We start from the raw sequence: 72089 nt of genomic DNA on the forward strand, positions 1-72089 counted from the left end.
AGTTGTTATCTATTATTTAGGATGTTTAGTTTAACAGGTCTGGACGATTTCTAAATATGGAAGTCAAGAACGATAACCGAAAGTTGCTATAAATGTACATCAAGTACACGTAATTATTTTTCTGTCCAATCAGACAACAGCATTACACACCCCAAAACATATTTTAAAAGAACAAAAAGATAACACGTGCTTTTGTTTTTTTTCCTCAAAAAGATTTTTTTAACAAAAAATCTGTAGAAGTAAGATGAAAACTTTTGAAGAATAAGGTATTCCCCACATTTTTACCGTGAACAACCTTGACATTTTTATCTCGGTAAAGAAAAAAAATGCACAATAGAATGTAATCGTTTACAGAGATATAGATCGCACCAGCAAGTTTTTATCAAGTTCAATTATAACATTTACCAGAATATATTATATGATGGTAAATATAATTTTGCTTAGCCGTCCGATTTTCATCGATAATGCTTAAATTCCATGTGTATAGATCAACTCAAACAAGTGTTTATCGTATGGAGTATACACATATAGTTTTGCATTATCACGGGTTTCATGAGCGCCGAATACTTAGCTATGCAGACTTTAAATGGGAATAAGGAAAGGCGTTTAACGTGGAGAAAAGAGAATCCTGTAATTATACATGAATACGTTTTATCCCAATATCTTACTGACCTCGCATATCAGAAACTGCATGGACTACTAGTATTCTGTAATAAACACTCAAAAATAATAAAGACTGTTATCTTTTCGATAAGATTTTTATGCCAGGCTCTAAAAACTAAAAAATTACCGTACTTATATCATTTTTTTTTTTTAACGTAGGTAAACTTTTGAAATTGTTAACTTCTAGAAACAGATTTTTTTTATCCCACTTAAAACGTATTCCAAGCTTTCAAGTCGTGTTTGTTCACGCTAAAATTGTCATAAATATTATATTATTCCCAAATGCGCATAAAGTTTACAAAAAGTTTGTTTAAAAAAAATCTTTTGAGCAAAAAACTTAAAAACCACGTGTTTTATTTATTCTCTCATGGGTTTGTTTAAATGCTGTTATCTGATTGGCCAGCTGGATTAGTGCCTTGTTTATTCTGTGTATTAATAGCAATTCACGGTTATCGTTCTTGACTTCCTTATTTAGAAATCGTCCAGACCTGTTTAACGAGCACTTACCTTACTAACGTAACTCATATCAAACTGACGTCACAAAACTTTGAAATAGTAAAAACAAAGACAGCAATCGCGGTGCACAAGTACTGTTACATATCGTTTAATCTCAACTGACAAAATAGAAAAACGTGTAAGTGTACGTCAAAGATAAGCACAAGAAAACATACGCATACACGTTTAAGACCTCAACATTTCTAATGGCGGGAAAATTTCGTATTTTTGGTATATTCTTTATCGCCGACCATCTATTTATGCATTGTCAATTAAAATTGAGTTGTTTCATTTTTTCAAGAATTCACAGGGCAAATATTGTCTTTAATGAACCGTGTTCTTTACAATAAATATAATAAATGTATTAAGTTTCTAGAACATGTAGAACGAAAGACAAAAACATTAAATTTTCTTTTCTTTTTCACTGCATATTTTCGTGAAAACTAACCGCATTTATAGACAAAGTGCATTTGTTAAATGGACATACACTGTAAATATGAAACTTTATTTGAGCTGGAGAAAATAAGAACATCTTTTTTATGTTTATATTATATGTGTGGGCATTCTGACAAAAATCCATGTCCATCGATGTCCGCTAATTAATTTCTGATGTAAATAAAAGATCATTTGAATTCATTAATAATTTTTTTCTAAAACAATTATCATCATTCTACAAATTAGAAATTCGAAATCATTTCGGATTTTACGAGTCCACAGTTGAATTGTAATCTTTAATCTTTTACATGTACATGTACCTTAATTGTGGCCGAAAGGTCACTGAAATTTCCCCTGCTATTTATTCAAAATTTAAAGCGCTAAGGCTTTTTTCGGAAATAGCGTGGAGACAAAAGTGTTATAGAGAAACAGAAATACAGACCTAATACATACCCATATGTTGAAAAGCCTTTCTTTTCAAAACTTCAAAAGATGAAAGCAAAGCTGTTGCACTGTTGTATAGGCATTGGGACTTCCTTGTTCGTTCCATTTTATCAACCACAATGTTAGATTTCCGCATAATTCTACCTGATTGAAGCTTTAATCTTTTAATTGCTGGTCATAGTATTTCCCTATTATCATGAGAGGGAGAGAGAGAGCCTTGGCTTTTTTTTTTAATTAATTATGCATCATTTTATGACTTAAAACAAAATCATGTTTTTGATTCTGTTCAATTTACTTATATTTCAACGAAATTGTTATTTTCGAACGAAAAAAAAATAAATAAAATTCATATATTTACTCCATCAAATAAAAGTATTTTTCCTCGAATACATATGTATCTTTAACTTTTGACTCCGCATGTGTTGTTAATTAAGGAAATTCTTACTGTATGGCTGTTAAGGTATGCATTTTGCAAAACTGACGTTTTATTTTTCGCTAATTCTGTCACTTGATTATGCAATAAGGCCATTTATTCAGCGGAACACAACTTGTACAAAGTCACTCACTATTTTCAATATCACTCATTGGAAACAAATCTTGATTAATTAAAGAGATGCACGCAATTTTTTGTGACATTCATGTACTTGAAAAACGTGTTATGTTAATCTCTATAAAATTTTGTAACAAGTCCTTGTAATAATAAAGCAACTTAGAAGAATTTGCAATGAAATATTTATGCCTTTTCAGGAATATTGATGAAGGAAGTTTGAATAAACATTCTAAACAAGTGTCCGTGGGAAAAAGAGATATATAATGCTACAAGTGTAATTGGTGAAATGCTTTATGAGTACAGCGTATATGATTATGAAATCGAGTTAATATATCTGTCATTATGAGGCGAATGAATTAAACAGCCTGCTTTAAAAAAAAGATTTCGTGAAAACTTGACGTTTTTTTTTATTCAAGGTAAAGTTAAATTAACTGTACACCAAGCACCTGCCTCGTTCTCTCGACGCACTTTCTTGTAACGCAATGCATAAATTTAAAGACACTGGATTCAGATATGAAGAGTCGTAGACATGAGTTTTCAATGTCTATAGACCCTTTTCCTATGACATATTTTGCCTAGGAGTTATTCCCCTTAGCCGCCATATTGTAGGGCAGCATATCCAATCCCTTCATTATTCATCCAAGCTCAATTTGTTCTACTGGTTATTGGGGTAAAGATAACACTATTTTTCTTAGGAATATACGTTTGTCAAGGCCTCTAATAATTCATAATTTTAAGATTGAAAATATTTCCCCCCATATATTTCTTACATGCATGTTTTAATTTGGTTGCTCAAAGAGGTAAATTCACTACTTTGCCCTACAAGATGGCGGCTAAGGGGAATAACTCCTAGGCAAAATATGTCATAGGAAAAGGGTCTATTAGACTCTTTTTACATATCATAGTTGGAAATAGAAATAACACGTTCTCTTTGCGCTGCAGTACATTTGAAATTTCGTTTTAGGCGTGATACATGTATTTATATACATATATTTAAATTTCCAATGTCTTTGTCCGAGATAAAATTACCAATTGTAAATGTAATTGATTTCCTCATGAATGTTTTGGCGCGGTTCCAAAAAAAAAAAACCACGTGCAGGGCAGGACAACACCTAGAGAGAAGCAGGCTTGGAGCACGTGGATTGGCGGAATCAAAGCATGTAAATATAAGGAATAACTGTCTTATTTTTCGAATTCATGAAGATGATCAATGGATTGGCTTGTGTGATAATTTTATGCATAAACGCCTTCGGCGTTTATGCAAATTATCACACAAGCCAATCCATTGATCACTTCATGAATTCGAAAAATAAGACAGTTATTCCTTAAATACACATGTCAACTAACAACAAGAAAACATTGATGTAACCATCAATTGTCGCCCGGGAAATAAATAAAGTAAACAACGGTAATGAATTTTGATCATCAAACCGCTTTGAAAAGTGAAAAGATATACGTCTAATAGATGGAGACGATAGTATCGAATACTTTATAAACTTATAGTCGGATAAAAATCAAACAAAAGCGATACTATTTTAAATTTGATCAATTCCTAAAATAAATGTTGGCTGCATAAAATATAAATTGAAGTTGGACACGTATTATTTTTCAAAACACGGACTGCGCAGAGTCCGTTTTAATGCGAGAAGTAAAATTCGATGTTCTAAAAAAAAAAGGACCTGTCGTTTTTTCGATAGTAAATGATAAGCAACTTTATGTATTAAATATGAAAAACATATTATACATTTTAACAGATTCACTTTTTGGAAGTAAATAATTATATTATGTATTTCGTAATTTATAAAGGGAAAGAACATTCGGATGAACAATCTTTTCAATGTTTAGAAAACATTAAATTCTGAATAACTACTCACTCCCCATATACCAACACTTCGGGCTGCAAGTACAAACGCGTGTACGGAAGATCTATGTGTAATGTCGTGTAAATCCAAAATGGGCTTTAACATGATTAAAGCAGAGTGTGCACTGGTTCACAAGCCTTGATGATAGTTGCACCCAGGGAGTATTTCTTTTCTTGTTTAAAGTCTATCTCGCATGTACATTTTTTTCGTTACTCTCTGTCAGAGTAAATACGGAATTAAATTTTCCGTTAGTTATCGACTCGCCAACTTCATGGTCAGATTTACTTCCGATGAGAATTCATGGCTTCGGATTTGAGTCGATGATCGATGAAAATGTGCTGATTGCATGGCAAGAGAGAAACAAAGAATCGTCACATCTAGATGATATGTTGGAATGCAGATGTTATAGTATATCAAAATGACTTCAAGACAATTACAGGTTAATAAAATTCATATATCCGGATGGAAAAAAAATTGACGGATTTGGGCTTATGTAATCCACCTGTTTACGGGTAAAATAACAAGCTGTAGTTGTTGTTTTTATTTTTTTTTTAATATTTCAAACTCAGCATTGGGAAGCAAAGTTTCTTATTAAATTTTTAAATGTGAATTACACAAGAAAAAAGCAGAAAAGATGGGTTTCCTATCATTGTGTTACATTGCAAACCAGTGAAGGTGATATATTTTTACAGGTCCAGGAAAATCACTATATTTAGCTATATAGCTAAATCTACCTATATAGCTTTATTTACCTATATAATATAGCTTTATTTAGCTATTTCAGAGTAAATTTCTGTTTTATGAAAAGGAGACAAAAAGTCGCATAATGAGGTAGTATTAGTTTTCGACTTTAAAATGGACTGAAAACAATTCAGCAAAAACCCGCTTTTAAAAATGTTTTTCCTTTTGTGCAATTGCAAATTTGCAGTCAAAGATCTAAAAGTTTTGGGGCTATGTTTAACAGTTAATCTGTGAGTAAGCAGCTTCTTTAACAAAGAAAACAAGATAATTGATTGGTTATAATTCAGCACAATGCAAGGCAATCACACATAGTCATGCCTCATCGCACCCTTATTGAGGGACAGCTATCCAAATTATAGAGATGCATTTTTTGGTTAAAAATTGTTTAAAAGAGGCAATGTTTTGACTACCTATGCCCTAGGTTGTTTTTATCAAACCTTTTAAAAAAAATATCAGCCATAATTTTCATGCGACTTTTTGTCTGCTTTTCATAAAACAGAAACTTGTTCTAAAATAGCTAAATAAAGCTATATTATATAGGTAAATTAAGCTATATAGTTAAATATAGTGATTTTCCTGGACCTGTTTTACTTGCATAATGAACCTCTTTTTATTTATTTAGATTGAGCGAGCCATTTCTCAGTTACATACTATATTCAGCAGACCTGTGGGGGTGTCTTGTACATGTAGATGGGGACAGAGAGTTTATTATGTCACAGCCACGGGAGAATCCAGGCACAGATGGAGCCGGTCTGACAGACGAAAAGTAACAGTGATTCTGATAAAAAATAGAAACCGTGCATTTCCATTATGATAATCATTTTATACTACAAAAAAGTAACATCTACTACATCTTAGTGATGGAACGATTGTCGTCGACAATCGATTGTCGGTCATTAGAAGCTCTTCAATGCTACTAATCGATTATAAAATAAATGTCGCCGATATCGCTAACAAAAAATAAAATTGTCATACTTTAAATTTATTCCCAAATCCAAGTGCAAAGAGCATAAAAGTAGTGATGAATGTTGAAAACATGGAAGGATTTCGTACCTTGTTGATACTTTTACCGCCATGATTAAATATGGGGTTAGACTAATACCAGGAAACGGTAAGGCCATATAAAATTGAAATCTTGGTTCTCAGGCCCACGCGCATCCGTTTTGAGGTAGCCGTATTGCAATGTTTTACTATAGAAAGGAAAACATAACAAGCAAATTCAAAGAATTGTGGTCTCCCGCTTTCGGTGTCTTTGTGGGCGAAATATTATTTTTTAGGGTCAAGGTCAAAAGGTCAAAGTTATTGGTATCACATGTAAGGTCTTGCCACAAAGAATGTTAATATTTAAAATATGATAGTCCTAGTTTCTACCGTTTAAAAGTTGTAACCAAGGTTAAAGTTTTTAAAAAGTAGTTTAAACTCCAAGGTCAAAGGGTCAAAGTTCTTGGTATGCAATGAAAGGCCTTCTCACAGGGATTACATACGTGAAGTACGAAAGCCCTAGCCCTTACCGTTTAAAAGTTATGGTCAAGGTTAAAGTTTTTCAGAAGTATGTAAATCTCCAAGGTCAAGGTTAAAAGGTCAAAGTTGTTGGTATCCAATGAAAGGTTTTGCCACAAGGAATACATATGTGAAATATAAAAGCCCTTGTATCTACTGTTCAAAAGTTGTGACCAAGGTTATAATTCTTAAAAAGTAGTTAAAACTCCAAGGTCAAAAGGTCAAAGTTCTTGGTATCTGATGAAAGGTCTTTTTACAAGAATAACTTATGTGAAGTATAAAAGCCATAGCCCTTACTGTTCAAAAATTATGGTCAAGGTTATAGTTTTTTCATAAGTACGTAAATTTCCAAGGTCAAGGTCAAAAGGTCAATGTTGTTGGTATCCAATGAAAGGTCTTGTCCCAAGAAATAAATATTTGAAATATGAAAGTCCTAGTACCTACCATTCAAAAGTTATGGCCAAAGTAAAAGTTTGGAATTTTTTAGTAAAAGTTGGTCAAACTCCAAGGTCAAGGTCAAAAGGTCAAATTTGGTGGTACCCAAAGAAAGGTCTTATCACAAGGAATACACATATGAAATATGAAAATCATAGCTCCACTAAATCAAAAGTTATGGGCAAGGTTAAAGTTTTTGTGACGGACGGACAGACGAATGAGATTTAATGTCCCCTCGCTTTCGCGAAAGCGGGGGACAATTAGTCTAGTCAATCTTTAAATGTAATTATAATCATAAATGCAAGTCTAACTTCTGGATAATTACTTTCAAAACTTGCAACTTTAACTAATTAAAACTAATTTTAAGAAATAGATACATGTATTAAATGAAAGGTGGGACTAATATCAGTAAAATACCCACTGCATGGACTTTGTAAAAAAAAATAATAATAAATTCCTATTCTGTTTCAATAGTCCTATATTGTTTTAACGTAAACAAAATAAATATTATTTTCCACTTTTAAAAAAAGAAATTTCAGTTATTATTTTTGAATATTTTATGTAAGTAAATGTTTTTTTTGTAAAAGTCTGACAGAAATCTGAATAAATTTTAACTTTTCTATATTAATTTCATTAAAGTTCAAAATTTCGATTATAATCGATTAATAATCGATTATGCCCAGCCGATTATTACCGATAATCGATTCTGATTTTTTTTCCGATTCCCCATCACTACTACATCTGTACACCTAAAAGCATTGGTTTCCATTCAACAAAGTGTTATAGTTGATAAAAAATATCAAGTTTGATTGTTCACTTGTGTACATGAGTAAGAAATTGATGTGTTTGCGTGCTTAAGTGACCACAAAAAAATTATGGGTGTGGATCAGAGGAAAAAAGTATAAAACATTAAATAAGATTTTAATGACAATTGGAAATCCTAAAATTTACTTAATGTGCCAATACATTTCCACTAAAATATGTATCTATGTGGCAAATTTTCACACTTTACAGTTAAAAAAACTTTCTAGATTCTCATCCAATTTTTTTTTTCAAATTGAGGTGAGTGTTTTATGTGTTTCTTATTTAAATTTGTTGTGTCAATTTTTTTGTTTGTTAGTTTGATATGTTGATTTTTTTTATGCGTTTAAATTTCTGTAAGCATGTTATTTAAAAATACATTATAATTTTAAAATTAAGCAGCAAAAAAAAAAAATGAAGCAACATATGAATGATTGATATTAATTTTTATTTTCAGACCCAGAAAACAACTGAAGGTTCCTCAATAAACCTTGGCTCAATTTTCCAACAGAATAATCTAGGTAAGTAACGGCTTTATAACGATGACACTATGATGCGATAGAGTGATGATGAGGACTCAATATGGCCTAACAATGTAATGACAATGGTGGAATGGCATGATGGAACAAAAGTGAACATCATTGTCATAGTATCATTGCTTTATTGTTATTGCAGTCTTTTGCCATTGCTTTCTACCTTTGTGCTATCATTATCATTACTTTATCCTGTCACTGCTCTACTGAGTTGACACAAACCTCGATGGTGCTTTGATGAGATAATTTTAGGCCAACAAAACTTAGACATTTAAACATTTTAGGATAAATTTAAAATGTTTTCAAAAACTTCAAACCTATTTTGGGTTGACATTATTGGCTGAGATACAAAAGTTCAATTGTATTAAAAATATATTCTACATGGTCATAACATGACCTTGGAAAATAGTTAGTAGTGTTATCTGCAAAATTGAGCACAAAATTTTGATTTTACAGGTGCCATTAAAGACATTGGATCCAAAAGTTTGGGGCTAAATAAAGATAAACAGTCGCAGGTAATTTTGAAATTTAAATGAGAATGCTAAAAGTTTGAACAGAAATGCCCTTTCAACAGCTGCAAAAATACTACATGTACTTTGATTTTCTAATAGTCAGAAAATGAAATAGTCATATACTGGTATCTCAAAACTAAAAGCAACTTTTGAAATTGTAAATGTTCCCGAGATATTAAATTTGGGTGAGCCCTCTTGACTTATTCGTAAAGGTAACTTGTGCAGTTTAACATTTATAGTTATAATGACAGCTAAAAAAATATATAAGTATGACAAAAAGATGACTATGATTAAAATCTCTCACTAATCTCTGATGTAAAACTGTACAATATTTCTGCAGAAAAGGGTCACACACATACACAGAGAGAGAGAGAGAGAATCACCTCTCAAAATTCATTTAAATCATTTGCGATATTTATTACCCAATGTCACATCTACAGATCTGAGTGTACAAAAATTAGTAATAAATCTAGATCTACTCTTGTATCTTTCTAATTCTGATTACACTGTACAGATTGGGATCACACAATCTTTGAATCCAGACGAACTGGAGAAGAAAATCAAGAAACACATAGCAGAGATAGAGCAGGAATTACAGCAGCTGAACGCTAAACGTAAACAGTGGCACCAAGTAAGAATAGTGACGCTGGGAGTCATCACCATTGCAGTGCTGTTGGTGGCATTTTACATGAGAGGTAAGATGGTAGTCTGGGATTTCTGGCCAGTCAATGTTAACAGTGACTGTGTTTTCTTCTAAATATACTCTGATGATATATTTATAGGAAACATTTGTGCAATGAAAAAAAAAAATGAACAGGCTAGAATCTATCAAGTGTTCAATTCCTTTTATTTCTTTTGTCCAGGTAAGAAGCTGGAGGTATCTATCAATCTGCCAGCAGGTGGTGCTAATAACTACATGGTGGTCCACCCCGAAAAGACCGGCATCAACTTCAGTCATGTCAAAGGGGTAAGTACAGGAATTCAGATAAATTGCTGATAAAATACTATACAAATATAGACCTTTCATGAGGTTGATCAATAGATATATCGACTTCTCAGAAAAGCATATCGACGGAGCACCAAGTGAGAGGTTGATATGCTTTTCTGTGAAGTCAATATATCTATGGATTGACCAAATGAAAGGGCTACATTTGCTATATTATTTCAGTCATGTTAAGGGGGTATGTACATGCCTTCAAATGAAAAAGTTTGTCTGTGGTGTAGTACTGTGTTATAATTTTGTAACAAGAAAGGAGAAAATGTATGGCTGGACCAGGATTCGAACCAAGGACCCTTGCATCATTATTCAGGTGCTCTAATGTCTGAGCTACATCCACCCAGACCAATATCTATGGCCCAAACCATTACAAATGTATTCAAGTTTGTGAAATGATTTTTATTATTCATTGAAGATAACTTATATGGGTTGGCTCGAATTTGTCATTTGGAGGGGGGAAGGGTTGGTTTAAAGAGAACTAAATATAAAGATTGTACAGTTAGAGTTAAAAATATTAGTTAGAAGTGATATTATATTGAACATGATCAAGATAAAATAAAAATTTTTAAACAAAAGAAATAGCACTAAAATTTCCTATTGAATGTATACCTGTATTCTGTATTTATGAGATACTTCATCACAACTTCATGTTGTTCATTAGAAGCAAAATTTATTTTCAGTAAAGGAATATCTGAATATCTACTCAAGTAATTTATTTTTCATGGAAACAAAATTAATATAGATAATTGAAAGAAAAACAAATTTTACAGATTGATGAAGTTAAAGAAGAGTTGGAGACTGTGGTCAAATTTTTAAAAGATCCGAAAAAATATTCCAGCATGGGAGCCAAGATTCCTAAAGGTATACTATACTGGACACAACTGGTTTGGTTATTTGTTTCCTTGATTTATGTCCATTTGAGAATTTTCCCTCTCACATCGGGACACCACAAATAGCCTGGGAAAACTACAAAATGAATGAAGACCTTGCTCACTTCTCATGACCATTGAGTAATTATTTTAGTCTGTGTTTAATATCAAACTCAGTCAGACCAATATTCAACTTTAAGATATTCCAAGATTGGAGTTTATAGCAAGGTAAAAATTATATAGAAAAAGCTTGTTGTGACAAATAATTCATTAATGTCGTCATAGTAAGTATCAAAGAAAATTTTAAAAATCTCATGATTGGATCAATTAATTTTTTTAAAAGTCACATGTTCAATTACATGACTATGATGTTGATCATCACTAGTCTTGGCTCTAATTGTCACATGACTTTTATAATCACATGACTTTTATAATCACATGACTTTACTCCACAGGTGTGCTGATGGTGGGACCCCCTGGTTGTGGGAAGACATTTCTTGCTAAGGCTACTGCAGGTAACTCAAATGTGGACAAGTCATTCTTAGTACATGTAAAGTCTTATTCAGATCTCATGGAATTTTTTTTCTGCTTATAAAATAAAAAGGAATATATAACACCCCCATTCCCCAAAAAAACCATAATGTTTAACTCTAGATCTTTTACTATGTGAAGCTTCCCAGACAAAACATCATGAAAACCAGATATTTGTATGTTATGCCCTGGGCACATGTAGATTTTAATACGAATTTAATGTTTAAATAAAAGTTACTACAAAAAATTGAATTCAAACTGAATACAGGCAGAGAAATTAATGCTAATTAGTTTAATTTTAATTAATTTCAATGCACATTTTATTACTTTACATTAAATACATATGGACACCCAACTAAAACTAATTCAAATGAAATTTTGAATGAAGGGCAAAATAAAGTCATAGACCACATATCAGTGCTTGTGCTAATTTTGAACGGAAAACAAACTTACGGAAATAATGAAAATCGCTAAAATGTGTACAGACACTGACATTATATCAAATGTATGTGCTCAGCACAATGCGAAGTGACTTGCAAATGATGTCATAATTGCCTTCCCGAAGAACCGTATTGTAGAAATAAAATTTTAATTCACCTTAGCTGAATTTATCTAATAACAGATCTACCCTGTAATTGTGAGCAAGGTAACTAGTAAACATAAATCAAAACTTTGGGTTTCCCAGACACTTTACCATAAAGGCACATTACTGAACTTTTTCTTAGAAATACATTATGTAAGGGTTTATGTACGAGAAGCACATACTCCATTCCTTAAAAGTAATGGAGCAGAGGATCGGAAGGGGCTGAGACCCATTACTTTTAAGGAATATATTAACCCCTGTAAAATCCACCTTTTTGAATGCTTGTATTTATTGTTTGTAAATATATAATAATTTAAAAGAATATTTATAAGATAAAATGTAAATATACATAACATATTAGTAGTATTTAATTTATATATTAATGAAAGTATGGCAAATTATAGTGTCCTGAAGTTTTTCTAATCAAAAGCATTTCAACAGCTTCGATAGCTCGGCGAAATAAGTACCCGCCTCCATAGGTGAGGGTACTGGGTTTGAATCTCATCATGGGCACAATAAATTTCTTTATGTGAGAAAAAACTTGATAAAATTTTCTAAGCTCTTTTCTCGTTAAGAGGCATGGGAAGGAGAATACGAACACAACCGTTTTCAATGTAATTTGTAACTCTCCATTCCGTGAAAATAATGGAGCACTTTTGAAACAAAAGAGTGACGACACACGTGGATTTTACTTACAGTGCACCTCTAACCTGCAAGTATAATATTATCTCTTGATTCCTTGTTGACAGGTGAGGCGGGTGTGAGCTTTTTCTACGCTGCCGGCTCCAGTTTTGATGAGATGTATGTGGGAGTGGGTGCTAAACGCATAAGAGATCTGTTTGGTGAGTCAATGTTTATGCTATGTCTGAATAGCACTATAAGTATGACATGACAAATTTCTACAGCAAATATCTGACCATGTAGTACATACTTATAATTAATTTTCAGACGTTTATGACCCACAAACGATGATTCTACAGTGAGCACACTGACTTGTAGAAATTAAACTCTTTTACAGATGCAGCCAAGGCCAATTCCCCTTGCATTATATTCATTGATGAAATAGACAGTGTAGGGGTCAAAAGGTCACAGAGCAACAGCTTCGCCTACCAGACTCTACATCAGCTGCTAAATGAACTGGATGGGTAGGTGACACAATGCAAACTTACCAATCACATACCTTGTAACTGAAAGGGGGAGGAGCTGAAAAATTGTGATGAGAGTCAGTGTCTCTCATAAATTGCAGGAAGCTCTTTAACATTGAAAGAGGACTGAGACCAATTTTAATTTCATTTCAATTTTTAAGTCTTGTATGTGTTTAAAAATACTTTTCAGGAATCTTCTAAAAATTGGATATTAATTGATATTCTGAAATAATTTATTTTTGAGATTGTACTGTAAAATATAATATATGTGTAATGATATATTTTTCTTTTTTGAATTGACATTGAATGAATTGTTTAAAAACTAATTTTATTAATGCCAAAATTTTAAGCCGTCTTTTTTGTTGTTGAACAGATTTAACAATGAGACAGGTGTTATAGTGATAGCTGCCACAAACAGACCAAACTTCTTAGATGAGTAAGTTCTAACACAGCTCATAATGTTTTATTTAGTTGAACATTTTGAGAGTATTGGCCAATAAATTAATTTGGATACAAACATCCACCTATAAATCTGCCTTTCAAAGACATAGCTGAAATGGAAAATAATATCTGCATTGCATTTATTTTGTGTAATTAATTTCATAGTCAATCATGTGCATTTGATGCTTAATTATATTTATGATTGAGACATAATTTTTTCTATATAACAGAGCTCTAGTCAGACCGGGTCGGTTTGATGTCATTGTTTCCGTCCCACTCCCAGACCTGAAGGGTCGAGAAGAACTGTTCCAACACTACCTCCAGAAAGTCAGATACGATAGCTGTAAGTAATATATCAGTAACATCGGTACCATTAAGTCAGGTGTGACAGCTGTCAGTAATATATCAGTATCAGAGAGTTAGGTGTGATAGCTGTAAGTAATGTATCAGTAATGTATCAGTAACAGAAAGTTATTAGGTGTGATAGCTGTAAGTAATGTATCAGTAACAGAGAGTCAGGTGTGATAGCTGTAAGTAATGTATCAGTATCAGAGAGTTAGGTGTGATAGCTGTAAGTATTGTATCAGTAATGTATCAGTAACAGAAAGTTATTAGGTGTGATAGCTGTAAGTAATGTATCAGTAACAGAGAGTCAGGTGTGATAGCTGTAAGTAATGTATCAGTATCAGAGAGTTAGGTGTGATAGCTGTAAGTATTGTATCAGTAATGTATCAGTAATGTATCAGTAACAGAAAGTTGTTAGGTGTAATAGCTGTAAGTAATGTATCAGTAACAGAGAGTCAGATATGATAGCTGTAAGTAATATATCAGTAACATCACTACCTCCAGAAAGTCAGATATGACAGCTGTAAGCAGAGCTGCCAACCCTTACGATTTTGGCGTAAGGCGTACGAAATCAGCGTCTAAAATACGCCTTACGATTTCTCTCTATATTCTTCCGATTGCAGTTTTTTTTCGTTCAAAGTTTATAATACCCGTATTTTCATAGCTGGCAGTCTATATAGTTTCTACAATTATAATATATTCATTATTCTTACAACGCTTGCTTGTATCATCATTTCGGTTTTAGAAGGCCAATCACATTCATGTCAATGTTTTAAAGTAAACAGAATAGAAACATGCCTCAAATTGCATGTTCATTTACAATCAACATCAGCGGCAGAGGGCCTAGGTGGTCCGTAGACCTCGCCTTACTATTTGTTATTTCAGAATGTTGGCAGCTCTGTGTAAGTAAAATATCAGTAATGCCAGTACTAGAAAGTTAGATGTGAAAGCTGTTAGTAATGTATCAGTAAAAGAGAAGTGTTTATTCTTTAAGATGTAAACAACATTAAATAATTTGATTTCATGTGACAATTTTACCAGTTTCGCTGAAATAAATGCATGCTAACAGGGGTTTCTTGAAGCATAACTTTATATTTATTTTTTAAGTAGCAAAATGGATGTGAAATATTATCTGATGTGATACTGTTCATGTTTTACAGCTATTGATGTGAACAAACTTGCCAGAGGAACTTTTGGGATGTCAGGTATTTCATTCAGTCACACTATCACTCAATTCATGCTTAATTGATGGCATTGTAATATTTGAAAAATTTCTTTCAAGTTTCATAATGAAGTTACTCTATAGCCAAAAATTTATTTGAGAAATTCAAAGGTATGACCCCCCCCAAAAAAATACAATCCCCCCCCCCCCAGAAAACCAGAAAACCCAACAACTCCCAACTTTCAAATAAAATTAACTAAATATTCAATCTAATAATTTTAACTGAGGTAAAGTGAACTGCCGGTTACTTCATCCTTGATTCTTGTAGAGTGTCTGTTACAAACTGATTTTCTTTCCCATTCCTCAGGAGCTGACATCAGTAACATTGTGAATCAGGCCGCCTTCCAGGCAGCCCGTACCGGACAAACGGAGGTCTCAATGAAAGACATGGAGTTTGCCAAGGATAAAATTATGATGGGTAAGCAACAGATTTATAGGAGATATTCAATTATAATGAGGTGGTTATCAATTTAGAACTTGTACGATTGGTAGAAGTTCTAATTATTTGTTGGAGTTATCAGAATAGATGAATGATTAAATTTCATTTCCTAACCACATGGTAATGAAAACGCTAAATGTCTGTAGAGGACGTGGCTCAGTGGTAATTGGTAGTTGGCTGGTAACAGAAAAGTCACTAGTTCAAATTCTGCTGAAGGCTTGTGTTTTAGATTTATCCTCTGAAAAGGCACTGAATATGCAATATCAGACCACTCAGTTGAAATTGGCTATTAGCATTATATGCTGGAATCTAATATGCAAAAGACTGGTCCTGTCAGAGGATACAAAGCACTGCCAAAAAACTAGATGTATGGTTCTTATGAGTATCATGGCTTAGCAAGGAACAAAAAAATGTTAATGTATTGAACAATGTTGAATTTATTCCACGCCTTGTGCGTAATGTGATAAGATTATTCCTTCCGCAAAATGCTCTTTAATTATACATTTGACATCCATTTGATCCAATGGAACTTTTAAGTTAAATTAAAATTTTAACATCTTCTTATATATGACTTTAGGTGCAGAGAAGACGTCCAAACTGACAGACCAGCAGATGATAGAAGTGATGGCGGTACGAGAGGCAGCACACGCCATTGTATCGTATTACACCAAGCACTCCATACCGCTGTATAAAACCACCATACTGAGGAGGGGAACCAGTTTAGGACAGGTCTGTATATTATTTGCAGGTTTCTTTAATAAGCTTGGCAGTTGATGTCCAAGATTCTTGGTTTCAGAATTTAACATACATAAGGATAGCATTTACATGTAAAATGCAAAACACTGGTCAGGAAGATTTATCTAAAAAAAAAAGATAATTGCTCCATAATACTCCATAAGAGTTATCTCTCTTTGATGGTGTAGCCAATCCTTTTACATTAAATTCTTTGAAATTTACCTGTAAATATTTTAACCCTTTAAAAATGTATTCAGACAGTTTTGTGCAATTCCTGTATTGCCATAGCCTCGGAATACCAAAGAAAACATAATGAGTATACACAAAAAGATTTAATTTGTAACACACTGCCCTACAAAGTTTGTAATATTATAGAGGGAAAAAACTGGGTAAAATTATGCTAGTTGACTCCAGATGGACTCTTCAAAATGAATTAAATCTTGTAAATGTGAAAATCATCAATATACAACTTAATTTTTGTACCTGTATTTCATGTTTCAAAAAATTATTGAAGCTTCTTTAAACTGTTTTAGACACAAGTGTTGCCCAGTAAAGAGATTTATAACCAAACCAAGGAGGAGATGGCAGCACGGTTAGACTTCTATATGGCAGGGAGAGTCGCTGAGGAAATGGTGTTTGGGAAGGATAACATCACAACATGTACGTAGACTATATTTCTGCATGTGCTTCTTACAATCTAAATTATACATTGTTTATTTTTAGAAAAAAAAATCTTTCTGATAATCTTTTTAGTGAAATTGTTTGCAGAATGGTTTTAAACCCATGAGATGAATTTCATGATAACCTTAAAAGCATGTTTATATCTTGATATAAATTGTGCTTATTTATATGTATGCTTATACTTGACTGTATATTGAGTATCTAGAACACAAACAGATGAAGAATTAAATTAAAAAAAAAGCAAGCTGCTTTTGAAAATTGTACAATTTAATTTCCTGTATTATTTTGTTTCAGTAAGTGCACCTACGATTAAAAGAGCTACAGATTTAGCGAGGACTTATGTCACTCAATGTGGAATGTCGGAAAAGGTATACAGCCCTTAATTATAGTATGTTGTTGAAACTTAGAGAATTTGTTTTCATTAGGTTTGTTTGTCAATGGTCTAAGTTAGGATTGACGATATGGTCAAAGGAGGAAATGATTTGTTTTTCAAGATCAATAACTTGACAAAGGCATGTCTGAATCTGACATGTTTATTTATTGTGTAGATTGTGTTTACTAGAGGGAATATTGATATAAATTTAAGTATATCATTCTGTATTTTTGCGGGTAGGGACATATACGTTCTCCAGGTAGGAACACAGAGTTTCCGAAAACTATCGGTCCTACCGGCAAAACCGATAGAAAATCGAAATGTCCGATGAAATTTGCTATAGTACCGGTCCGTGTGACCGATTGGGGTGGGGGGCTTGTCCTGATTAATTCATTTTACTCTGATCTATTGTGATGTCTTCATAAATGAAAATTTTCAATGCAGCATGCTCCTATTCTTAGTAAATATCCATAATGTTATATATTTTGCAATCCTACTTGACTTATTTACTTCCAAAAACGATCGTTTTTTCCTAATCCGAATTTCCTCCGTTCCTCTGTTAATGGTAAACACATGCAGCGTATAGGTCATGAAGTGCAATGCACACTGAGAAAACGTGAGGATAATCATATATTTTTGTTTTGAATTTCTATTATAATTGATATTTATATATGATTCAATTTTACAAGTGAGAATTAAACTTTTAATAAAAAAAAAATACTAGTAACCTTAAGAAATTAGCTTTTTCAATAATGAATATTTTTCATATTAGTTGTTTCTTTCACCCTACATTTACTTGGGGCTAGTGATTTTATTGCTGCCACAAGCCTGTGTGGGCAGGTGCTATGCTTGAGTTCTTTATAGTTGCATAACCCTGGTATCACATTGACAATCACTGTGTTGAGGAACCACGAAAAGATTTACACATCCAAAACCATTTTCTTTTTTTACAATACATTTTCTTTTTTTACAATACATTATGAAATATACACTGTATATTATAAAATTTATTCGGACAGATAGAATATGCTTCGGACTGGTAGAACGCATTAAGTTATCAGTCCGAATGACTGATAGAAATATTTGGTTTTCGGAAACTCTGGGAACATGTGTTTACTGTAATGAAGATATGCTTATAAACATGGGTCTGTTTATTATGTAGGTGGGAACGTGTGTACTCCAGGGAAGATGTACATTTTTTCATATGTGTATTATGTTTATTATGTACTAGGTGGGAACACGAGTGTACTCTAGAGAAGATGAAGGTCTGACCAGCCCCGAGTATCAGGATCTCATCAACCAGGAAATTAACAGACTCCTCAAGGTCAGCATTAACTATAACTGAAATCTGTAACATCAACTTAAAGCTATAGGCTTTACAGGGTAAATAATAGCTTAAAACTAATATTGAATATTTGACAGAGGGGATGCTAAGACTCTTTCATAAAATGTTGCTTTAACTCATAATTTAAAAAAAGTAATGTTTTTTGTTAAAGTAAAATACAAACAATTTTAGGAAAGCTTGTGGGGCAATATTTGACAAAAATACAGTTTTAATACTTGACAAATTTATAAGGGTCAGTAAGAGTTATCTCTCTTATCACAATCAGTGCACCTTAGAAAAAAAGCTATGATGTATGTTTTTAATACTGTCTAAAATTTTATTTATCCTTGAATCTGTATGAGAAGTAAAATGTTTTTAACAGCTATCTTGAATATTAAAAATGGTGTAGGGTGGTTTCGCGCCGATTACGTGTTCGCGCTGAGTGGTATCGCGCCGAGTGGTTTTGCCCCGTTTATCTACAGGTAAGGTATGGGTAGTATGTATACAGTATGGCTTCCCCCGATTACCTGTTATTATATAACTTAGTAGCTTGTAATTAATGAACCCCAAGCGTTACTGTCGTGTTATGTCGGATAATTATTCCATTTTGTATCAATACTTATAGTGAGGCTATTTTAGCCAAATTATGACTATATTTGAATAAATTTGATCGTCTAATTTGGAATAATTCAAGATGTTAAAATAAATATTTATTTCACAAATCTCGTTGACTTTTCAATGAAGGTTGTCATTGTTTTTCATTTGATTTACAATTATATTTATATAATAGTGTTGCATTATGCATGTACTATGCCTAAATAGTAGGCAGGGTTTGACACATGGTGCACGAGCCGGAGGCGAGTGCACCATGTGTCGCACCATGTGTCAAACCCTGCCTAATATTTAGGCATAGTACATGCATAATGCAACACTATTGTTATTATTATGCTGACTGTTGTAATTATGCGGCAATCTATTGGACTTTTTCCTGAAAATATCGGTGCTTAAACAGCGCACTTGCAAGGACTCATTCAAAATATTCATGCTAAAATTGTTTGCATGCTTAGTTATTTTGGTTACTAGTATTTTCTCTAAATAAGTCGGGATTTTGTGTCCCAAAGCAACACATCTTTATTTTCTGTTTTGTTCGTAAGCCTTATTTGTTTGCAGACGTCGATTCTCATTGATAATTTTCTTTTTCATCCTTCAATCAAGCGTCATATAAAAAAGCGTTTTAATGACTCTATAAAATCAGTTCATCTAACGATCTGTATGTAATTAGTTTGAAAGTTTGTTGTGCACATTAATCTAAAGTTCCTTAGAATGATATAACTGTTTTCAAATAATATTTGTCTATTTTCTCCTTCTTGTGTCAATTGTATAAATTAAGTTTATATATTTAATAAAATTAATACAATCAGTGATCGTCTCTATGGCGTAATCGATAAGGCATTGGACTGACAATCTCATGGTCATGAGTTCGATCCCCGGCATGTGCATGGAAGAATTTTATTCAGTAAATAAAGCCGTGCACTATTTCGGCATAGTATGCTTACGCTATATAAATCCTTAGACCACTATGCGAGAATAGTAGGGTATGGGTTATATAGAGACATACTGACAGGAAGCATAATAATAAATTATGTAGAACAAGGATTTTTCTGCATGAATTAAGACGATTATTCTTAAAGACTTCCCATTCCATTGCAATTACCTTTTCTTTATAATATCTTATTATATATAATAATCAAACGACTATCCGATAAGTGGTATCTTCAGTTATACAGTAGAAACCAATAGGGGCGAATCCACTCGGCGCGAACAAGTGATAGGAGCGAAACCACTCGGCGCGAACACGTAATCGGAGCGAAACCATCCGCATTCTTAAAAATTTGTTCAATAACCAGATTACTCCTTGAAAACTTTTAATACTACATGTACATGTATCTCCAACAGATAAACCTCCAGTTGCCCACAATAAAAAAATATTTATTTTAGGTATTGGTGGAGGAAATAATGAAATAGCCAATATCTTAATTTTATGGTTTAAAGATTATATTTATACTTCTAGATGTACTGAAAAACCCCTAATTGTGCACTCGGCGATATCACATTTTTACCAAATACAATAAAATAACCAGATACTGAGTCTGTAAGAAATTTATTTTTAAAAAAGTGTAGCTGACAGTTTGCTCTTTTAAGCAGAGAGTTTAATTCTCTGTTTGTAATTTAAGAAGACTATAATACATCTAAAATGTGTTATTTGAAAAGTTATTGTCCAAAAATTCACATATTATTATCCAATTTACAGGAGGCGTACAAAAGAGCTCAGACTGTGTTACAGAAACATAGAGCGGAGCTGAATGTTTTGAGTATGTATCTGAAGAAGTATGAGACACTTACAAAGGAAGAGGTGGAAACCATACTGAAAGGAGGAACTCTGAAGAAATAAAGAACTGAGGGTTAAATTCATCTCTAAAGAAGAGGCAGAAAAAACATTTAAGGAAGGGACTCACAAGAAACAAAGATTTAAATCTCATTTTCATCTTCCTTAGAAAAAGGATATGGAAAGCTCGGTTGGACGGAGTTGCAAAGAATACCACAAACTGCATAAAAAAATATTTCCTTTTTTTTAAAAAAAAATCAAGGTTGTGGAACTCTTATCTGTTTCATATTGCAGAATTCAATATTGAACAAATTACCTCAAGTATAATCATTTTTGCTTTGAGAAGGATATTTGGATTTGACTGGAAAAGGTTTTTTTTTTATAAATACGTTGATACCCTGCTTAGTATTGAAACCAGGCTTTGTTGCACTGCTTTATTTTGAAATTATAGCAAAATGTCTGGATTGCAACAGGATTGTAATCATCGAAACAATAATGAATTGTAAGAGTTATCTTTCTTACACCAGAAATACTTTGAAACATGACACTTGGAGAATCAGAAATTGTGTATTGATCATAAGTAATTATGTTAATTAAAATATAAGGTGTATTTATGTAATATTTGGATATCTGTTAAACTTTATGTAAATATTGTGTGAATGTGTCTTTGATGTTTAGAAATTGAATAAAACGTGGAATAAACCTCAGATACAATGTTCTTGTTTTTTTTTCCTTTATCTTCATGTCTTATCGTAAGTTGTACCATAGTTAGGTGTGATTTCTTTTGTTAAAGGTGTGGGTTTATATCTGTACACAACGCACACTTTTCTGTAGACTCTAATCTGATCTTGCGATTAATTATATAAGAAATGAAGAAATTAAAAATGTCTTCGATTAGCCGCAAAATACTTTCAAAAGTAAATACTGTTAAATCACTTATTTTCGTAGGGGGAGGTGTTCATTTTCGTTGTTTTCGAGGTACAGAGAGATTCACAAATTTATAGGTTAAGCTGTTAAGCTCAAGTAGCTTAAAAAATCATTGTCATTTTAAGCAAATATTGTACATGTTTAAGTTTTAGAACAAAAGGTACAAAAATTGATAAGATAGTGCTAAGCAATTACAATTGCACAAGGCTGTGCCAAAACGACATGATCTTTCATTATCTTATCTTTCCTGCTCGAAATATAACAAAATATGCGCTAAAGATTTTCATAAGCTCCCTCTTCTGGAAGAAGAGAGAATGTCGAGAAAATGAAATCAAAGGAACTCGTCTTAATAGTTCTCTGTGTGTAACGAGTTTATCATGTCCAGTGTTTCATTGATCAAACCTGAATAGAAAGAACAAAAAACCAATTACTGTGGTAGTAGAAGAAGCCAACACGAACTTGAAATGTTTCAAAGGACTAAAGAATGAGAACACTTCATATCCAAGAGAATCGTACGGAAAAAAAGTCTATCAATGACAACGTCTCCATACGAGTGAAAAATTATTGAGAAGGGTATAAACAAATTACAATTAATCGATGAAATGTTGGGAAAAGTTCAATTTAACAGGAATATACTAATTTATGTAGAGTTTAGATGATCTGAAACATGGAATGGATGTATTGAATGTCAAAAAGTCAGTCATATTTCAATTCTTGATCAGACACGGGATACTGAAAAACAGTAGAATATAGGAATTCGTATTATAAACAGTTGGAATGCAACGAAGAGAAATCACGAGGATAATATTAGTTGTACCCACTTGGTCAAAACCAGTATTTAGCAGACTTTCTATAGAATCGGTATGTTTACTGTAAAAGTAATTTTTAAGGAATGAATGTAAATCAAAATAGAGTGAAATTCGATTTTTATACGATGATAATACAACAACGTTTTTATAGAATGAAAGGCATTATTAACTTTTGAAAATATTTTAGTTCTTCCAACGTCAGTGTCTGCATTTTGAACTGTCGCGTTCTATGCCTACATTAGTTCTTTTTCCTAGCTAGTCTAAAAAACGCATTCCCGGACATATGGCCCTAACAAGTAATAGCATTACACGATGTTCATTTTCTGGATGGCTCCATTCATAATTCATGCATTGATGATTATTTAAAACCAGCAAAACGTAATGCAGTAATAAGTAACTTTTTTATTTGGATCTTTTGTTTGTATACCCTAAATATTTGGTAAAGAAGAGGATATTGAATAAAATAAATTCCATCGATATTTGCAATATTTCACAATCGTAGATGTTAGTTATGGCTATATATACAAAACATCGTTATAAAGGATTGTCATTCAATAACACAGATGTCCGAGGTAAAATAGCACGATTTGTCTATGCCCTATCTTTGAATCTCTCGAGTTTCAATACTGCTACATTATTTGTACTAGTAGGGCATAACCTGCAAGATTTATACTAACTCCTTAATTCGGCATGTAGACAATTTTTTTTTTAAAAATTAAGACTTTCTCATCTCTTTCTCATGTTTTGTAAGCAGATGCAATTTATCATTAAATAAGATGTTGACTGAGAAGAAGCAAGGATGGGTATGACCTGTGGACAGGGGATGCTTACTCCTCCATGGTACCTGATCCCACCTCTGATGTTTTAAAGGTATGTTTGTGCTTTGCTCTTGATTTCCTGATTTTGAATGGACTTTTCAGCTCGAATACTGATTTTTAGCTCACCTGAGCCGAAGGCTCAAGTGAGCTTTTCTGATCAAAATTTGTCCGTTGTCTGTCGTTGTCGTCGTCGTTGTTGTTGTTGTCGTTGTAAACTTTACAAATTTTCATCTTCTTCTCAAGAACCACAGGGCCAATTTCAACCAAACTTAAGCTTGCTACAAAGTATTCTTGGGTAATGGGGATTCAAGTTTGTTAAAATGAAGGGCCACGCCCTTTTCCAAGGGGAGATATAGTGTGATTATGAATTAGAGAAAAATTAATGACGTTTTATAAAAACCTTCTTCTCAAGAACCACTGGGCCAGGAAAAATGAAACTCATGTGGAATCATCCTCAGGTAGTGTAGATACAAGTTTGTTCAAATCACGACCCCCGGGGTTAGGGTGGGGCCAAAATTGCCGATCAAAGTTTTACATATGAATATATAGGAAAATGTTTAAAAATCTTCTTCTAAAGAACCACTGGGCCAGGAAAGATGAAACTCATTTGGTATCATCCTCAGGTAGTGTAGATACAAGTTTGTTCAAATCATGACCCCTGGGGTAGGGTGGGGCCAAAATGGCCGATCAAAGTTTTAAATATGAATATATAGGAAAAATCTTTAAAAATCTTCTTCTCAAGATCCATAGGAACAGGATAGATGAAAGGCATGTGGAATCATCCTTAGGTAGTGTAGATTCAAGTTTGTTCCAATCGTGACCCCCGGGGGTAGGGTGGGGCCAAAATGGCCGATCAAAGTTTCACATAGGGATATATAGGAAAAATCTTTAAAAATCTTCTTCTCAAGAACCACTGGGCCAGGAAAGATGAAACTCATTTGGTATCATCCTCTTGTAGTGTAGATTCAAATTTGTTCAAATCATGACCCCTGGGGGTAGGGTGGGGCCAAAATGGCCGATCAAAGTTTTACATAGGAATAAATAGGGAAACCTTTTAAAATCTTCTTTTCAAGTACTTTAAAGCCATGATTAGTAATATTTATATGGGATCATCCTCAGGTAATATAGATTCTAGTTCGTTCAAATCATGATCCCCTTCGGGGATTAAAATCCAAGCCCCCCTTAACCTCAGTAAACTTTTAGTTCTGATCTGATTGCCGATGTGCTCAGGTGAGCGCTGTGGCCCCTGGGCCTCTTGTATCTCCATATTTTATTTGATATATACAAGGTGCCAATGATGATAGCATGATTAACAATCGAAAATAACTTCAATGTCTTAAAAAATGATAATGAAATCAAGAGTAAGATTAATGCAGGCCCGTTGCAAAAGTCTTGGGGAGGGGGTGAAACCGAATTTGAATTATCTATAATTATTAAATTATTGAATTATTAAAAAAAATCAATGAAATTGATGTCTTGAATCTTGAAAGTCAGCGGAGATTTCCCCCAATCCCCCAAAGGAACATATCAATGAGTTTTACATACACGTTGTTTGAACTTGCATAGGAATGACATCTGTAAAATGTCGTACGAAAAAAATTGTATCCCATGCAAACGATTTATATATGTTAACGAAATTTTCTATTGGGTCTTGTCGGCAAACAGGTATTGGATGCATATGGAGAATTTATCAAATTGAATACAAAATTCTGAATTATAATATAATTATAGAATATAGTATACTGTAGACATAGTTTTTTCCACGGGGTCATAATTCCGCGTAATCTAAATTTCCGTTTAATTCGCGTGAAGAAAATTACGCGGATTTCCTAGACTGTCACTATATGCCTTACATTTATATTAAGAACGTTTGGAAAAATTTCCGCGGAAAAATTGTGACCGCGTACATAGCGTAAATTAATACCACGCGGAAAAAAGTACTTCTACAGAATATGCACGTATGTGATATAACTACACATTCTGAACTGAAATAGTATTTACAGTTTGAGTTCGCGATATATATAAAAAAGATAAGGTCTTGAGAAAGACCATTATATTTACCAAAGTAGTCAAAGATGACACAATTTGTCCTTATCTCTGAAATCTAGATTTCTCTGTTCTTAATAATCACTCATTATATGTAACAGTTAAGGACTGCTTGTTTATAAATTTCCTAATTTCATACGAGGATTAAAGATTGTGAAAATGACAACTAAAGCGCTTCTTTTAATCATATGTGTTTTTCTAGCATTTCTTCGTGTCCAAGGTAGAGTTGACCAAAACTGGATGGAAAGAATTGAAAACCGCTTACAGGATTTAGAAGAATCCAACAAGGAACTAAAGAATGAAAACTCCAAACTTAAAAGAGAAATTAAAGAAATTAACGGACTCCTGAAAGAAATTCAACGGGAAAATATTGCTTTAAAGTTGAATTTAAATGATCTAAAAAGAACAATTGAAACTGATGTTTTGAACGATGAAAACCAGCCAAGTTTTCCTGAAGAGGCTCGAAGCACAAAAAAAGGTAGAATAAATGAAACCAATCGGAATGGGACGATGAAAAACAATGGAAATAACGTAAATGATACACTCTTTGTCGATACAATCAAAAAGGTTGTACCCAGAATCGGTAAGTTTGCTAGAAATTTTAATTTTAATTAAATTCATACATGCATGATATAATTAAGGAAAAAATGTATAAACATGAAAATTTAAGAACATTAAAAAACAAAATAAAAAAAAAGCACATTAGAGTACATCAAATACATATTTCTTAATTTGTGATGCACTGATTCGCACTTTTTACAATTTTATATATAAAATTCTTTATCAATTTGAAACTTAAAAAAATATATATTTCAGTTCATCCAACATCAGTCTCAACTGCAGAGACTGTAGCATTCTATGCCTACATGAATTCCTTTTCCCAGGGTAATATTCCCGCCCACACGACTCTAACGTTCGACTCGGTGATAATAAACGAAGGAAATGGATATAATAAACACGATGGAGTTTTCATTGTGCCTGTGAATGGAATCTATGCATTTCATTGGTCACTGAAAGTAGATAGCCATTCATGGGCAAGTATCGAAATCATTGTAAATGGGAATGCTATTGGATGCGCATCTTCTGACACACTACGACTCGGTGGATGGGGAACGGGGAGTGAGTTGGTCGTCACTCGGGCAAATGCAGGTGACCATGTATTCCTACGCACACATGAGCCTGTGACAGGATCTATTATTAGTAATAACCGTGCACGGTCTTCATTTTCTGGATGGCTTATACATTCATAATTTACTGATTATATCAAGAAATAAATGTTGTTGATAGCTACCTATCTTATTTTTCAAAAATAAACATGATAAAATCATGTGAAGGTTTATCTGAGAGGCTACTTGTAGACATAGCTAAGTATATACATTTGTGGTATCTCTCTATTACTGCAGTATATAAACATACGGAGAACAAATATCTTCAATTCTGTATGAAGTTTGTCCGAGGTCAGAGGTCAATACGTGACCTAATCACACGGCGCAATAATATCTACCGGTGCATAAATATAAAATGACTTGCTCTACTTGCTTTTCATGTATAAAAATGAACAAAATATGCAAGTAGAATAATAATTATTTTATTTACAACGTTAACAAGTATTTCATACAGTTATTTTGGCTATCGATTTAACCTGTGTACATTGAGAATATACCGATAGAATCTAAGTTTTATGTCACTTTGTTTCAGCTGTACAGTCTCTAACGTTTATCCTTAATATTTTTGGGGTAGACATTTAGTTAAATCTTCACGATAAACTATAATTATTTCATTAAATTCTACTTACGATAAATAAGTAAATCTGTTGGAAAATATCAAAGCATTCAAAGCAATTGCAATCACGTCACGAACAGCTGTTAAACACCTCGGCGCTGTCGTAGTTCAATGTCAGCTTTCGCTAGTGTCCCCGTGATTTATTTACATCATAAATAATTATGCTTTTAGTTATTGAAATCATAGGTTAAAAGTTTTTGATCTGAAATACTTGGTTGTTAATAAACTGGCACGGTCAAGTGTTTCCATCCATCAGATCATCCATTCCTTTCTGGCGACCGAAATTCCTCCAACTTTTTATCTTCAATCTTCGGACGTGTTTCTTGTGTCTTTTCAGCATTAATTATCAATTTTCACGTATAGAAATATTCCCAGACAATACTCTGTTCACTATTACTGATCACAAGTAGCCTTTCACAAAACAGTCCCTTAGAAATAAAATCCTAATGTCAGTAATGAATTCGAAGCGTAACCGCCATTCAAGCCATTTTACACCTTGCGTCATTTTTCAAAATCTACGACGGACGGTTAGACTAAGTGGAATAATTTATATTCAAAATTATTTAATCTTCTGTCTCAAATGTATATATAAGTAATAAACAACAAGTTTATAAACTTCAATGGGAATTAAAGTGGGTCGATACGTGATCAAATCTTCTGAGAAGGCCTTCGGCCTTCACAGGATTCGATCACGTGACCGACCCACTTCAATTTCCATTGAAGTTTATAAACTTGTTATTTATTTCTTAAGTATATACATTGTTATTTTTGGCTTTGCACACGTACAAGCAATTTTAACTATATACATGTACACTTTATTCATAGTTCAAATGTTATCCACAGTCATGTACATGTACTGTACATTCCATTTTTATTTGAGATACAAACAATATATACGTTTTATATAAAATTTGTTCTTTTTCCATTGCTTTGATGAGTAAACAACTTAAAATGAATGCATGATGTTTCAACGTGCAACATCTTCATAATTCCCTCTCCCCGATGTAAACGTTAATAACTTATCATGTTTATAGGTTCTGTGGATATTTATGGTATTAGTCAGGCAAGCTTTTTAAAAAAGCTATTACTTTTAGAGAAGAGAATGTTTGATAAATTGTACAATAAATGGTATACTTATTTCAAAGATATGTCACTTGACACATGTTTTTAAAAATACGAAACTGTAATAATTCTGCAATCTCATTACAATGATATCTTTAGCATGCTCCGACATTTTTTTCAACAATTGTCTTCAAAAAACGTTGTTTTATACGGTTCAAAAGTTATGGCGAAGGTTAACGTTGTCAACAGACAAACAGTTAGACAAACAGACAGAGAGGACAAAAACAATATAGGCCTACGTGCCAAAAAAAAGCTGAAAGCAGCGTTATTGTTAAGAAAAACCCATACGAATGGGATTAAGTTATTATGAATGAAATCTCGAATTTTAATAAGGGAGGATCAGGATAACGAAGAGGTCTTGCAACAAATTACTGAGAGAATATTTCACTGACACAGAATTTGAATGATCTGAAAGCTGTATCTGAAATATAAGTTTTCATTGAAAATCTGAAATATGTATACGTTTTAAATGAAGATCAGTCAGGTTTCCATCAAAGGTGCAAAAAATAAAAACAATGTAAGTTATAGTTATAATATTTTCTTTATTTCATGTAAAAGATCAATTCATATTCAAGAAAATTTTCAATAAAGTCATTTGTCTGCAAACAGCTATTGGACCGATAATTTATCATTACAAAAGACGGCATAATAATTAAAATTTAGTGTAGTTATCAGAAATAATATGATGCTGAAAAAGTATTCAGGGTTTGACAAAGTGCGCTCGCCTGAAATACATGTTAATATAAAAAAGGTCTTGATGTACGCAATAATATTGCAAAATACGACACAATTAATCCTTATCTTTAAAATCCACATTTCTCTGTTCTTAAACACACATTATATGTACCTGATTGTACTGTCACTTACTTGACACGAAGATTAAAGCTAGTGAAAATGACGGTAAAAGGGCTCCTCTTAATTCTGTGTGTTCTTTTACCATTTCACTATGTCCAAGGAAACGTTGACCAAAAATGGATGGAAGGAATTGAAAACCGCTTGCATGAATTAGAAGAGTCCAACAAGAAACTAAAGAATGAAAACTCCGACCTCAAAGAAGAAATTAAAGGCATTAACGGACTGCTAAAAATATTCAGCGGGAAAATGTTGCTTTAAAATTGACTTTAAATGGCCTAAAAAGAAAAATTGATACGAATGTGTTGAATGATGAAAATCAGCCAAGTTTTCCTAACGAAGTTCAAAGCACAACGAACGGTAAAATAAATGAGACCAATCGGAATGGGATAATGAAAAATGATAGTGACATAAGTGATACAGACTTGATGAAAAGAAGGAAAAATGTTATGCCCAGAATCAGTACGTATGCTAGTAATTTTACATTTATGCAAGCGTATCTTTTCCAGTAAGTATTCTGCATGTATGACATGTATTATATGTAGCATGAAAATTGAAGAAAAATATTTAGAATGTAGCCTTCAAGAAATATCACTATCGAAAATTTATAACTAAACAATGTATTTCACACATTATACGTACTCATGTTTTATCGGATATTTCAAAATATATTTCAGTTCCTCCGACATTAGTTTCTGCTTCACAACCTGTCGCTTTCTATGCCTACATGAATTCCTTTTCCCAGCCTAGTATCCCCGCCCACATGACTCTTACGTTCGACACAGTGATAATAAACGACGGAAATGGATATAGTAAACATGATGGAGTCTTTATTGTGCCCGTGAATGGAATTTATGCATTTCATTGGTCATTGAAAATAAAACAACATTCATGGGCAAGTGTCGAAATAATTGTAAATGGACGTTCGATTGGATGCGCATCGACCGACTCAGCTGGAAGCTTGGGCACTGGGAGTGAGTTGATCGTCACCCACGCTAATGCAGGTGATCATGTATTCCTGCGCACACAGGAAGCTGTAGCTGGATATATTTACAGTAATAACAGAGCGCGTTCATCATTTTCTGGATGGCTTATGCATTAATAATTTACTCGTTATATCGAGAAGTAAAACGTTTAAATTGTTATATAAGTAATTCATTTTTTAATAAGATCTTCCGGATAAAGCGATTTATTACAAAGGAAGACCATGTAAAGCTGATTTTGAGAGATTACTTGAAGATTCAGCTTTTTATTTTTTGCTTGAGAATTGATCTTAAACAATATTTGACCAAATCGCTCTGATTCAAAAAATCATCAATTTACAGCGTGGAAGTATTCTTTAAAAATAATGATAATTTGTTAACTGATTTTATATGCTGTGAGATGGTGAACTCAACAGGTAATGAATTATTATGGTTAAAATTACAGTTACATGTGTAAGTGTTGAATTTGACGTATTTAGGTTTGCTTTCTCACAATATCTCAAACTCAATAATGTTATGAAAATAAAATCATGATTGCAGGTAAAAATACAAATATTTTATTTCAATGGAAGGGAGCTTTTAAGGTTCATTGATATAAAATTTTGCTTGACTCTTAATGATTTTCCTAAAGAAATGTACTTTATAAGTAAAATACAAACAATTATAGCATAGCTTGCGTAGCGGATTGCGATAAATAAGACAATTGAACTTGGCAAATCTATAAAAGATTAATAGACATTTATATAGTTAAGAGTTATCACATTTATCAGAGTATCGATGAACCTTATGTACGCTCCGAAATTCTGAAAGTCGTTGAATCTAGCTACTGACATATAACTTGGAGGTTAACAATTATCTGATTTTAATTAGTTTAACTTTTTCAACAATTGTCTTTATAGTACGTTACTTTACATAAAGGATACTTCTCCTTGAATGACACACTTTAAACGTCAGAGTGGCCCTTAAAAGAAATAACCCAAATCTAAGGGTTGTAGTTTTTGGAATGGCTCGTCCCTCTGTCATTATCATCTGACTTCGTAAGCTACTCAACTACCTCTACTATTCTAACATTCGTAAGCAACTCAACTTCCTCTGCAAATTTATCATCCACGCAAATCGGTTTCCTAACCAACTCCCGTTTCATCATCTGCAACATTGCATTCAATATGGCGGCGGAGAAGTGACCTAGGGTCTATACATGTGTTTGAGCTTCCGACAACCTCAATCTAGGTCACATATATATTTTAAGTTAACAAGATTGGTTGCTTCATATCTTAAAATTCTTTTGTTGTTTATTTCATAAATGTTAATATGCTACAGTAATAAAACAATCATAAAATTTATTTCGTGTTTTATGTGACTATTTTTTATAGTAAAATTTGACGTCATGGGGAGGGGCAATGGAAAATAACATGGAATATCTCGTACATTTCAAATCTACTAAATTAGATGGTAATTTGATTTATTTCGAGATTTGATTGTAGGGTTGTAGGTTTTGGAATGGCTCGTCCATAGTATTTACAGATAAGATAGTTCATGTACGCGCGTTACTTCATTGGAAATTTAAATATTGTTGAAAATTAGTCAGGTTTCGTAAAAAGACACAATCCAATAAAAAACATATAAGTCATAAGTGGAATGTTTAATTTCACGTGAAAGATATCTTCATATAAAGAAAATTTTCCATTAGGTCATTTGTATGCAAACAGGTATTGAATTGATAATTTATAAATACAAACGCCAGCATAATGATTATAGTATTGTCTTATTATAGACAATAGTATGCCGAAAAGGTAATCAGAATTCGACAAAGTGTGCTAACCTCAAATAAATATCAAGACGAGAACGTTTTTTATTGCATAAATAAGGCTCAAATTTTCCTTATCTTTGAAATCTACATTTCTCTGTACCTAAATACACATTATATGTAACAGTAAGGGACTGACTGTTTATACAGTTCCTAAACTTGACATGAAGATTAAAGGTACTTGGACACAGATTTGAAGTCAATATTTTCTCTATGATTTACGACTTATATATTTTAATAGCATTTCACACAAAAATAATTGAAAATCTTATTTCATTTAAAAGTTATTAAAACTTCAATTTTTTTCGCTGGTTTGATTGACACATCCTTGCACTTTCACAAATTTATTACGTATTCTTAATCCTTAGGAAAAGTGGCAATTTTGTTGTGTATTAATGAGAAATATTAAAACTTTTATTCAGAAAAATAATTTTATTCAGAGTAGAAATGTTAGAAAGCAAAACTCCTTCACAAGTATCGTCATTCCGAACTAAGAGTTGCGTACAGAGTTTAGCAAATCAAGCACACTAAAGTTATGTACACAGTTTTTGTAAACAGGGCAGGAGTTCTGTTATTGTTTATGCTTACAATTCACCGGGTGCGTTCAATCGTCAAAGTCTGCTTACCACAACTGCACGGACTGACAATATATTGTGTGTTTGTTTTGCTTTCGAACATGTCTACTCTGAATTTTCTGGATTATATTATTAATATTTTTCATTTATACAAAACGAGATTGCCACTTTTCCGAAGGATTAAGAATAAAATTAATTTGTAAAAGTGCAAGGATGTGTTAATCAAACGCGCCAAAAAATTTGAAATTTTAATATCTTTTATATGAAATAAGATTTTTAATTAATTTTTGTGTGAAATGCGATTAAAATATATGTCATAATATTATAGAGAAAATAATAACTTCAAATCTGTGTCCAAGTACCTTAAAAGCTTATGAAAATGACAGCAAAATACGGAAGCCTATTTAGGACCTATCGAAAAAATATTTTTGAATTCGATATAACGAATTGTCAAATTTTTTATAACGAATTTAATTCGTTAAAACAATTTCTTTGAATTCGTTATAATGAATTTAATCTGTCATAACAAATTTGTTGATTTCGTTACAACGAATTCAGAAATTTGTTAATACGAATTAAACTCGTTTTTACAGATTCTAAAACTTATTATAACGAATTGAATTCGTTTTAACGAATTCCATAATTTGTTATTACGAATTAAATTCGTTAAAACGAATTCGACAAATCGTTATATTGAATTCATATATATTTTTCTATAGGTCCTGATTACTGAATTTAATTAAGCAATTTTAATTCGTTATAATAAATTTGGAATGTGTTTTAACAAACTTAATTTGTTATAACAATTTTTTGAATTCGTTTTAACGAATGTAATTCGTTATAACAAATTAAAGAATTCGTTATAATGAATTCAACAAATTTGTTATAACAGATTAAAATCGATAAAGCAAATTCAAAGAAATTGTTATAATGAATTAGATTCGTTAAAACAAATTCGTCAATTCGTTTTATCAAATTTCAAAAAATATTTTTGTATGTCCTAAAAGGGCTTCCGTAGCAAAAGGACTCCTCTAAAAATATTTGTGTTCTTTTACCATTTCGTCATGTCCAAGGTAGAGTTGACCCAAACAGCATGGAAAGAATTGAAAACCGCTTGCAGGATTTAGAAGAATCCAAGAAGGAACTAAAGAATGAAAACTCTAAACTCAAAGGAGAAATTAAAGACATCAAAGGAATATTGCAATATTCAGCGGGAAATTGTTGCTTTAAAATTGATTTTAAATGGCCTAAAAAGAAAAATTGATACGGATGTGTTGAATGACGAAAATTAGCCAAATTTTCCTGACGAAGTCCAAAGCACAACGAACGGTCTTGATGAAAAGAAGGAAAAATGTTGTGCCCAGAATCAGTACGTATGCTAGTAATTTTACATTTATACAAGCGTATCATTTACAGTAAGTATTCTACATGTATTACATGTATTATATGTAGCATGAAAATTGAAGAAAAATAAATATTTAAAATGTAGCCTTCAAGAAAAATGACTATCGAAAATTTAAAAGTAAACAATGTATTTCACACTTTATACTCATGTTTTATCGGATATTTCAAAATATATTTCAGTTCCTTCAACATCGGTTTCAGCTTCACAATTTGTGGCATTCTATGCCTACATGAATTTCCTTTTCCGGCCTAATATCCCCGCCCACATGACGTTTACTTTCGACACAGTGATAAAAAAACGAAGGAAATGGATATGATAAACACAATGGAGTTTTTATTAAGCCTGTACATGGAGTCTATGCATTTCATTGGTCATTGAAAGTAAGGGAACGTTCATGGGCAAGTGTAGAAATAATTGTAAATGGGCAAGCTATTGGATCCGCATCTTCTCACACATTATCAACTGGTGATTGGGAAACCGGAAGTGAATTGGTTGTCACTCACGCAAACCCTGGGGACCATGTATTTCTACGCACGCACGAGCCTGTCACAGGGTCTATTATCAGCTACAACCGTGGGAGGTCATCATTTGCTGGATGGCTTTTGCAATCATAGTTTCCTGGTAACACCAAGCTATAATTTTTTTTTGCTATGTAAATATGTTATTTTTTGAACATTTTCAGCACCTAATTTTCAAACTACTAAGTTTGTAAAAATTTATCTTACACACTACTATATGATTTACGACCGTTATTCGAAAAGTTCGTGGACTTTGTCATATCCGTTATATTTGACGTCATATGTCACCCAGTTGCCCTTTTCACAAAAAATATTATGACTAAGACTAAAATTTTCCCCCATTCTTAAACACATATCTAAGCTATTTCTATTACATCTTATTAATATTTCAGGGATAAATTTGTAAATAATTATTTACAAAAAAAATCTTCATGAAATTAACAAGAGGCCCAGGGGCCACAGCGCTCACCTGAGCACATCAGCTAGGAAAAAACACATCAGATCAGAACTGAAAGTTAATTTAAGTTGAGGGGGCTTGAATTTTACCCTCCCAAGGGGATCATAATTTGAACGAACTAGAATCTACATTACCCGAGGATGATTCCATACAAATATTACTAATCCTGGCTTTGAAGTACTTGAAAAGAAGATTTAAAAAGGTTTCCCTAGAAGATTTTTTAAGATTTTTCCTATATATTCCTATGTAAAACTTTGATCGCCCATTTTGGCCCCGCCCTACCCCCGGGGGTAATGACTTGAACAAACTTGAATCTACACTACCTGAGGATGATACCACATGAGTTTCATTTTTCCTGGCCCAGTGGTTCTTGAGAAGAAGATTTTTAAAGATTTTTCCTATATATTCCTATGTAAAACTTTGATCGGCCATTTTGGCCCCGCCCTACCCCCGGGGGTCATGACTTGAACAAACTTGAATCTACTCTACCTGAGAATGATTCCACATGAGTTTCATCTTTCCTGGCCCAGTGGTTCTTGAGGAGAAGATTTTTTAAAAATGCCAATATTTTTCTCTAAATCATGATTATCTCCCCTTGGAAAAGGGCGTGGCCCTTCATTTGAACAAACTTGATCCCCTTCACCCAAGGATACTTTGTGCCAAGTTTGGTTGAAATTGGCCCAGTGGTTCTTGAGGAGAAGATGAAAATGTGAAAAGTTGACGACGACGACGACAACGACAACGACAACAACAACAACGACGACAGACGACGGACAAATTTTGATCAGAAAAGCTCACTTGAGCCTTCGGCTCAGGTGAGCTAAAAATTACAGAGTCGTGAAGTTTTAGTCTTAGTCATAAGATTTTTTGTGAAAAGGGTCACAGATTTGGCAGAGGTATTTGAACCATAAATTCATATGATTTGTGTCATTTTATTTATTCAAAACTTCTACAGATTTATAAAATGCAAAATTCGGATCGCCAAGCAGGTCAAGATTTAGTAAGTTACAAACAATACACTAAAATGTCTGCCGTCATATTCTCTGAAAAATGGAACAAAAACAAAAAGCAACCTAAAAATTCAAAAAAGGATAATTTCATCATAATATATATTTAACATTTAAAAAGAAATCTACTTAATGAGACGATAGCTTGTCTTCGTTGAAAACGACAAAAACGATGACGTTTTAGTACGTCATGGAGCAGCATATATATATAACGATTCAATTTTTGTGTTTTACTCAGGAGAAATCCTGAATTAACTCTAAAAAAAAATGTTGAAGGAATCAAAAAATGTGTGTACAAATAAGTATTTGAGTTTCAGAGACTCTGTATCAGATGACTTTAAAATGTTGGAACGTCAAGGGTAAACAGGAGCTTCAGAGTTGCTTATTCTGTGAAGGCAGAGTTACATGTAAGTAATAAAAGAAATTAAAACCTGAACAAAGAAAATTATACAACGAAAACAATTCTTGAAAATAATTGTCAAGTATTAGAAAAAGGTGTGAATGAGTGGGCATTGGATTATAGAGTTTGAAATGTATAAGGATAGTATTTTTTTTTAGAAATTCGTGATGCTATGTTTCGACATTACATGGCGTTAAGTGTGCTCCCTGGGTAAAAAACATGCTGATTTAAAAATTAAGTTAATTGATTTCTGTTACATTGAATGGAATGAAACTTCACACATCAATAAACAAATATTTTTACATATTAGAATGTGCTTATTTTAAATTTCTAGTGAGAATATAACGAAAATTGTCCAAGAACTTTTTGAACAACCCTCGTATACAGTTTTTGAATTACTAGTCTTGAACACGATTAGTTAAGAATATTCTAATCAATGAAACAACCATTTCACGGAAATTTATAATAGATAAATAGTAAAATAAAATTATCATTAATAAAACATGAAATAAATTTATCATTAATAAAATAAAATAGTAATTATTTGACGTCTGAGTTAATATACTGTAAATGTATTATATTTAGCGTGTATAATATTTGGCGGAAATTAAATGATGAACTATCTAGCAGTTTGATTCAGCGTATCTCATAAAATTCTTTTTTATTTGTATATGTACAAGACTTGCTTTCCGCCAAAAGCGCAAAAAAGAATACACAGCCAAATGTAATACGTTTACAGTATGCTGGCAAACCCAAACCAAAATGCAGGTCTCATAGAGACCTTCTAAATTTAAGTGGCAGGTGGCGCCTTATCATAACCTGACGCAGGGGCCTCATTGCTCACCTGAGCAATTGGCTAGGTAAAAGCAAAAATCAGCTCAGTATTGAAAATTTTAAATAGAAAAAGTGGGTTCAGGGAAGGAGTGCATTTGAACAAATTTGAATCTTTACTCCCTGCGGATGGTTTTAAATTAATATGATACATAATGGCTTTCCTGATTATTAGATTACCGTATAAGTAGAATTTTTAGCGAGGATTTAATTTTGGCATTTTTAGCGAGGGTGTCGAGATCGCTAAAATTGAGTATCGCTAAAAATTAATGCGTTTTATTTGTAATAGTTTCTTTAATGTGCATTTTAAAATCGCTTAAATAACATCTCTCTAAAAATAAATTACCAGGGCAAATCGCTAAATTTGCGTCTCGCTAAAATTTCCACTTATACGGTATTTTTTATATTGATATAGCCTTTGTAGAGCCATACTTAATCTTACATTATTAAAATATCAAAATAATTGAGAAAAAACTGCCAATGAAATTAAGATAAAACCATGATCTTTTTCATTTTTTATTGTCATGAATTCCCTTTTCATTCATTACACAAACTTCTATTCTTTTCTCGATTCTTGTACTCTCCAAACCTCGTAGAAACAATAGCTTTGTGAAAGTTAAGGATCACCAATGATATTCTGCAGTTGTACACATGTTAAGTTGTTCTTATTAAAATAGAAAGAAAGTCAGAATATGTTTAAAGAACATGCAGTGTCATTAGTATATATGCGGGTTCACTACTAGGTCAGACGACATGTTCCTAAAAATATTTTTTCCAAAGAATTCAGTGCTAGGAACATTTTAGGTTCCTAGACAGTACCGTTGTCAGAAGCTTTCAAAGGTAAGCATGGAAACTGGTTCGTTGTCATTATCATACAGATAAAGTTATAATAATATTTGCCCGTTGTCATTCAAAACATGCCTAAAATTTGACCTTTTTTGTTGAGTTTATCTGAAGAATAAATTTAAATTCAGGGAATCAGATACAACCTTTAGTATTCCACTCAAAGTTTAACATATTTGATATATACAATACATTTTGAGAAGCTTTTGTTGGTGATCACTTGCCCATGTGTGAAACGATAATCTTCAGCTGGAAATCTTACTAAAGTATGATACTTTAACAATGAAGTTTCCGAAAAAAAAAAAAAATCGAGGTACCTAACATTTTTGCACAATACCACAGGATTGTGTTACCTGTATCATTCTGTTTGAAATGCCAATTATGGAGACATTTCATAATTAGCAGTTTTAAATCTAAAGGACATGAAAATAATTATGAACATGTTTTGATAAATAATGAAGAAAAACCAAACAAAAACCTATCAAACGCATCATCATTCATCAGCTATTGAGATTATTTCAGATTTTGTTGGTTTGCAGTACTCTTATACTCATTTGGCTCTATATAAGGAATTTAATTGAATTTACAGGAAAGTGTCTTTTTAAACCATTTGTCTTATGCTTTATAATATAAGAAAACTCAGTAGAATCTTTCAAACCTTGTGCATTGCAGGTTCAGATAAAAAGGATACTTCTCTTTGAATGACGGTACATACACCTCAGACTTTTGAAACTGCATGCCTAGATGTTTAATGTCGTCCTCATACTTCCGCAGGAATTCTGTGGCACTTACAGTATTGCCCTTCAAAAAAAAATAACATGAATTAGTAAATATTTGTAATTTTTGAAAAAAAGGAGTTCTTCTTATTAACATATGCATTTCGTTATTTTGGACATAAGCCCTTTCGAAAGAGGTATATTAATTAAATAACGAATATGTCCATCAACGCGCTGACAATCTAAACGTGTCTTAATACATGTACAGAGCATCTGTATATACAGGTAATATAAATATCAACAAATATCAAATAGGGTACCCGAGACAGGTATTTTCCGTGTGGATTGAGGACCTTTAAGGACAGCTCTAAAATGATGCACGATGTTTTAAAATCATAGGCAAATTTCGCTGAAAAAAAATCAAAGACTGTTAAGTATAAGTCATTGTGCCTTACATCCATATTCTGCAAAATTGAAATTGTAGGTTTAAGTGCAATAAATATCAATATAATGGCACTATTTTTACATAAGAGTAAATGCGACACGAAATCGTGGTTTGTTAAAATTCCTTTTCTTTAAATTAATATGTTTTAAATATACATAACTGTATTTTTGTATATAATTCGTAGATTGCTGAAGCAAAAGAGGAAACTATCATATATACAGTGTTTTTGTAACATTACTATTTTCTGCGTTGATTATATATTCGCTGAGGTCGTTGATGACGTAATCAAACTTCCGGCCGTCTTGTTGACATTCTTGAAGAACTTTCAAACAGTCTTCGAATTGAATCTAAAACATAGGTAAAGTCAAAAACAGGAATTATACATTTTATTCACACATTTTTTTAAAATGTGCTTTATATTAGAAAGATAATATTTTATTTTTTTAATTGACAATGAGGTTTTATTTCAACCAATTTATTTAATCAAAATAAAAATAAAAGATCTACCTTTGAAAATAGGTGACCAAATATGTTTATGTTTGAAAAAAGATTAAAGTATCACCTTGAAGTTAGGGCCTTCAAAGGAATCCATTGCTGATTCACAAATCTTGCGCATATGAGTTCTACAGGCCAGCACAACATCTCGATCAATCTGAAGGTCTATATTAAATATCCAAACCTTATGAATTTGAGAATTTTAAATATTTAGAAGCTTTTGCACATCTCTTTCCTGTATGCTTAATATAATCCATTACATGTTTAATCAGTTTCATAAAAGAGATGTGGGATATTCTATATTATATACATGTATGTATTATTTCATTACGTATTTTGCATTTTTTTCTTTGTTTTATTTTTTAATATAATTGTTATCAAGGGTTTTATTTGAAGTAGTATACGTAGGATGTTACGGTTGACGGGATGCCTATTTCTCCACCTCAGTTATCCATGGCCAACTTCTGATGTTATTGAAAGATCCGTGTTTTCCTGTTCCCGATTTGTATCGTTTAAATGAACATTTGACCTTGATTATTGTTTGTTATCTCATTATTTTCAATGTTATATTGCACTGGTAAGAACCCATCCGTTATAATCTTATTGTAAATGTTTTCTAGAGAAAGGAAATGAGAATTAACAAATATATTAAGATACAAACCTCCACCATTAGCACGTGTTTGGGGTTCTCTTTCAGCAATTCATACATAATTCCCCCGTCTCCTCCCCCTAGAATCAAAACCGTTTTATCCCGGAAATCGTTGCGCTCGATGCCCAGTAACGTCTGCGTGTAAATAAGGTCACTTTCGCCGATCACTGAAAAGCAAAAACAAAAGCGCTTTGATTTTTTATATTATAATCCGATGAAGCTAATTTTCACTTTATTATGTTCCCCAAACGGAGTTTGGGAACATATATCTTATTAAGGTCTTCCGTCTTCTTCTTGTTATTCTTAGGTTTCTTTTCCACTATTTTTATTATTTTTATTATTGTTTTTTTTTCTTACCGATTTTGTGCACGCGATTTCTCGGAAACGGCTTGGTCGATTTTCATGAAACTTTCAGGACTGATGGAACATCAATCAAACCTGATATATCATTTTTTATTTTTATGACGTCACTTCCGGTTTCGAGATTTCCGCGATATAGTGATTTTCAGAGGGTCACATTGTCCAGCATTTTTCTCAAAAATGCTTTTAGATAGAAACGTAAGATTTTCAGCGATGATAGAGCAACATGTGCTGATGTGACACACACCTTTCTTATTCTCCAGAAGTGCAGCACGTCGGCGCTCGCTATGGCTCGAAAAAAGTCCTATCGGGAATTTAGAAAATTTTCACACATTTTTGGCTATATCTTTTTACACGTTAATATTTTGTAAAGACATATAGAACAAAAGTTGTGAAGATTGTCACGATCTTTCGAAAGATATCAACGATAAGGGGCTGGCCCCTATACTAAAGGGCCAAAAGCGGCCGAAAGTTTTTCCTTTATATCTCAAAACATATTGAGAATTTGTAATGCATCAAAGAAGCAAAGTTGTTCAAAATATCAAGTTTTATCTAATGGCGTCGTCAAAATACGTCCGCTGTCGTCACTTCCGGTCAAACCGGAAGTAGTCAAAAATTGCATATTTTTGCTGTTCTTGACAGGTATTTCGATATCATATGTCACTGGAAGCTTAAATCTTAATTTTCCGTCCGTTGACGTCACTTCCGGTCAAACCGGAAGTTGCCAAAAATGGCTTAATTTTGCAATAATTAACATAGATTTGGAGGATTAAACCATTTTGGGACCTCATTACTCTTTAATTTTTTTTAAAATTAAAGTTACTTCCGGTCAAACAGGACGGAAGACCTACTCGTTGCTCTGCAACGAGCTCGGCTCTAGTTATTATTGTTTTTTTCTTACCGATTTTGTGCACGCGATTTCTCGGAAACGGCTCGATCGATTTTCATGACTTTCAGGACTGATGGAACATCAATCAAACATGATATATCATTTTTTATTTTTATGACGTCACTTCCGGTTTCGAGATTTCCGCGATTTAGTGATTTTCAGAGGGTCACATTGTCCAGCATTTTTCTCAAAAGTGCTTTTAGATAGAAACGTAAGATTTTCAGCGATGATAGAGCAACATGTGCTGATGTGACACACACCTTTCTTATTCACCGGAAGTGCAGCACGTCGGCGCTCGCTATGGCTCGAAAAAAGTCCTATCGGGAATTTAGAAAATTTTTCACACATTTTTTAAAATATCTTTTTACACGTTAATATTTTGTAAAGACATATAGAACAAAAGTTGTGAAGAATGTTACGATCTTTCGAAGCTATCAACGATAAGGGGCTGGCCCCTATAATAAAGGGCCAAAATGGGCTGAAAGTTTTTCCTTTATATCTCAAAAAGTATTGAGAATTTGTAATACGTCAAAGAAGCAAAGTTGTTCTAAATATCAAGCTTTATCCAATGGCGTCGTCAAAATACGTCCGACGACGTCACTTCCGGTCAAACCGGAAGTAGTCAAAAATTGCATATTTTTACTGTTCTTGACAGGTTTTTGGATATCATATGTTACTGGAAGCTTAAATCTTAATTTTCCGTCCGTCGTCGTCACTTCCGGTCAAACCGGAAGTTGCAGAAAATGGCTTAATATTGCAATAATTAACATAGATTTGTAGGATTAAACCATTCTGGGACTTCATTACTCTTTATTTGTTTTAAATGAAAGTTACTTCCGGTCAAACAGGACGGAAGACCTACTCGTTGCTTTGCAACGAGCTTTGCTCTAGTTATTATTATTATTCTTTTTTCTTCTTATTTCTTCTCCGGTACTTTTTTGTCCGGAAGTGTTCTCAGAAACTGTTCACCAAACTAAGTTAAAACCTTTTTAGGGTTAATGGGTGTGTAGTGTAGGTGTGCGGAACGAAGGTCATTTTGCGCGCATACGCCTGCATGTGCGGGCGCGTGAAGTGAGTGAAATGACTGATATACTTATTATGGCCATAACTGTTACATTTTTTGATGAAATGCTTTGAAACTCATTACATAAAGATATATTAATAGTGTTAATATCATGACACTGTCAAATTAGCACGAACTCACGCGCGTGCACGTGAGCTTCGCTCTGATTGGCTGAAACAGAAATCTCAATATCTCTTTTGTTTTTTGACGAAATGCTTTGAAATTTTAAACATAGTAATGAACTAGGATATTCTACAATACGATATCAAAAAAATTTGAAGAAATCACGCGCATGCACGTGTGCTGCAATCTGATTGGCTGAAACTTTAAAAGGCTATATCTCCTTTGTTTTTTGATGAAATGCTTTGAAATTTAAAACATAGTCATACTTTAGAATACCCTGCAACATGATATACAGAAAAATTAAATAAATCATGCGCATGCACGTGTGCTGCATTCTGATTGGCTGAAAGTTTAAATGGCTACATCCCCTTTGTTTTTTGACGAAATGCTTTGAAATTTAAAACATAGTTTTACATTAGGATATCCTGCAATATGATATACAAAAAATTCATGAAATCACGAGCATGCACGTGTGCTGCAATCTGATTGGCTTAAACTTGAAATGGCTATAGCTCTCTTGTTTTTCAACCAAACAGGATGGGATTCAGAACATAGATAAATATAAGGAACTCCTACAAGAAGGTAGGTCATCATGCACGTGCACGCACGTGCGTGCATTTGGAACGAGTGAAATTAAAAATAAACTTAAATGAGTGATTTTTAATATTTTTGGACTGAATGCTTTGATATATAGTATATTTAAATATATAAATAGTGTAGACCAGATGATTTGGTCATAACGCACATGAATTCACATGCGCACGGGTGCAATGCTAAAATTTGAATATAATTGGTATCCTTCTGGGTAAATTTTGTTAAAGTCTAAATTACCAGAATTTGTCTTATTTAATGAAGCTTACAGGGAATATGGCACCAAAAGGGAGTTGGGGAGCGTTTGGGGAACATCTGTAACGGTTCCCGTTACAATTAGCACTAGTTTTTAATGAAATGCTGTTGAACTGCCATGGAATTAAATGGAACTCCTTGTCTGTATCGATTGGTGTAAAAAAAATTTTTGTAATATAAAGGATTTGGCGACTAGACAAAAGTTCCTTTAAATAGATATTTCGTAATATACTTGTTATTAGAGCATGATTAAATGCAATTACAATATATAGTTAAATCATGTTGATATTTACAAAAAAAAAAGATACATGTAATTCGTTTGTAAATATGAAGTCGCCTATTTAACGTACTTATATCATCATCCAAACACATGAAATTTCCAACTTCAGGATTGTGGTAGATTTTGATGTTCTGAAATTTGGAATCTTTCTCGAACATGAGCTTCAAGTTTTCGTATTCAAAAAGGGTGTCACTTCCGGATGAAAAATATGGAGTTAGCTCCCCTCGTGTTATTTCTCCAGGCAAACTGTAAAAAAGTGTATGTACTTGTGATGTTTACAGTTTAGTAGAGTTACTAAACTTACTGATTAAATACTTGTACCTTTTATTCTACTAGGAGTTTACTTAATATTAAGGATGTCAAAATATTTATTTTCCTCAGCCGAGTACTCGACAGCATTATTCGAACGACAGTCGAATTTATTCGAAAAATCTACTTAAAATAATTTTTTCCCCAAACTTCACTTGTACTTGTAGATGCCATATATGTAATCATCTTTTAACCTAAGAAAGTTTAATTTTTTGGGATTTTAATTTTGACTTTCTTTTTTCGATAATAAGGAGACCCACGAAATGCATTTTTGTCACATAAATTACTTCTGAACCATTCATCAACCAGGAAATCAAATCCCCCATGAACAAATTTATTTATTCTCAAACCACGAAAGATATGACCCTTTTATGTATGTGATTTTTACAGTGCATGCCTAATATGGTTCAAATTGTCAATACAACTATTACTAGTATACAGACTGATTTTTTACCATCTGCTGTACTTGCAAAGGTCTCCAAGCGACTCACGGATCCTCGTCTCCAAGTTCTTAGCGGTCTGAAGATTGACATTATCAGTTTAAATTAGCAGTAACATTAAAATCGATATATCTTATAATTATAATAATTTTCGAAACATTTTCAACAGTGATTTTTACATGTATTTTAATAAATGCATGTGCTGTAGCTCTTTTGCTTCGCACTTTTGAAAAGAAATTATAAATTCACGTTCCACTTCTGCAATAGAAACACTGGATATCATCTATGTTTATATATTTAAAAGAATCAAAATCACAGGAAGAGTAATTTGGATCCAATGGAACGGTTGTTTGAATAATCCATTTGTATGAAACTTTTCTCCTTGTACTGTTTAGCATCTGTCATTTTAACACATCATTTACTTGCAATGCTTACTTATTGCTGTAAACTACGTAAAGTGTGATTTCATGTATTGTATTGTGCGTTCTGCAAATGTGCAATATATATTTAAATATGCATATATAAATATTCATTTACACCAAAAGCTACAAATATCGTATTGTCGTTGAAATTGGTGTGAATTATATATTACATTACGGATTTTTTTTTATCCCAATAGCCGTCTGTATCTAAATATGTTTAGATGTTACAATGCCTTATACGAAGGATACATTCAATTTACTTGCAGAAAGCTAAAATTTAAATAAATAACCAACTGACCCATTTTTATCATAAAACCGTACATATTCCTGATCAGTTGTTATTACAAGAAGTCAACGATAAAAATTATTTTTTGGCCATGTAGTTGATAGATATTCAAATATAAAAATACTTTATATTAATAACGGCACGAAAACATCGATACTTCCATGGCATATTTTATCAAAGTTGGGCATTTATTCTCTTTTTCTTTGTTATAAATCAAACTCTAAGCATTTTATCTTACCGTTATTTCATCATGGAGGGTGTCTGGACTTTTCTCTAACTTAAAATGTTGAACATCCACTGTTATCAAACCATTGGCATAGCAATGAACCACCATGTGGCTAAATCGAAAATAAATCAATCCATATTTTTATCAAAACAGTTTTATTTTAAGTCTGTAAACAAAGGAAATGCTTGTGTGCTTGAAAGAAAAAGGTGTTGTTTCTGCTTTATTGTGCCTCCAAAAATTATAAAAGTTCTTAAAAATTTTGAAATCTGCTTTAACAAGAGTTGAGTAGATGAAAATGATAAATCTGACACTAAGGAATATAGCATGAAGGAGGACCATCATGTAATTTGACATCATTAATTTGGTACATTTCCAAGTTTAATGCAGAAAAGCTTCATAATGACTCATTTCTGTACTTATTTTCCTTAACAATTTAGTGTCAGCTACCGTCGCCAATGTGTTCAAAATTAATTTGAACGATGTGTATTGCAGTTGACCGACTTTAGCGTGGGAGAGAAGCGATCACGGCTACTTCCTTTGATGTGGTGAATATGTGACGTAGTATTTAAACCTCTAGACAAGCAAAGCGTTAGCACAAACAGCGTAATCCGTCAGGTCTATTGAAATCAGCCCTAACATCTATATTGTGGGCCTAATATACAAGTAGCTCTATGTAAATCCCCTTCCTCTAGAATTACAATCACGTAGATATATTTTCATTCTCAGATGAATCTCCCCCGATTTTCCTGTTTACTATAAGCAATTGATACAATTGAACGTCTTTACCTTCCCTTTCGATTAGTCGATAACAGAACACGGCCACCCAATGAGGAGGGACTATTCTCCATGCAGTTCAACTCTCCATCCAAACACAGGCTAGGGATGGCTCTCAATGTCTCTAATACACCTTCAAGGAGGACAAGAAAAAAATCTTTAAAATGTGGGAGTTAGGGAGTAAAGTTAAAATCCATCCTCAATCCAGAGAGAGAGAGAGAGAGAGAGAGAGAGAGAGAGAGAGAGAGAGAGAGAGAGAGAGAGAGAGAGAGAGAGAGAGAGAGAGAGAGAGAGAGAGAGAGAGAGAGAGAGAGAGAGAGAGAGAGAGAGAGAGAGAGAGAGTTGTTAAAGTTTTGAAATCTTTTCTTTTAAAATAGTTCAAAATGGTACTAGAATTAACCACATCAGATTCTCCATTTTAATAAGGCTGTATACTAGTATCATTGCAGTTTCTTTAACCAGTTAATGTATCAGTTCTTGCATACATCATGTGCTTACCATCATCCATTCGGATCCCCTCGTACAACTGAAAGCTCATCATGATGTTCTTTGCCGCCATGTTCTTTTCTTGCCTTGAAATTCAACACTGCCTTTCTCGTCTTTTATCTAAACCATGAACGTATTTTAAAATGGTATCTGTTTTTACGCTTTGACTTAATTTTTGTCTTTTAAAGGATTTTATAAAAAAACCTGTGAAATTTAACAAAGCAATGAAAAAGATAACAGAGAGCGTTTTCAAAAATTGTTTTGGTTGACGCAGACTTCAGCATTTATAAACATAGACATGTGCAAATAAATTTCTTGAGACAATCAAGTGAAAGATAGTTTCATAGTTTAAATTTGAACACAGATATACATCTGTTTTGTTCATGAAACAAATTTGACATCGAAATTTTATTCTCCCCTCTTTTTCCAAAACTGATAATGAATAAATTTTATATAAATAAATGATATAGATTTCATAGTTTTAATTTTTGACTGAAAATTAGAAAATTTGGAAGCACAAAAACTAACACGAGAATAAAATGAAAAAAGCGATATTCTTACCTGTCATTTATTAAAAATAATGACCTTTGTTATGTATGCGGGGGTTAAAACCCACCAAACTAGTAATACGCGGACTGTATGAATATCATTGGATCATGAAGCTATGGAATCCGGATAGGGCCATTCAGTTTACTATCGCACCATCAAGCATCGACTTAAAGGTCAATGGCGCGATATTGCGATAATGCGATAACGATGAAGCGATTGTGCGATAACGATGAAGCGATAGCGCGATTACGATAATGCGATGGCGCGATCTAATGCGACGACGATGGTGCGATAGCCCGATGGAGCGATTGTAAATATCACTTCATCGTCATCGTACTATCGCACCATCGTCATGGCACCATCGTGTCATCAGCATCGCACCAACGCCTCATCGCGCTATTGCTCCATCGTTCTATCGCACCATCGTCATTGCATTGTCGCGCCATCGCATCATCGTCATCGCGCTATCGCAACAGCGCTTCATCGTTATCGCACCATGGCTTTATCGTCATCGCATTATGCCTTCATCGCAATATCGATCTAAACCTCGATGGTGCGACGATGCGATAGTGAACTGCGTGGCCCTATCCGGATTCCATACGAAGCATCAAAACATATTTCTGTGTCATTTTAAAGTGCAGATGTAATGTTGATATGGTTCAATGGCGCACAAAGCAAGGAAAGATTATCCTGATTCGATGAATTTGGATTTTAAATGATCAACTTGATTTATCATTTCAAAATGTATTGAGCCGTAAAGAATGATTAAAACTATAGACCTTAAACTATGAAAAAGAACAGGTTCGTTTTTTTTCATGGCTTTTATTAAGGTCTTTTATTTTTCCCTAGTATTTATAGATTGAATTTGTGTTAGTGATACAACAACCTTAATATTCATTCCACATTATATCAAAATAAATTACCCCGGTATTCTTTTCAAAAATATTAACCCACCTCCACGTTTTAGTCTATCAGTTTAAAGTTTTAGTCTTCCAATATTTTCTTTTGGAAATTAATAGCAGTCAGTCGTGCTTATGATTTACATTGCAAAACAGATCAGAAATGATCGAATCCCCCTCCAATAGTCAAAAGAAAAGAAAAGTACTTTCATAAATTTTTTTTGAACTAAAAGTACTTTCCCAGATGTTAGACCTTGTGTTGGGAATTAAATTTCAGCAATGCCTGTTCAGTGCTTTCTAGGATGTCTACATTTGTATGTACATGTATTATATATTAAAAAAAATTTAACAGTATCATAAAACAAAAGCAAAATTTTATGCCCGAAATATATACACTGTATACAATGTATTTTTAATATTGGAAAGGAAGCGATGCATTTCTCAAGTTATTCAAATCTTTTCTTAAATAAATAAAAAAAAAACCACACAAACAGAAAAATATATAAAGAGAAACAAAATTATGTTGATTTATTTTTTTTCAAGGAATATTTCGTTATTATTTACAAAAAAGAATTACCACTAAGTAGATTGAATTATTTATGTACGTAATGATTTGCAAATGAATTGAAAATAATTCAATTATCAAAGATGTAACTGAATATAAAACAATAACAAAACTTTCTCTTCATTAGTTACAAACATGTATAAAATTAAATGAAACATAATTTTATCGTCAAGTTTAACTTAAATCGACTGCCATATATCGTAATTTCAATTTTGTAGTCTTCTGCTTTATTTAAGGATTCATATCGGGTTTTGTGTCTTCATTATCCAGTCGTATATCGTGCATATATCGTTCATTGGGTTGGGCTTTTCCATGGCACTTGATCCTACTTCTGGTGTTTTTGAGGTCCACGTTTTCTCTACTCCCGATTCGTAATGTATGAACAGACTTTTGAGCTTGAATACTGCTCGTATAATATCCATATTTTTCTTCCATCGGCAAATTTTTAAAGGACCCCTCCCCACTCTTACAGATATTATTATAAGTTATTATATATATTCCCATCGCATATCTTGTAAAGTATCAAAATTCGAGATGTAAAAAAAATATTTTTTGCGATGTTCAGCTTCATAGATGATTAACAAAACCAACAAAATATAAATAAATACGCTTACCTTCTTGTTTAAAAACACAAGGGTTTTTGTTGCGTACATTTTTTACTTGTATAAACACGGAAATCAATTATACTCAATTTTATTTGATTATAAAATTCAACAAAAAATCGAAAAAAAAAATAGTCTTGATCCGCTTTGATTGTTTTAAAGATTGATTGAGACGAATGTACTAACCATTTAAAGAAAGTTTAAAACAGTAATTGATAATCTTAATGCCCTCATAAGATTTACCCCTGGTACATCCCAATACCTCTGATGTTTATAAAAGTGCACTACTTACGTAAGTATCAAAAACAGATAACTGTGTTTCAACATTTAATGCATGTGCTTTTAATGAATTAGAAATAGCAAATGAAGCTTTTCTACCTTGCTCTGGGGCGTGTTTTTGAGTTTTCAAAAATTTTCCGTTGTAATTAAATAACATTCCAAGATACATGTAATTAAAATCGTCAACAATATCAACTATATCGTAACCATAAGTCCATTTTTCATTCTCTCTAATTTTACCACCATTTCTGAAAATAATTATTTTTGTCTTTTGAATATTAACCTTAAGATTCCACATTGTCGTATTCACTGTAATTATGTTCCCCAAACGAAGTTGGGGAACATATTGTTTTACCTCGGTTTCTTCTTAATATTAAGGTCTTCCGTTTCTTCTTATTTTTTCCCCTTTTTGTTTCGACGATTTCTCAGAGTTGGCTGGGCAGATTTTCATGAAATTTTCAGGGATGATACAGAGTAAAAATATCTTTTAAATGCAGTTTACAGTTTGTCAAATTTCACTTCCAGTCGTCAGATATGCTCGATTTGTCGTTTTTTTCAAAAAAGTTTTGTCCGAGTCATATCTCATAAATGGTAAGAGATTAAGACACCAAACTTAAATGAGTAATAGATCTTGATAAGTAGGCTAAACCATTTGGGATAAGATTGTCTGCCATCACTTCCGGTCGTCACAGGAAGTGATCTAAGTAATCGAAAATTTCAACTTTTCTTTTTTGAAACTTTTTATGCATCACATTATAGCATCTTATTTGTAGTTCCGAAATATATCAGTCCCACCGGAAACAAAAACGACAACTTCCATTTATAACAGAAAAACTTCATAATTTGAGTATTTTTCTTTCTCATAAATATCTTTTTTTATACATGAAGTATTTTAGTTGATTTTTGGATAATTATGCTATTAAGTTTGCAAATGTCTACAGTAACGTATAAAATATTTTCAAAATTCCCTTCCGGTCGCGTGAATTCCTGTCCTCAAAATGAGAAGTGATCACAGCTAGATCTCGTAAACGGTAAGAGATTAAGACACCAAACTTAGATGAGTGGTAGACCTTCATAAGTATTTATTACACACTTAGTAATAAATACAGGTTTTTTGCATATGCGATATGGTTGACGTCACAATAACCGGATCAGCCATGCAGGGCTGATATTGATTTGCGGGGCTGATAACCTATATCAGCCCCGCAAATCCATATCAGCCCTGCAGGGCTGATACGGCTATTGTGACGTCAATATCACAACCTTAGTAAATTAAAGAACAAAAAGGTACTTGTGATCATACACAATTTTTGGTGGGTTCATATTCTCTTAATTTTAACTTTTTGAAAATAAGGTAAATCTTAATTTACAAATACAAATAATAGGTTATTGTCAAATAGCGGATCATGTGCATTGAAATAGAAATAGAAACAAACCCAAATCGTATGAGACAATATACCATGTACATGCATGTAAGAAGTCCATGCATGATAATTACTTATTTTCTTCTCAACTTCATGCATGCTGTATTTTATTACTAAGTATGTAATAAATATATTAATACATACCCTTTTCCACATCACATCCTGTATCAGCCCTCGACCAATATCAGCCCTCGGGCCTTCGGCCCTCTGGCTGATATTGGTGTCTCGAGCTGATACAGGATGTGATATGGAAAAGGGTATGTAATATTCTCTATATAACACCATCTGGCCATTCGTTTATAAGGTTCTATCATGTATCGTGTTTTGCGTTTATCGTGTATATCATCATACCATGGCATTCACTAATTAAATAGAAATTTTCATTTATCTGGTATTAAATAACCTAAAAATAATACAGAAAAAAAAACCATGATGACTTTCAACAGCTTACCTATTTCGGCGTGGAAATAAACTGAAAATTTAGTGTATCTAAGAGTCAAATCGAAGAGCTTTGAATTCCTTACCAGAAAACTGACACGTATACATGTATACGCCTCTCTAATCAGGATACGGTCTTCCTGTCACTATTGGTACATTGTACATGAACTTTCGAATCATCCGGGTTTTCTGTGTAATACAGACAGAATTCATTACCGGAACCAATATCATTGATCGTAGAAATTCTAACATTCTTAACTATGAAATTTAGCTTGTATTATTTGTTACGGTATAAAAAGCAAGTAAAATGTAAAACAAAAGAAATCGGCTGATTCCGTCGTGACCATTCAAGCAAGACGAGTAAATACACCGGATCAATCTACAGTATCAGTCGATTTCATTCAATACATAACTTTATTTAAGAAGTCATATCATTTTAGGTGATTTGCTTAGATTTGTTTATCTCATTTCAAATTGGTTATGGACTCTCATCATCCCGCCCTTCGAATTTATAATTATTTAGACGGAAAAGTCGCATTTCACTCTGTTGATATTTATTAATTTTTGTGTTTTGAATTTTGAACAAAAAGGATATTATCGTTTAATATTCTTTAATAAAAACGAGATTTTAAGTATATATATCTGATAATTATATAAATGTTTACATATATGACAGCTTAGTGTACAAGTACATGTACTTGTAGCAGATACAAATTCAGTTGACACAGTCTACATGTATTAACGTAGAGCGCTTTCATATTAGAACTTATTTAGATTTCTACTCAGGAAATTAATTTTCTTGAAGTTTTTGGTTGATGATAGATTTATCATGATAAATGTATTAATTTTGTTATAGCCGATTTCTTTTACTTTTTCTTTCGGCCGGTGTCGCATAATATTTGGTCCGCCTCGTTTAAAGGTCCCGCTGAACCTAATACGGTAACATATATTAATTTATCATATGTACTAGGAACACGTGCTTTTGTTTTATTTATTATGTGCTAATAATAGCGACAGTAGCTATTGGTCAGTATTTAAAGGTCGATACCCGTAGAACAGGTGAACAGGTATTCACTTTAATCACGATTTAAACTCATTCGAAGGCTTTGTTTTGCGACATTCAGACGTATACTTCCTAATGACAAAAATTGTAAGGAGAGAGGCCCATCCCTGTTTGGAAAGTCGATTCTACAACCAGTCTACAAATGTTATATGGCATTGCATTCGACAAAGACAGCTATTCTCTTCAAACATTCAGTTTACCATCGAAAATACAGAGACGGTTCATTAAACACAGTTCTCGTGGTAAAGTATCCAGAATAGCGCATGCAGACCGAGAATCCTCAACCCTTAGATACGTACATGTATACCTGAAGTTATGATTTTCACGGCTCAATAAAAGACGAGAAGTCCAGCATTCGTTACATCAGCAGTCAAAGGAGATTTCACAATCATAAACAGAGTAAAAAAGGGCCATTGAAGCAGAAGATAAGTTTTAAAAATAATGTTTTCAGTTTTTGGTGATAATTAAGATTCAAGTTCAAGAACGCGGCATTATTTTATCCCCCGTTTATTATTGTAAAAATAAAAGTACATAATGAAAGTAAACACAGACAAGATACCTTTTCGATAAGTTATTTCACCTATGTCTATATATCTTCTTAGAATTTTCCACTGCTCATCGGAAGACAAAGGTCCAGAATCGCCTGAACAGTTCAACAGATTTTACATCCATAAGCAGAGAGTACATAATGGTCATTGAAGTAAAAGATAAGTATTTTCGATAATATTTAAGTTATTTATAATGAAAACGTCTCGAATACAATTGAATTCAATTCACTTTATTACGTAAGACATACATCTTATTGTATACAATATAAATTTATAACTTGTAAACAGTAAAGCATAGCGCAGGTATTTTTCCTTTTTAACAGTCAGCATAATAATTATACAATCAGTATCATGACGATGGAGAGTGTACAAACCAGTTTTTAATTGTTTATAGGGCAGTAAGACATTCATTTAAACACACAGAATACATGTACCACTTCGATAAATGATTTCACGTATGATTATGAGAGAGTAGCTAGAATCTAAAGCAAGCTTCAATATACTATATGAAATATGTATGTAGATGTATGCTTATTTAGCAAACCCTTGAAGTCTGATTTGGATTTGATTTCACAACTAAGTTAAATTAGGTCGGGAGATTATAATTCAGCTTAATTTTTACAGATTCTCTTTGCAACACACTCAGCTTCACATGGAAAACAACAGAACTCTAGATAAAACCTCTAGGTATAAGATAGATGTATTTTAAAGCCGCTTTACCCGAAACAAGCACATATTATCTTACACAATAGAAGAACGTCATTACATAGATAATATATAAAGATTGATTTAATAGTTCATTACAATAATCCTTACATGGAAAACGCAGATCAAAAACCTTATTGACAAACAGTAGTTCCCGACGGAAGTTAAGATCTGTTGTGAAGTCAATTTTGAAAAAAAAAAAAAAGTTTATCGGATATATCTGATAATGAAGATAATTCAAACCCGAGTATTTTTTTTCTCTATTATTAGAAGCCTTATACATAATACATCTTTTCAAAATTAAGAAATTAATTGAATATAATCCATAGTAATTTTTATATCAATATGAATATTTAAAGAATAAAGGAAAAATAAGATATTTTAAATGATTTTTTAAAGGAGCTAAAATATTGTCCGTGTACAGGTAATATATGTACTTTGTTGTGAAAAAAAATGCTCGGGTTTGTTCTTCATGAGATAAACATGTAAGCGATAAATTTAATTTTTCGAAGGTGATTTCACGCGATATCAACAATGATCAACATAGGATTATTTTTTGTGTGGCCTAACAAAAATTAATTTTTTAACTTTTGAATTTTTATATCTTTTAAAAGAAAAAGACTTTGGGGATATAATTTGACAAAAGTTGAAACAATTTATGGACAATTATTTTTCAAGAAGAAAAACGAATATATATTTTTAGCGATTAGAATCGGATCAAGCGGCTTTAAATACTATCAATCAAAAATACAAAAGCCTACTGCTTGTAAATGAAATCATTTCATTTTCTCGTTATTAAATAAAAGATAAAAGGGAAAAGCTCTGGATTAATTTTATCTCTTTGAAATTTTTTAAAAAGCTTTCAAACAGTTAAGAAATGTTATTTTATAATGTTGATTTTCATTTCTGGTCTAATGATAAATATCCAAGTATACTATATACTTCAGTAAAATATTATAATGAGGTTATATGGAATACGATTGATTGTGTTCAGTTTTCATGGTCAAAATTTTGATTCAACTGTGAACGTATTGATATTTATAATTAGCCATATCATATTGTTTTGGACACGACTTGAACAAACTAGATTTCACTCATCAGCACTACGACGCAAATAGAATTTAATTTGCAGTTTGTTTTCAAAAGACATGCGATATTTGAAAACAAGTAAAAGTTGGTTGAAGTTGTTGCGTGTCGAGGAGCTTTTTGATTCAGTGTATATATAGCAGTCTAAGTTTTCAAGAACAGACAAGCATAAAATTGTATATATAATTTTTTTTTTGGAATACCAGAACGTCCTAAATAGGAATATCTTAACTATAATTATTTTAGGTTTTATCTTGAAATAATCGTAATGATTTATAAATTTTGAATGAGGGACGTTTTTTTATATCCCTGTATTTGAATCTATATTGAACATTGAACGGTTGTGATTATACTTTATCTGTGTTATATATGATACTGCTTCGTTTAAAATTAGAAAATCAGATGTATGCTCTGACATGCCGCTCTAAAGGCTCAAGACCCTCTATTTGTATCTACATTGAACATTGAACGGTTGGGATTATACTTTATCTGTGTTATATTTAATACTGCGTCGTTTAAAATTAGAAAATCAGATGTACATGGAAATGCCGCTCTAAAGGCTCAAGAAATTTAAAATGTAATAAAAATAATATCCATGCACACTGTCGCAGAATATAAAATGAATAGTGATCTAGAAGTCGATAAAAATTACATGTGAAAAATTCTTTATATAGTATAATGGAAAACAGTACATGTACTTAATTGTATTTTGTAATAGAAGTTTATAAAATAGTTATATTTTAGCAAAGTTATGAAGTGTTGGTTTTACTGCACATATAAATTCAGTATATAAGATACATTTAATGCACAGTGATCTTTATAGTAATCTTGGTGCCTAGTATGCCTCATTTAGTAGATTTATCATTATGTTCTTGGTGCATAGCACGTTGCAGCAAGTGAAGTTATAGTAAGTTGATGTTGGTGCGTATGTGACGCAAGTAGAGTTTTCAGGGTGTTTCTGGTGCACAGCACGATGCATCCAGTGGAAGTCCTGGTGCATAGCACCTTGCAGCCGGTGGAAGTCCTGGTGCATAGCACATTATAGCCAGTGAAAGTCCTGGTGCATAGCATGTTGCAGCCAGTGGAAGTCCTGGTGCATATCATGTTGTAGCCAGTGAGAGTCTTGGTGCATAGCATGTTGCAGTCAGTGGAAGTCCTGGTGCATAGCATGTTGCAACCAGTGGAAGTCCTTGTGCATAGCATGTTATAGCCAGTGGAAGTCCTGGTGCGTATTGACGCAGCCAGTGGAGTTCTAAACATTTTTCTGGTGTGTAGCACGTTGCAGCTTGTTAAAGACTGGTCGAATAGTACGTTGTCAGTGGTGTTATCATGATGATTTCTGGTGCACGGAATGATGCAGCCAACAAATAATTTACAGCGATATTATGCTATACAAAATTGATATACATGTATTCTAAAAGGCTTGTTGCAAATTTTAATTGATTTTCAGAACTTATTTACTTTCGGCAAGCAGATTGATGGAAAATGCTTTACGGCGAAAATTATGATGATTACTTAAGATAAACAATCGTCATTTGTTTTGTTTGGAATGTAAAGATGTTTTTTTTATTTAAAAATTCATAAATGTATAGGAGAAATACATGTTTGCTTTCAATCTAGCAAATGGTAAAATCAAAGTCTATACCCAAAAATAATAAGACATAAGTTGTATGGTTCTATATACTTAAAGAATAAACTGATGTTTGTGTTTTTGAATGGTTAATTTTAATAGGCAATTAAGTGAATTGAAGGAAAACACAACTGTATTAACAGCGCATATTATGATGATTTACATATGATAACATCTGTCATGTCTGAAAAATGAAATCTTAAAGACTTATACTTTTATAAGAGAAATATATGTATGCGTTCAATCTTGCTAATGGTGAAATCCATATCAATAATATAAAACACTAAGATATGATTTGTTTAGTTTCTTATGTTTGATAGCTTAAGATGGATGTTTGAGTTAATTGAACGAATAATGTTTGGAGATTTGATGTTATTTTATGATGTTTATTCTTTATCATTTATAGAAAAAGCAAAACGGACCTGAACAAAGTGAGTACGATCTAGTTTTTAATTTCCAGTATCAGCGTCAAATTAAAACTATGGTTGCTTTGTTGCAAAAGCAAAAAACTCTTGGTTCGTGTAGATTTGATTTCCTTGATGAAGAATTTTGAGAAGTTATTTATGTAATATTTTGCATGTCGTGGTGGACATCAATTCGTGGGTGTCTTCATATCTCGAAAACAACGAAAATTAAACCCCACGAATATTTGTTTTAAATTCAGAATCATATCCCTAAAAAACTCAACAGGTAACACCAGATACGAATGTACAATTACATTGTCATTAGAAGAGCAGATCCTCTATATACATGTATCATAAGGTCACTCTCCAAGCTTTTCCTAAGCCCCCATTTATTGATTGCGATTAAGATGAAGGAGTAATTCGTTGCCAAACATGTAATATATACGTTTATTTTTCGTTAGGGTTACATGTAGCACAATTCCTAAATAATTTACATTTTTTACTTCGATCCGTCTCTTTGAACTTTAAAACGAACAAAAAATTTAAAGATTGTGACGTCACACGGCTTTCACTTTATCAGTTATACCCTGGTATATATTTTTTCAAGGTGGTGTCTGTCTCGAGCTTTTTTAAACAAAAGATGTAAGTGTTTATTTTTTCTTTACTGAAGCCCCTGAGTAGTCTATACACACCAATTCAGCACAATATATTTGTAATAATAGTACATATAAATACATTACTCTTAGTACGATTGCTTTAATGCCTTAAATGTTAACCTTTAACCCACGTGACGTTTTAAACCTTTCTCTTCGTTGATACTTCGGATGAGACCGTATAAACCGAGGCCCCGTGTCACAGCAGGTGTAGCACGATAAAGATCCCTCCCTGCTCAATGGCCCTGAGTGCCGAGCATAGGCCTAAATTTGCAGCCCTTCACCGGCAATGGTGACGTCTCCATATCAGTGAAATATTCTGGAGAGGGACGTTAAACAGTATACAATCAATCAATCATCTTCGTTGATACACATTATCCTAATAAAATAATTAAAACTTCAATATTATAATATAATGGGAATGTTTTTATCAACCAAGAGAAGTTAAAAACGTTAAGTACCCAAATTGTGTTCTACAAAGGCCTATATTATTATATCTCAATGAAGTGTTCTATTAGAGGTACTTAGACAAAGATTTGAAGTTAATATTTCTCAAATTTCTGAACAATATCATGATTAATATGTTTCTCTGGTATGTAACACAATAATAATATTATTTTATCTTGAAATTATTGAACTTCGATTTCGGGAGGTGTTTGATTTTCACATCCTTGCACTTTCAAAGAATAAACTTCATCCTTAATACTTAAGAAAATTATAAATTTTGGAGTTGATGAAAAATATTAAAACTATAATCCAGAAAACAGACAGTCGAAATGAGAGAAAGCAAACCAACTCACCAGTATTGTCATTCCGTGCTAAGTGATGCGTGCAGAGTTTAATAATTGATACACCCTTTGAAACAGTATAATGTTTTGAAAACAGAGCTCGAGCTCTGTTATTGTTAATGTTTACGTTTCATAAGTCACGAGATTATACTGAAAAATTGAGATAATATTGATTTCAAATCTGTGTTTAAGCACCTTTAAAATTAAAACTTCTTCCTTCATTTAGGGTGATTCATTACGCATCAGAGTTGTAGAGATATCAATGACGGGATATTTTCAAAATGGACTTTAACGTTTAGTATTAGGATGTGTTTAAAATATGATTTGGTATTCTTTTAATTGCGAAAATATCACTTAAAACCAGCTTTTTGGGAATGACTCAGAATTCACCATGTAACGACAAATGGTATTTAGAACGGAAAATATCATATCTTAACCACAGTGCTTTAACATTATTGATATGGATAAACATTTATCTTTTATTTTTTTCAAAAAAAAAACTATCAATTAGATTGAATTGACGATACCGTTACACAAATGTGGAAAAATTCAAGTTGCTTCACTATGACTTTAAAATGCTTGTAATGGGACACTTCGCGCCTATTTCCCATGGGTTATCATACTCTGCTTTGTAGAAATCAATTGAGTTAGAATACACGTTACAGACGACATATATCAATAACTTGTATTTTCACAGAAAATTTCGAGCTTTTATTATGTTTTTCCACCACAAACAGCTGTAAGTTGGGTTCTGTATGAAATTGACAGTGAATACCCATGTTTCTGGAAAGTCCGATCGGATGTACATGAAATGAACATAAAACTAAAAAAAAAACTCTAAAAAGAATCACACAAACATTGGATGGAAATACATGGAAATTCCAATAGGTTGTCGGAAAATATTGAGGAATTCCCCTCAATTAACTAGATTTTTTTTAATTAGACTATTTTTGGACAAAAAATAATGAAGTTCAATATTTCATGGCAATAATTATGATAAATACTAAACTAAAGTAGTTTCTCAGACTAATCTTTACGAGGCTCTCCTATTCAATGGCAAACCAGTGCTGTGTCCTAAAAATCTTCTTTAAAGAATTAAAAAAACTATAAAGCAGTAAAGGAGTTTTATTCTTTGATATAGCCAACAAATTATGAATGCATTAACCATCCGGAAAATGATGACCTCGCACGATCACTACTAATAATAGATCCTATTACACGCTCACGCGTGCGCACGAATACGTGGTCACCAACGTTTACGTGAGTGATGACTAATTCACTCCCTGTCCCCCAATGATCAGCTCTTTGTGTGTCAGAAGATGCACATCCAATGGCATTCCCATTTACGATTATTTCGACACTTGCCCATGATTGGACAGCTACTTTAAATGACCAGTGAAATACGTATGTTCCCTTTATGGGCACAATGAAAACCCCATCATGTTTAGTATATCCATTTCCTTCGTTTATTATTACCGTGTCGAATGTAAGTGTCATATGGCCGGGTATATTAGGCTGAGAAAAGGAATTCATGTAGACATAGAATGCAACAGACTGTGTAGGTGAAACTGATGTTGCAGGAACTGAAATATTTTTTAAATGACATAATCTATAAAACGTAATATCCATCATAAGTGTTTTATTTTTAATGTTAAAAGACGTGTTTGTTGAAGACTACTGTCTAATTAAAACAAATTCTACGCTTATACTTTTACTGAAAGATATGCATGACTGTAAAAAAAATCAGAAGTATTGTCATACATACTGATCCTTGGCACAACATTTTTGATTGTTTCAACCACGAGGGTATTACTTATGGCATTTTTATTTTTCATTGTCCCGTTCGAATTGGCCTCATATACTCCGCCGTCTGCGATGCTTTCATCTTGTTCAGGTAGAGTTGACTGTTTTCCGATATTCAATACATCAGTATCTTTCTTTATTTTTGGAACACCGGAAATCATCTTCAAGGCAATATTTTGCCGTTGAATTTTCCCCAACAGCCTCTTTATTTCTTTAATTTCTGCTTTAAGATTGGAGTTTTCATTCTTAAGTTCCTTGTTGGCTTCTTCTAAAACGTGCAAGCGGTTTTCAATACCTTCCATCCAGTGGTGGTCAAATCTACCTTGGACATGAAATGGTAAAAGAACAGATAGAATTAAGAGGAGTCCCTTTTGTGCCATGTTCACGGATTTAATCTTTGTGTAAAATTAGGAACTGTACATGTATATCTACGGCAATCCCTTACTATTACCTAATATGCGTGTTTTAGTAAAGCGACATGAAGGTTTCAAAGATAAGGAATTGTGTCGTCTTTAGACAGATTTGTCTATTATTATATATATATTATTGTGTACCTCATGTTCTTATCTTTGTTGAAATCGTTTGACGCGAGTGCACTTTTTTCAATTCCTGAACAATGTTCGGCGTAGTATATTAAAATAATAACAATGTTGTAATTAAAAAATGCTGATATTATCAATCCAATACCTGTTTGTTGACAAAATAGTTAATCTTGAAAGATAATATGAGAGACTACTTTAAGATTAAATATTTATTTTTGCAATAGAAATTGATCGTAAACAAAATTTGAAACGACCTAATTAAAACAATAATAAATTTATAGAGTGGAGGTAATAATTTGAATAATAATAATTTGATATCTAATTTAATATAATACTAGTTTGCTGTGAGATGGATGGTAGCTTAAACAGGTCGGAGAGAATACTCGAAATCGGGTATTACCCGTGAAATCGCGTATAATACCCGATATTAGGGTATCGTTGAATCCGCAAAATCGGGTATTCCGTGCAACTTTCTACAAAAACTAAAGAATGAAGCAACGGCGCATTACGCCAGTTACTGTTACTTGTACATCAGTATCTTGTGGATTTATTTTTATTAAACCTAATTTATATTGTTGTCAAATAAGTTTAAAATCACACGACAAACACTGCTGGGGTAACAAAGAGGACACAATGGCGTTATTGTTTTTCAATATAATTTCTAAAAACAAATAACTACACCTCGTTTGTCTTTATTTCCCATTAAAGTATTCCATAAACTTAATTTTCTAATTTGTGCACTATTCACAAAATGTGAAACTTTAAAGAAATTGAACGACTAACGCCGTGTTATGCATTTTTACTGAAAAATGTATGGCGTCCCTTTCACGTGAAATATAAATTATTCCTAACAGTTAGAGAGTACAGTATAAGCGAGTCATAATTGTATATCTCTGCCATAATAGAATACCAGCGTTATTATAAAGAAGAATATAAAATAAGATTAAATAAATACCTACGGGAAAACAGGTTGAAAATAGCTAATTGAAGGTGAGTATCTTTTTTTTATGTCAATTTAGCATGGAAATTTTTATTCAAAGACACCGTAAATTTTTTGGTTGCATTTTAATCGATACAAGATACGCCATTTTACCTTTATTTTATGCATTTGTGTGAAAATTGAGAGCGAGAAATCATGTGAACAGGATTTTCTTTTTTTTGGGGGGGGGGGTATAAATAAAAGTCAAATGTGTACATATTTTCATGAGCTTATATTACATTGAATTTCTCAATATAGATCTAGGTACAGTCATATTCAAATATGAATTACATAGGCAAGTTTTCAAATTTCTTCTAGTTTCTACGTTTATGAATATGTTAATGAACACACTGAAATAATGGTGTTCATTTGCGCCTTGGAAACTCTTGTCTTACTTTTTGGGAATATAATTCCTCATCGGACATTAAAATTTCATAAAAATTGTAGCCACTTCCTTTCTTTATTATACTATTTGATAGACAGGGTAGATTTTACCTTCTGTTGTCTATTTTGCGCATTTTTTTTATATCGCTATCTTAAAACCTCATTATAATATGCTATACAACGCACTATCTAAATGGTTCTAGACAATCACAATGTCACAGTTTTCTTTTAGTTATCTTATCTGACACTTATTACTCATGGCAATAACTTTTCCTAATACTCATCTGTGATGAAGAAATGTGTTAAAAATAAACATGAATTTTAATTACTTGTAGTATCATATTGTGTTAGAAAATAACAGGTTGCTTTTTGTTTACCTATATAATTTTTATTTGATGAATAAATCTTCCCTACAATTAAAAATATGTAACCGAGTTTAACCGACCGTGACATTCAAAGACATATAGCAAAAAACTTTGCATTAACATTTAATTCAATGATTGCGAAAGGAGAGGTCTCTTGGACACATGCAGAACACAGTCGAGGTTGTTTTGTCAGAGGTGGTGAAGAAGCCTTTAGCCCCCCCCCCCCCTTTTTTTGAAGTCGCCAAGAAATGGTAAAATATTGATGACTTAGCGAAATTAAACTCTCATATTAAGCTGTATTCCTGAAACTATCACTAGCTGTTTCTGCTAAAATGTTGAAGACATATTCTGCAAATATGTATTAATGATAAAAAAAAGATTTTCCAAAAAAGAGAAAGAGGGTTTTTTAGCCGAAATTTTAGACATTTTTATCATTACATTATTTATACATTCATAAATAAATTTGATTTTATGCACAAGATGAATGTGATTAATGACGCATAATTAGATAGGATAGACAATTCCTTGTTTATACATGGCATTATATCTTATGTGTGAAATGTGTTTCCGTATAATTTGATTTATTTACAAATTGTTCATGTTTGTCGCGTTGATGTGGAATTATTATAAATTCCCGAATTCTGATACTTTACAATTCTGTTGTGTTGGGAATGAACATGAGGAAGATGCATATACTTTCAACATTTTGAAAAATATAAAGCAAATCGAACGCCTTTTTGTGTGCAAATCATGAAATGTACTGAGCTCCACGGGTATTTGTTGTCCTGAGCGCATTAATCTTGACGCCCAAAGTCTTACTTGGCTAGATACCTTTAGAAAACATTTGTATCTAGATGAAAGTTAACTCGGCAACATGCGCCATCCCATTGTTTAAGTTTTATTAGGTGATTACACCTCCTATACTTGATTTCGCGGATTCAACGATACCCTAATATTGGGTATTATACGCGATTTCACGGATAATACCCGATTTTTAAGAGAAAGCTCTTGTAACCTAAGTAGTGATTGGAACGAGGGAGAATTTTCCAGTATTGTTGCATAATAGGTCTATTTTATAAATATGTCTTTTGTTTCCTTTCATCAAATCACAATAAAATTTAGAGAAATTTCACGAACTTTTGTATCAAGAGAGCTTTTCAGATCACCCACGGTCCGTTATTTTTTCATTCGTTAACTTTTAAACACTCAGTTTTAAAACTTCTACAAAATCCTAGAAGTAAATTAAATAGAATAATGATGATAGGAATTCCAATAGAGTGTTTAAAGACGTGGTTTCCAAAACCACATAGATATTGTCAATCAGAAACTCGACCTCGGCATCTTTTTCGTAACACATTAAGGAATGACATCTTTCATGAAAACATACGCAGTTTGTTGCTCCATTAGCAGACTTAGTAGTTATGAAATTCGGCTAATTGAGCATAGACGGATCCAGGAATTTGTCCTAAGCGGAAAAGAGGGAGCGATTTCTTATTCTATTGTTTCACGTTCCTGTTCAGTATTAATGGAGTGGGGGTGGGGGTGGGGGAGGGTGAGGGTAAATGGCGTGTGTGGCCGGTATTTCTTCTGGAATTTAGATCCGACTTGTTATGTTTAAAAATGTTAATGTCTCTTATCATGTTTACATTGCATTACCTAATTAGGAAAAAATTAAAGGATTTTAATAACTGTAGAATTTATTCCGATTGATTTTCTAATCGAATGCCAAAAAAATGTACGAAAAGTTTTACTAGAAGTTGATTTGTTTTTATCAACATTTTTGAGATATGAAAATGCATTTGGGTGAGATTTGATGAAGTTCAAACAATATTCTTTAATACAGTGATGATGTGGTATGGATTCATTAATGCACAATAATATCCAAAAAAGCAGACTGTATAATACGTTCTTATCTTTGACATTGTTTGCAACCTAGTGCTCTGTTGTATATATAACTGCATTGTTCATGTACATAATGTAGGTCATTGACAGATCTGTATACAGTCTTTAACACCAAGTTAAAGATTGTAAAATGACGATCAGAACATGCCTCTTGTTTGTTCTCTGTGTATTAGCAATTCAGGACGTCCAATGTACCATCGGTCAGAACAGCATTGAAGTAATCGAGAATAGATTACGTGTTTTAGAGGAAGCCAATAAGGATCTCTCGGAAGAAAACTTTAACCTAAAAGAAGAAAATAGCATCATTAAGGATCTGTTGCAGCAAATTCAACAGGACAATGTTGACTTGAAGTTGAAATTAAATGTTTTAGAAAATAGGATTAATATATTGAATGTTGAAAGCACGTCATATTCAGCAAAAGAGATACAAAACAATGGAATCGATAAAGCCAAAGAAAAGAGCTGGAATGGGATAAAAAAGAAACAAAATAAAAGTGATGAAAATATTCCTTTGACTGAAACTAACAAGCACGTTGTCCCTAGAATCAGTATGTATAAACTAAAAACAAAATAAGATTCATATATCTTAAACATGTTAAATAACGTCAACAATATTTATAAGGTATCTTTACTTATAAAAAAGAAAAAATTAAAATATGCATCAATTTCACCTTTGAGAATTAATGATGTAATCACAATTTTAATAAAATACAGTTATTGACTGGTGTAGAGGAAAACAGTCGATCTGTTGGACCGGAGTGCAAGTTGTGCAGGCCGCGGGCAAAAGTTTGCACTCCAGTCTAACAGATCGTCTGTTTCCCAAGACTCCCATTTACAACTGTTTTGTTATACTCCTCTACCGAATGATAAGATAACTCAGTTTAGCGCCATATGACGTCAGCGGGCAACAGTCTATTTTAACAGTTCCTGGACTGACAATAGGAAAACCAGTCAATCTGTTGGACTTTTTAAAGTTAGAAATTATATAGCGACTGTTTAGTAGGGGTATAACAATTTTTAATATGAATGCTTCATCAATTTTAAATTTGGAAAACTATATTTCAGTTCCACCAACATCAATGCCAAATACACAACATGTCTCATTCTATGCCTACATGAATTACTATGACCAGGCAAATATCCCCAAACACATGACCTTTACTTTCGACTCTGTAATAGTAAATGAAGGAAATGGGTAGATCAAACATGATGGTATTTTTATTGTACCAGTAACAGGAATATACGCATTTCAATTGTCATTGAAAATAAAGGATCATTCATGGGCAAGCGTCGAAATAATGGTGAATTGAAATGCAATTGGATGCGCAGCTACTGAAACACAGGGGGTTGGTGATTATGGAACAGGCAGTGAGTTGGTAATCACTCATGTAGATGCTGGTGACCATGTCTTCTTGCGCACTCATAGAGCTGTGGTCGGATCTATAACCAGCACCGACTTTGCAAGGTCATCATTTTCAGGATGGCTTATACATTCATAATTTTATGGTAATAAAAAAATTAAATTAGTATTTTTTATTTATATTAAAGAATATATATTATAGGTCTTTTGACTGAACGACAGAACGTAAGGGATGAAAACATGATGATAATTAACGAATAATTATTTATCTCATGGCCCATCATATATCAAAATCAAAAATGTAACATCAGATACAATTAGGTTGTAATAGGAAGTACAGATCCTCTATCATGAGGTCACCAAAATGGTTCCTGAAGAAACTATATCTTTGATAGATATCTTTGATCCGCCTCTTTGAACCTCAGAACGATCGAGATAAAGTTTAAACTGTGATGTCCAAGGCTTTCACCTTATCTGGTATAGACCCTTTTCCTATGACGTATTTTGCCTAGGAGTTATTCCCCTTAGCCGCCATCTTCTAGGGCAAAGCGGTGAATTCACCTATTTGAGAAACCAATTTTCAGCATGAAAAAAATATATGGGGGAAATATTTACACTCTTAATATTATGAATTAATAGAGGCTTTAACAAACGTATATCCACAAGAAAAATAGTGTAATATTTACCTCAGTAACCAATATAACTAATCAAAATTGGTTGAATAATGATGGGATCTGGGAATGTTGCCCTACAACATGGCGGTCATAGAGAATAACTCATGCTGAAATCACTTCAATGGAAAACACTCAATGCTTAATTTTTCAAGGTGGAGTCGGTCTCGTGCTCTTTAAACTAGAGATATGACCATTTATCTTTCTTTTATATTTAATCTTCTTAGTAATTTATGCATATCGATTCAGCACTAAATATTTAGCAATAATAGTAAAAATTTACTGTGAATGTCATTGCTTGCTTGAAGTGCCAGATATTTAATATAACCTTTTGCACAGACACATGACGGTTTAATCTTTGTGGTACATTATCCCCATAAAATAATTATTATAATATCATTATACAGATGTAGTATGGGAATATATTTTTGCACTATAGGTAAGTGTTAAAAGTCAAGTTTCTGTGTTCTAAGGAGGTCTATTATATCTCAATAACGTGTTCTTTTTAAACTGCATTCTTCATATAAACGAATTCCATGAAGTAAATAATTATGGAGATAACGAACAGTATTTAAGATCAATAGTCCATTAAATTATAAAATTCCGAAGTTAAGCACAGACAGACCTCTGAAACATCAAAGGTTGAAACAGATACAATGGAGGAGTGAGCATCCCTTGTCAACCGGTCACAAACGTCGTGTGCTCCTCGTCGTGATCGGGAAAGAACGGAAAAAAATCCGTCGTCAATTCAGTGTACAATTAACTGCCTAATAATTAGTATGAAAAAGTCAATCTGCATCGGTAGTCTGTCTTTACTGACAAAGTCATCGTGTGGACCTTAAAACTTACGAAAAAATGTCTTTTAAAAGGACTGCCTGTTTCATCAACTTCTTTAATTGTGAATAATAAAGGTACCTCGGTGAAGAAATTGTTCAGTCATGTAAGTGAACATGCTCTTGCGTATCAATGCTACGGAGAGAATTCTGTATGCAGGTGATGAATGTATACATTGCTGCAAGTCCTAATTTGCAGAAGACAAACAAATTAGGAATATTGGCAATATCTATCATTATCTTATTTTAACCTTAGTGCTGTTGTACATGTACTGTTATAGAAAATATGCTAGTAGGTCAGGAGCTATAAATGATAATCTCTAACCTCAAAACAAAGATGAAAAGGATTTTGAAAACAAAGTCAAACTGACTTGTCTATGCACATCTTTTTGTATTACCAATTCTCTGTGCAAAAAGCACAATAGATAAAAACTGGATAGTAAAAAAATAGATTCACTTAGATGTTCAAGAAGAATCCAACAAAAAACTAACTTTGGAAATCATGAAATTACAAAAAAAAAATGCTTTTCATTAAAAAAGAGTACAAAAATATTTTTAAAAAAAACTGTTTTTAAAGAGTTTAAAGGAGACATATTGGTTTAAAACTGAATTTAATTAATCTGAAAATAGAAATTAAATTGCAATTAAGGTATTTTCATCCTACCGTGCTGTCATATACACTGTAAGTGTTTTGTTAAACCTGTAATTAATTTCAATTCATAACCAATAAAATTATCTTTACGATGAATTCGTTTTTTTACCAAATCTATATTCAATCTAAAACAATTATGGCAATAAATTCTTCTCGCGTACCTTCATTCATTATTTTTCTTTATTTTACGTCTAACATGTTTGCCCTGTTATTCACAAGTCAAACATATTATTAAAGAAATTATTATCTTAAACTTTCAGGATCAGTATTATGTCATGTATTAATAGGATATCCAGTTTTTACATAATTCTAACCATTCCGTTTTCTAAATAGTGGTGATCGTCTTTTATTGTTGACATATACTTCTGTTTATATATTTTTTATCTTATGAAATAGTGCACCTTATACATTTTAAAAGAATTATTAGTTATTTTAAACTATATTCTTCTTTGAACTCATTAAAATTGTGAAGATGAAAATGTCTTGCATGTTTTATTGGTGGAGAATATTTTGAAAGCAAAGAAGCATGCAAAAACCATGCAAGATAAAAGTTCAAGTTTTTATGTGGATTCTTATAATAAGTATGATTTTTCTTATAGTCGCCAACGTGGCGCAATGGTTAGAGAGTTGATCCTTACGTGGCGGGTTCGAATCCCACTGTGGGATGTGGAGACTGGTCCTTCGGATGAGACCATATAAACCGAGGTCCCGTGTCGCAGTAGCAAGGTGCCGGCACGAAAAAGATCCATCCCTGCTCAATTGCCCTGAATATAGGACAAAATTTGCAGCTGTCCACCGGCAAGTGGTGGCGTCTCAATATGAATGAAAAATTCTCGAGAGAGACGTTAAACAATAATTTGCTATGAGAAGGTAGCTCAAAAGCTAATATATTATTATGGTTTAAATTACAGTAACATTTGTAAGAATTGAATTTGACATATTTATAGCTTTGCGTTTTCACAAAATCTCATTTCAATAATGCAATGAAAATGAAAATAATGATTTAAAATATGAATACACATACTTTGTTTCAACAGAAGGGAGCTTTTAAGATCACCTATGACCCGCTAATTTTAGTTTCCTTCATAAACCTTAAAATACTTAACTTCTCAAAAATTTCAGAGACAAATGGAAAACAAAGTTTTCACAAAATAAGAGTGGGTAGAGCAGATTCTAATTTATCTATCGTTACACTTATGTAATTACGAGTTATCGCACTATCAGAGTATCGATGAACTTTAAGTACACTTCGAAAGTCTTTGAGTCCAGCAACTGTCATAATTTCGGAGGGTAACAATTATCTGATTTTAATTAAATTGTCTTTTTCAACAATTGACTTCATAATACGTTGCTTTACACAAGATGACATAAAGGATAATTTAATGTCTTTGAATGACACACTTCACACCTGAACTTCATACCCCTAATAGCGTCTTCATATGTACGCAGAACCTAGCGGCTGTTCCAGAGTTTTCTTTAAAAAAAATAACAATAATCTAAGGAATGTAGCCTTTGGAATTGCTCGTCCATCATTATTTACAGATAAGGCAAAGCATTATCGCGTGTTAAACAGTTGTGCCAGTTATGAGACATCTACCAAAGTTTATAATTCAATGCTTAAATGGCAACGAAAAGGATCTTTTTTTCTAACCATCCTCTTTCCAGTTTCTGTCTGTCTGTTTTGAAGTCCATAACTCTTACATATAAACATTTTACACTCTAAAACCCCAAAGGCAATGTAGACAAAAATTGAGACAAATTAAGAATGAATTCAATCATCTATATTTGAATATAGGATCACGCATTATTTGAAGGAAAATAATTAAATTTTGTAGTTATGTACTATGTGACATTCTATTCAGGAAGGATTTCAATCTTAAAGAAAAAAAATAAAGGTATTCGATATGTTTGTTAGCTTTGCGCACATTATCAATGAGATAAGATGTCAATAACTAAAAATATCTCCAAGTGTGATTACCTGGTAATCGGCACTGGTTCCAATTTAGTGCAAGTTTTATTGGTTTATAAGATATGTGAAAAAATTTGTTAAATGCAAAGAGGCATACATGTAAGGCAAAGGTCAAACTAGTGCTAATTGTAACGGGGACCGTTACAGATGTTCCCCAAACGCTCCCCAACTCCCTTTTGGTGCCATATTCCCTGTAAGCTTCATTAAATAGGACAAAATCTATGCATTTTTGACTTTAACAACGCCAAGTTCATTCAAATTTTAGCATTGCACTCGTGCGCATGTGAATGCATGTGCGTAATGACCATATCATCTTGTCTACACAATCTATATATTTTGATATTCTAAATGCATGTATTAAAGTATTTAATCCAAAAGTATAAAAAAAAAAAACAACGCTCATTCAAGTGTATTTTTTATTTTACCCATTTCACGTGCATGCACGTGCATACATGAGCATGGTGACCATACCTTCTTGTAGAAGTCTATTACATCTATCTATGTTCTAAACCCCACCCCGTTTTGTTGAAAACCAAAGGAGTTATAGCTGTTTAAAGTTTCAGCCAATCAGATTGCAGCGCACGTACATGCACGTGTATGCATATGCATGGTGACCATATTTTCTTGTAGTAGACCAGTATATCTATCTATGTTCCAAATACCATCCTATTTTGTTGAAAATCAAAGGAGTTATAGCTATTTAAAGTTTAAGCCAATCAGATTGCAGTGCACGTGCATGCACGTGTTTTCACGATAATTGCTATATATCATGTTGTAGGATTCTAATGCATGGCTATTTTCAAAATGTCAAAGGATTTCGTTGAAAAACAAGAAAGATATTGAGACTTTAGTTTCAGCCAATCAGAGCAAAGCGCACGTGCATGCGCGTGAGATCTTGCTATTTTGACCATGTCATCTTGTCTATGTTACTAATATATCCTAATGTTATAAGTTTCAAAGCATTTCATCAAAAATTTAAAAAGTTACGCCTATATCAATTAAATCGGTCATTTCACATGTTGCACGTGCACGCTCTTGCAAGCACGTGCGCGCAAAATGACCTTCGTTCCGCAAATCTACATAACATGTCTACTGACCCTAAAAACATCTCACCTTAGTCGGATGTATAGTTTACGAGATCAGTCCCGGACAAAAAAGTACCCAGGAAGAAGAAGAAGAAGAAGAAGAAAAATAATAATAATAATAAGAAACAGAGTAAAAACAATATGTTCCCCAACTTCGTTTGGGGAACATAATTATAATGTAGGTCTTCATATGAGCATGATTTGTCATGATCTCATTCTGAACCTATCTATGTTTTGTAATGCCAAAAAAATGTATTGGTGGGACAAACAGGTAGCTAGCAGAGATATTTTGTATTCATTTGAGACAGATGTTCAAAATATAATACTTGAAAAGTAGAAAACACTTACCATGGCCTTCAACTCGACATTTGGATATATAGACGACGTATTGTCAATTAACAATGTTATTTCCATGCTTACGTCGACAGGAAAGATCTCGATAAGTTTGAAATGAAAGATATCACAAAGTCTGACGCATCTTTTTCATATTTAGATCTTTTACTAGAAAAAGTCATTACTGGTAATAAAACATGTACAACAAAGCTTTATGATATACGGGATGACATTAACTCTTTCCTTACTTATTAGTAATATACTGTTATAACTTGCATACGGGGTTAATATCTCAGGTGATTCGATTTGTAAATCATGCTTGACGTATGAAAAATGTCTAAAACGAAGTTATATTGACAAATATTTCCATTTCCAATTGTTTTCCCTATGATAAACACTACAAAAGTGTTTCTTGTTAATTTCATCATAATACCCTGTGGTATGTATATTTCTGTATTACTGAAAGGTCAAGTGTCAACCTGCATGTATATCACTTGCGTATGAATACACTGAACAAAAATATAGTGTTTTGTTTAATGTGTTTA

The 72089-nt window shown here is 32.7% G+C and overlaps 5 protein-coding genes across 5 annotated transcripts; 3 read left to right on the forward strand and 2 right to left on the reverse strand.

Annotated features, from left to right (window-relative positions):
• Positions 1 to 4734: 4734 nt before the first annotated feature.
• LOC134273819 (ATP-dependent zinc metalloprotease YME1L1-like) lies at positions 4735 to 21417 on the forward strand. Its single transcript, XM_062756029.1, has 19 exons — positions 4735 to 4888; positions 5813 to 5956; positions 8384 to 8447; positions 8916 to 8974; positions 9486 to 9666; positions 9835 to 9938; positions 10739 to 10829; positions 11293 to 11352; positions 12701 to 12793; positions 12970 to 13096; positions 13470 to 13532; positions 13768 to 13880; positions 15043 to 15087; positions 15412 to 15522; positions 16121 to 16272; positions 16812 to 16938; positions 17254 to 17327; positions 18564 to 18656; positions 20968 to 21417. The coding sequence occupies exons 1-19, from the start codon at positions 4868 to 4870 to the stop codon at positions 21106 to 21108; spliced, it is 1863 nt and encodes a 620-aa protein (XP_062612013.1). The 5' UTR covers positions 4735 to 4867; the 3' UTR covers positions 21109 to 21417.
• A 4465-nt stretch (positions 21418 to 25882) lies between these two features.
• On the forward strand, positions 25883 to 26892 carry LOC134273813 (collagen alpha-2(VIII) chain-like). The gene is made up of 2 exons (XM_062756020.1): positions 25883 to 26225; positions 26459 to 26892. The coding sequence occupies exons 1-2, from the start codon at positions 25883 to 25885 to the stop codon at positions 26890 to 26892; spliced, it is 777 nt and encodes a 258-aa protein (XP_062612004.1).
• Positions 26893 to 29417: 2525 nt separating this feature from the next.
• LOC134273807 (complement C1q-like protein 4) lies at positions 29418 to 30515 on the forward strand. The gene is made up of 2 exons (XM_062756015.1): positions 29418 to 29860; positions 30076 to 30515. The coding sequence occupies exons 1-2, from the start codon at positions 29791 to 29793 to the stop codon at positions 30498 to 30500; spliced, it is 495 nt and encodes a 164-aa protein (XP_062611999.1). The 5' UTR covers positions 29418 to 29790; the 3' UTR covers positions 30501 to 30515.
• Positions 30516 to 37897: 7382 nt separating this feature from the next.
• On the reverse strand, positions 37898 to 45881 carry LOC134273814 (spermine synthase-like). The gene is made up of 9 exons (XM_062756022.1): positions 45786 to 45881; positions 44854 to 44918; positions 44161 to 44336; positions 40542 to 40696; positions 39948 to 40037; positions 39624 to 39732; positions 39261 to 39349; positions 38916 to 39025; positions 37898 to 37986 (listed from the first exon to the last, which is right to left on the reverse strand). Exons 1-9 carry the CDS (start codon positions 45879 to 45881, stop codon positions 37938 to 37940), a joined length of 939 nt encoding a protein of 312 aa, XP_062612006.1. The 3' UTR covers positions 37898 to 37937.
• Positions 45882 to 59815: 13934 nt separating this feature from the next.
• Positions 59816 to 60895, reverse strand: LOC134273808 (uncharacterized). The gene is made up of 2 exons (XM_062756016.1): positions 60432 to 60895; positions 59816 to 60249 (listed from the first exon to the last, which is right to left on the reverse strand). The coding sequence occupies exons 1-2, from the start codon at positions 60847 to 60849 to the stop codon at positions 59816 to 59818; spliced, it is 852 nt and encodes a 283-aa protein (XP_062612000.1). The 5' UTR covers positions 60850 to 60895.
• Positions 60896 to 72089: the final 11194 nt, after the last annotated feature.

The sequence above is a fragment of the Saccostrea cucullata genome, unplaced genomic scaffold (assembly GCF_032062105.1).
Source record: "Saccostrea cucullata isolate Sc308-1 unplaced genomic scaffold, CSIRO_AGI_Scuc_v1 ctg1379, whole genome shotgun sequence".
Lineage (NCBI taxonomy): Eukaryota > Metazoa > Mollusca > Bivalvia > Ostreida > Ostreidae > Saccostrea > Saccostrea cuccullata.

Excerpts from the sequence above, each read along its gene's own strand:
- LOC134273808 (XM_062756016.1), bottom strand. The coding sequence starts at position 60,849 with ATGGCACAAAAGGGACTCCTCTTAATTCTATCTGTTCTTTTACCATTT. Across the intron at positions 60,250-60,431 it reads AAATGTTGTGCCAAGGATCA|TTCCTGCAACATCAGTTTCA; the intron begins GTATGTATGACA and ends AAAATATTTCAG.
- LOC134273814 (XM_062756022.1), bottom strand. The coding sequence starts at position 45,881 with ATGGTGGTTCATTGCTATGCCAATGGTTTGATAACAGTGGATGTTCAA. Across the intron at positions 39,733-39,947 it reads TTGAAGGCCCTAACTTCAAG|ATTCAATTCGAAGACTGTTT; the intron begins GTGATACTTTAA and ends CCTATGTTTTAG. Across the intron at positions 39,026-39,260 it reads ACGGAAAATACCTGTCTCGG|GGCAATACTGTAAGTGCCAC; the intron begins GTACCCTATTTG and ends TTTTTTTTGAAG.
- LOC134273813 (XM_062756020.1), top strand. The coding sequence starts at position 25,883 with ATGGAAAGAATTGAAAACCGCTTACAGGATTTAGAAGAATCCAACAAG. Across the intron at positions 26,226-26,458 it reads AAAGGTTGTACCCAGAATCG|TTCATCCAACATCAGTCTCA; the intron begins GTAAGTTTGCTA and ends TATATATTTCAG.
- LOC134273819 (XM_062756029.1), top strand. The coding sequence starts at position 4,868 with ATGACTTCAAGACAATTACAG. Across the intron at positions 13,097-13,469 it reads CTGCTAAATGAACTGGATGG|ATTTAACAATGAGACAGGTG; the intron begins GTAGGTGACACA and ends GTTGTTGAACAG. Across the intron at positions 13,533-13,767 it reads AGACCAAACTTCTTAGATGA|AGCTCTAGTCAGACCGGGTC; the intron begins GTAAGTTCTAAC and ends TCTATATAACAG.
- LOC134273807 (XM_062756015.1), top strand. The coding sequence starts at position 29,791 with ATGAAAAATGATAGTGACATAAGTGATACAGACTTGATGAAAAGAAGG. Across the intron at positions 29,861-30,075 it reads AAATGTTATGCCCAGAATCA|TTCCTCCGACATTAGTTTCT; the intron begins GTACGTATGCTA and ends AATATATTTCAG.